This window comes from Mytilus edulis, chromosome 3, assembly GCF_963676685.1.
Source record: "Mytilus edulis chromosome 3, xbMytEdul2.2, whole genome shotgun sequence".
Classification (NCBI taxonomy): domain Eukaryota; kingdom Metazoa; phylum Mollusca; class Bivalvia; order Mytilida; family Mytilidae; genus Mytilus; species Mytilus edulis.
Window position 1 is genome coordinate 97,732,531 of NC_092346.1, and position 70,620 is coordinate 97,803,150.

Below are 70,620 nucleotides of genomic sequence, written 5' to 3' on the forward strand. Positions count from 1 at the left end.
CTGCCATGGTGTACATGGGCTATCTTTAGGCCATGTGGTACATTGTCTACATTACATTGTACAAATTTTTAAACTAGATACCCCAATCATAATTGTGTCCAAGTTTGGTTAAATTTTGCCCAGCAGTTCAGAGAAGATTTTTGTAAAAGTTAACAATGAGGGACGACGAAGACGACAGACGCCAAGTGATGAGAAAAGCTCACTTGACCTTTCAGGTCAGGTGAGCTAAAAAGAATTTAAAAAGTCACCATATGATTCTATATACTTTATATGTTATAACATAACATCTCTATGAATAAAATGAAAATGCCTATACCAAATGTAACTCCTTTTCAAAAAGGAATTAGTCTTGAACATCATTGAGCATCAAGACTACATCTAAACATGAAATTATCTGTGTTTTAGTCGATTTAAATTGTCTTATAAAAAACAACATATTGTATTACAGCATAAAAAAATTGTCAAAAATTTTCTCAGCACAAAAATCTTTTCAAATAAATTTCTTGTTTGTATATGTAATTAACTTATCAATAATGTCAACTTACCAAGTTTCAAGTTTCTACATTAATAAAAATAACTTTTTCGAAATTTCAAAATCATAATTTGGGATATATATCATTCAAAACTTTTTGTGAATCATACCATATAATATATCATTATGTAATAAACATTACTGAATGCAAATATATTGAAATTGTTATTTTCCAACAAGTTTCTGTATCAAACATTCTTTGAAACCCTAAATATGCCAGTGAAACCCAAATACAAACAATCAGTAGATACAATAAAAAGGAAAATTGAAAACTTTGGCTAAATCCATAAATGAATGGTCCTTAAACTTAGTTTTATGCTTCGAGAAAAATGTAAACAGTCAAGTGAAATCAAAATCACATGATATAAATTTGACAAGAATGAATGAAAAAAGTAGCTCATAAACAGCTTCATACAATCATCTTTAAAAACATTTACCACATTTCATAATTACAATCGTCTTTGGAGCCCTTTTCACAATATCTATAAGACTTCAATACAATATATACACCATAATAAAGAACACTAACAATAGTCTCCCCTTGTCAATTGTGTAGTCATCTCCCCTTGTCATTGTAGTTGTCTACATTTGTTATCTCCCTTTATTTCTTCCTTCCTCCTCTCTCCTTCAATTGTAAGCTAATAACAGCTCCCTTATTGATGTTGTAGTAAGCTAAGGAGTTAGAATCCTTCATGAAGATACCCTGAAAAGTCAATAAATTGATGGTGTAAATCTGATACAAGAAATAATTCTTTTATTAAAATGCAATCAAAAGTAATGTGGTGGAACTTAATCAGTTAATCATGTGAATTATCATGATCTTAGATTTGCTCTTGCATGACTAGCTTCAAACATGTTCAGAAAAGGAAAACTTATTCTACATTTGACAAGTTCCTCTGGCAACAAACCATGACAAGTTTTGTATATTTTGTAAAATTTATGATTTTCCCTAGTTTTCTATAAACTTTTGAGAAGACTTTGGAATAGAAAGGTTTTGCCAACTTCTTGGCACACTGCAATAACATCTTAAATATTTTGTAGGAATAAGTAAATATGTATAATTCTAAGATCACTGATCTAAACTATTTTGTTGGCTGTGCAAAATTAGTACAACAAAAAATGGACAGAAACTACATACAATGAGTACTATATAAAAAACATTTTTTGACCAAAGCACCCCTAAAGCCTTTTTTGGTGATAAATAGTCCATATTCTTTGGAATCTACATTTCTCCTAATTTACCAACTTTCTACAAGAAATATGGCTATCATTTTACATGTAGTTATCTTATGTACTCCACAGAAAATAAGTAACAGTCAAAATGACAACACATATTTTACCAGATTTTATCTTCTACTGTCAGATAACTTACATCATACTGTAATTTTTGTTTACCAGCAGGAAGTCCCAGACTCTCATTTAACTTAGCTTTCATAACAGCAATCTGTAATATAAGTATGTGTTAATTGTGGGCATTCATTAAAATCTTAGTCCCAGACTCTCATTTAACTTAGCTTTCATAACAGCAATCTGAAATAAGTACAACGTGTTAATTGTGGTAATTCATTAAAATCTTAGTCCCAGACTCTCATTTAACTTAGCTTTCATAACAGCAATCTGAAATAAGTACTACGTGTTAATTGTGGGCATTTGTTAAAATCTCTGTCCCAGACTCTCATTTAACTTAGCTTTCATAACAGCAATTAGAAATAAGTACTACGTGTTAATTGTGGGCATTTGTTAAAATCTTAGTCCCAGACTCTCATTTAACTTAGCTTTCATAACAGCAATCTGAAATAAGTACTACGTGTTAATTGTGGGCATTTGTTAAAATCTTTGTCCCAGACTCTCATTTAACTTAGCTTTCATAACAGCAATCTGAAATAAGTACTACGTGTTAATTGTGGGCATTTGTTAAAATCTTAGTCCCAGACTCTCATTTAACTTAGCTTTCATAACAGCAATCTGAAATAAGTACTACGTGTTAATTGTGGGCATTTGTTAAAATCTTTGTCCCAGACTCTCATTTAACTTAGCTTTCATAACAGCAATTGGAAATAAGTACAACATGTTAATTGTGGACATTCATTAAAATCTTAGTCCCAGAAGCTCATTTAACTTAGCTTTCATAACAGCAATCTGAAATATAAGTATGTGTTAATTGTGGGCATTTGTTAAAAAGTATTTATGATCTAGGAGGGTCAACCGATATGAAAAAATTTAATACTTATTTTCATTTTCTTTTTTTTTCTTTTTCATGAGCATGTAAAAATTGAGTGTTATAAATTGTTACTCCATTTTCTGTTTTTTCCATTTCAACAGAGGATTGGAATCACAAATAAGAATACCTTTATAAAATAGCTGCAGATAATTGAAATCACCAACTAAAAAAATCTTTTGATAGACATACAAAAAGTTTTAAAACACATTTCAAATATATAGTTGTGTAAGTTTTATGTCAAAATTAGCATTATAAATTTACTTTTTTAATTGCAAACTTGGTAGTTTAGTTTATGGTTTACAAACACACAACTGAGTAAATGTTTGTATGGATTACAGCCAAAATAGGCATACAAGCACATTATAGACAATTTTAAAGGAATGTTGAGCATTTCAAGGTTTTTTATTTCCTGCACCCTAGGGAAGCAAAGTGATGACATCAAGAGACAGTTTATAGACAGCAAATAGTTTTGAATTGGTAATTTTTTTGTAAAACCATTAATCTGATATATTCAAAGCAATATGTTGAATGTTGTAATCTATGTAATACTCACAGAGTCAGAAAGTGGTAGTGTATAAGTCAACATCTGTCCATTGAGTTTCCATTCTGGTTTGTCATCAGCCTTTGGTACCATAACTTTGAAGGTAACAGGCCCCTGAAGATAGATTAAAACTTTGCAACACTTTCATAGAAAACATAGTAAACATAGCAATCAATTGTCAGAAATTAGTTTTATCCTAATAGCAATATATTCATAGAAAACAGATTTAACCTAAAGCAATATATTCATAGAAAATAAATTCAAATTAGAATTAAATTCAAAGAAAATAGATAAAACCTTAGCAATAACTCAGAGAAAATAGATTCTGTAAATTTTATCATCGGTATAAAGACATTATTCGTAAATATAGCTCAACATGCAGACTTTTAATACGTTCAGGTATTTCACATCCAATTTTTTATGGTAATATTCTTTATAAAGCACAAAGGTGTCAGTATTCACCTCAGAAACATACAAAACCTTTGAATAGACTTATTAAGAAGGGATATAATTACGATACTGTTGTCAAGTCATTAAAGATTGCATATTTTGGCGTTAATATTGAGTCATTGATAAGGTCTTTGCATCGGAACTAAACACATTTATTCTAAAAACAGTTGTTGGCATGACACGGGTTATGTTTTTCTCATATATGTTATGATGGTATGATACTAAACCCCTAACGGGAAGGATTGTGCCTGATGTTCATATGATGAAATCATAATCTTTCAGTCAGTTTAGTTGAAGTCTGGAGCTGGCATGTCAGTTAACTGCTAGTAGTCTGTTGTTATTTATGTATTATTGTCATTTTGTTTATTTTCTTTGGTTACATCTTCTGACATCAGACTCGGATTTCTCTTGAACTGAATTTTAATGTGCGTATTGTTATGCGTTTACTTTACTACATTGGTTAGAGGTATAGGGGGAGGGTTGAGATCTCACAAACATGTTTAACCCCGCCGCATTTTTGCGCCTGTCCCAAGTCAGGAGCCTCTGGCCTTTGTTAGTCTTGTATTATTTTAATTTTAGTTTCTTGTGTACAATTTGGAAATTAGTATGGCGTTCATTATCACTGGACTAGTATATATTTGTTTAGGGGCCAGCTGAAGGACGCCTCCGGGTGCGGGAATTTCTCGCTACATTGAAGACCTGTTGGTGACCCTCTGCTGTTGTTTTTTATTTGGGCGGGTTGTTGTCTCTTTGACACATTCCCCATTTCCATTCTCAATTTTATTCCTAAGCAATAAATTCACAGAAAATAAATTCAGTCTAAGAAATAGCTTTATAGAATAAAATTAACTGCTGCAATAAATTTCTAGAAAAAAAATTAACCTTAGAAATAAATTCACCGAAGACAGATTAACCATGGCTATCTATTGACAGAATAAAGGTAAACCTTGGCAACAGATTCACAGATGATAGATGTTTAACTTAAAACTGTGAATTGAATTGATGGATGTATAAAGCAATAATTTGGCTGTAATTTTGTTGTTTAAAACAAGCTAAGTGAGTCTGGTACATATATAGATATTCTTAACATCAAAGTAAATTACAATTTTAGAAAAAGTTACACCCCAAAAATAATGAAAAAATAGTAGATTTTTAAATATATTCAAGCCAGTGTATCATTCATAAAAATTTTAAAAGCAAATTTTGTGATTATTGCAGAAAACATATATACTTTGTTTCTGGACAAGAACACATCCTCTGGAATCAACTGTTCTTCTGTCTTGGCCTTCTTTGCTGGAGGTTCATCCATAGATGGTGGTTTTGGAGGACCAGGGGGGTGAGCCAACAGGGTTGGTGCAAACCCTGGACGTGGTGGACGGGCCATCATAGGCTGGGGCATCATGGGCTGAGGCTGCATTCCTTTAATGAAATCCCAATAAAAATTAAATCAAGAACTTCAACTCAATATCATAAACACACCTATGTTAACCAGTTTGGATACATGTAATAATACAGTTCCCCAAAGCACGTTCACAATACTGAAATAATTAATTACTATACTAATTAGGTAGCCTTACTTTGAAAGTGTTTAGCTTCACTGTGAGTTTTAAACTCATTTATTATCTTCAGTGCTTAATAATATGAATAATATCAACTGGTTACTTGGTAATGTAAATTGTCTGAGTACAAACTTGATAGTCGGTTGCTGTGATATATATTTGTTTTTCGTACATAAATTAGGTGGCTAGTTTTATCATTTAAATTGTTTTACATTTGTCATTACCAGGTCTTTTATAACTGACGATGCGGTATGGGCTTTGCTCATTGTTGAAGGCGGTACAATGACCCATAGTTGTTAATTTATATGTCATTTGCTCTCTAGTGGAGTTTTCTCATTGGCAATCATACCACATCTTCTATTTTATTACTTACCAATAACATTCATTGGTGGCCTAGGTGTAGAAATCATCATTAGTCTCTGTGGCTGATTCATGAGTGGCATTGGTGGTGTTGACATTGGTAGTCTTGGTAGTGGTGGTTGTGCCATACTTTTGTGCATATTTATTGGAGGTTGGGGAGGGGGAGCTGGTTTAGAGGGAGGGGGAGGAGGTGGAGGCTGGACTTTAGGAACAGTTGGACCAATCTTCTCTTTTTCCTCATCAGCTCTGAAATTCAATATCATCTCTTTATATAGATTTGTAAATAAAGAAAAAATTTCACAGGTTTCTGTTTTTTTTGTATACATTTGTTTAAACAAATTTTCAACCTTTGGATTTTCTGAACTTTCAGACATAATCCAAAGATAGTTCAAAGGCAAGGGTTCTTCAGTATAGTAAAGTCAACAGTTTAAAGGTTTTATTGATTGTAAATCAAAAAGTCTGTATATCGCCTAATTTTTGTAAATCTATGTTTTAGTACTGTTTACAAGAACTATATGTTAAAACTAAAATCAAACAATAAATATCAAAAAGATAATGTGTTTTACAGTTCTTCTATAAAAGCATGCTAAACAAAACATTGATCAACTTGCTATACTCAATTCATATTTGACCCCATGACGACCAATAACTAAATTCTGTTCCCTAAAATGTATACCATCTTTTTAGTGGCAGAAAGAGTCTTTCATAGTGCATGTCTTGGTTGATTAACGTTTTGAGCAAACTTTATTGATTTAAGGCAGAACTTGTTCAAACGTGAATATACATAAAATATTTGAAGGTGGACATTTATCACACAGAAATTGGTCATACCTTTGTACAAAGACTAACTGAGGTTGTACAACCCATGTGGTATTGTATCACATGTTTCAATTCATTTTTAATATGATGTAAATAGTTAATTGTTATTCCACCCATATAAATCATTGTATTAACATGTGTTTTTATTCTACTCAAGCTGTAGTTTTCTGCAGAATGCTGCATTCAACAGAGATATTCTCTCTTGTAAACAGATCAAGATCTTTACTTACACCAGTCCTTTAGTTTTATGTATTGTAGCAATCTGCTCCTCAATAGAGATGTTCTCTCTAGCCTTCTGTGTGACTTTTTCCATAGAAGCTGTGTGTCCATCCCAAACAACTCTCTGCTCTTTTCTTTCTTCTTCTCCAATCTGAAAAATTGTAATCATTCAGAATTGCTTTTTCAAATTAATTTTTTTGTCAGCAATATAATGCTTTTATTAAGATATTATTTTTTGTAAGTTATAGTTGGTGCATTGTTGTTATGTATGGTTGATGCTATTGCAAAGGCACAAGACATTTATAATTTAAAGCCGATACCCAAAATTTCTAAATTATACCAGCATAGAAACAAAAATCCTACATTATATGTATATATTATTCTAGTTTCTGCAAAAATATAAGATATAAGACAAAAGGAATAATACCTTGACCATAATGTAATGTATATTTGGTTTGTAAACATATATATAGTATTAACCATCATATCTGTCTGACATGTCTCAGTGATGTGAAAATTTGTGAACTGTACCACAAGATGAAAAATAATAAAAAATAAATTGTTGAAAACTCACCTTTTTACCGATCTGTGTTTCTTCTACACCAACACCAAAGATATCAGTACGTCTTTCAGCCAGTTGTTTTAGACTGCTCTCAATAGAAACACCAGGAGCATAAACTTCTTCTTGTTCCTTTTTCTCATTCATAGCTCTCTGTCTTTCCTGAATCCATTTAGGATCAAGTAGTCCTGTTCAATTATAAAAAATAATATATAACAAACTTGTAAAATTTCATTTATGTCCATGGAAACTGTGATAACAAAGCTATTAAAATACTCACAACATTAACTATTTTAGTGTATTGACATTTTTGTGGATAAAAGTATCTTAAATTTCACATCAGTGTTATAATGAAGAAAATTAGCACTACAATGAAAACAAGTGTTCTGACATCTTCAAATTTAGGCCCTATTGAATGGTTCAGGGGATTTTATTAGCAATAATAACTGATACACATTGGCCTTTGTTTCTCTCACAAATCTGTATTCATAAACATATATACAATACTGGCCGATATATCACATTTATAGCTTATTTCTATTCATTTAAAATCAGATGAACAAAAGAAGAGGTTTGCTAATACCTTTTTTGTAAAGTAAATTTTTGCACTCAAGAATGTCTTGGAATAGAGAAATGGTAGAGACAAATGGTGGTAGCTGTCATACTATGATGGATAAGGAAGAATAACTACATATCTATCTATTAACTACTAACCTATTCTCATATGCTCTTGGACTTTGTGTGCTGGGATTTTCTCTCCAGTAATTGGTGACACCATGTCTGTGGTTATTTCTCCCATGGATGGACGAGCTGTCAATAAAAACATACAATCACTCATGTTAATATTTGTTATTCAAATACTCTAACAATACATAATGGGTTTCCCTTCTAAACAAAGGTATATCATGTATATGGAGAGCAAGCATATTAATAGTTTTCAAAGTTTCTCCTGATTTTTAATAAAAGCAAAAAATAATGCATATCAAGTCATTTAAACTCACTTTTTTTGTTATACAGACTTCAATTTATTTAAAGCAGACTAGGATGTTTTTTGTGATAGAGATTTGTGTGACTACAGTTAACAAACCTTTGGGATTGTAATCCTTCTTGATGATGACTTGATCTGGTGTAGGTGGCAATGGTGGTATCTCACTGGGTGGTGGTGGCGGCGGTGGCATAGGTGGCTGAGGTGGAGCAGGAGTTGGAATCTTCACTGGTTCATCCTCTTCAGACGATGATTCTCCTTCCATCTCCTATACAAATTTAAATACATCATTTAATTTAATTATTTGGAATATTTTCTAACACTACTATGAGACCATCGTGGTCATTGATTTAACCCCCAGGGGATTGGACCCACAATCACCCACACCTGTCAGCACACTACTATGAGATCATCGAGGTCATTAAAAAACAGATAGTTTAAATGATGATAGATGGCTGTTGAATGTCCGGTGGCAAATTAAATACATTCAGGATACGAACATAATGTAATATTAAAATGTATCCTGCTTTGTACTAGACCTTTCTTATCTGTTTTAATAGAGCTAGTTCACAAGGAACAGTCTTCAGGAAAACATTTGACACCCAGACACATAATTCTGACTGCGAGCTGACCTATCATATAAATATCCTAAGTTGCATAGTGGTCTAAGAACATTTTCTGTGTTTTTTTACCTGTAAATCTCCCTCCGGTAGGGGAGGTGTAGGAGCATTGTCAAAATCTATCCCCTCTCCATCCTCCTCGTCTTCAGACTCATCTGATTCAACCTCCATCTGATCATCAGCCTGAAAATTATATAAAACAATTAGAACTTATAATATTGGCACATGATATTTCCTGTAATAACGACAATATTTGCTAGTTTTCTACATCACCTTACTTAAGTCTGTTCTTTCAAATGTCAATAGACAAAGCAATAAATTAATAAGCTGGTGCTGAATAATGTCATTTATCCCCTTTACTTTGATTAAAGTAAAATCAAACCTTTAGTAAATAAAATACCCTTAAACCTGCAATTCCTTTTAAATTTAACAATAAATTACCAACTTGTACATAATCTTGGATAACACTTATAAATACCTTCTCTCCTCCTCTTTCCTGCATTAGAATTCTGGCTCCAACTTCATCTGGTGTTGTGGGAGGTGGAAAGTTACCTGAAATGGAAAAAATACACTGAAACTTAAATTATTTTAGGAGAAATTAAATTTCACAATTCCAAAGTCCAAACTTATTTGCTATGTTTTATATTTGCTTTTGTTTTGGTTTCTAGGTGACTCTTTAAGATTAAGTGAGGGAATATTTTTGGGATTTCATCTATTTCTAAAATTGGCGAAACATTTTCCACTTAACAGTGTCCTAGATTTTGTTTCAAACTTTTACAATTTCTTTTCTTTTTTTCGCATTCTTCAAAGCTGATATAAAGTTTTACACTCATTTTAGGAATGATGTTAACATTTTTAAAAGCATAAAACCCATAAGCTGATCTGTATTTCTTTGTGTAGGGACCATATATGTTTTTCTAGTCTGATCTAAAAATGTTTCATACTTTGGCTGGAAATCCAATATTTTCTCAATCTTAGAATTACCTTGTTCATTGGGTTGGAAATCCACTGTTTCTACAACAACAAAGTCATGCCAGTCTATCTGTGTGTAAGCAACTGTAATAGAAAATAATTTGCTTTATAGGTAGTTTAATAAGTAATTAGCATCAATAACTCACAAAATTTGACTGACATCTGGCTTAGAAATTCATGCCTTTATACTCAAATCTTGTTCTTTTTAAACTCTTTCGTTTGGTAACATTATCAAACATTGTTTTACTGTTAAGATCTGTAAACAATATATTATGAAAATCATTAGAATTTCTATTGTTCTACATCCAACAAGAATTATGTACATTGTACTTTAATGTGTACATTAAAGTATTATATTGTATTGCTTTTCATATTGACAGAGATTTGGTTTAGTTAGCCACATTGGCCTAGGTTTGGTTCAGTTAGACATTTTTGCCTAGTTTTTGGTCAGTTAGCCACATATGTCTAAAATACAATTAGATGACTATCTGGCTATCCAAAAAATGTAAGCATGTAGATGTGAAAAGCATTGCTCGATTCTCTCTTTAATAATTAACCAATCAAGTTTGAGCTTGTTCCATTAAATCTGTATTCAACCAATCAAAATCCAGCTAAAAAGAATGATATTTGTCCAATTGCAGTCACATATACTAGTTTTATTGATATAGAGAAGAATATATTTAAATTAATAAATATAACATTTTTTTTTATATTTTCTAATTTTCTAAATGAAGTAACCAACTTTTAATAAATAAAAAATACAAACTCAGTATAATAATATGAATATGAATATGAACTACTTATAAATTTTCTTACAACAAAAACCCATTATCGTTCATTGAGATAGGACCATTAAAGGTGGTACCTAACACTACAGGGAGATAACTCTGTAAAATCAGGTGAACGTTTTAATTACGTTGTGTTGTTAAGGGAATGTTAAGCTTCTCAATGATCAAAATTAGAGTTTGTCAAACTGCTATGTAACCAGCGTAATTTTTGTGAAAAATTGGTTGGTTCAAATTTTTTGAAATTTTCACATTTTTGTTAAAGGGCCAAAGTAAATACGTTGTCAAAATTTTATGAAAATTAAATGAGCCTGCAAATTAGTTTTAGTGAAAGTGTTGGGTACCACCTTAAGATAACTTACTTCTCTCTCTTTCTAGAGCTTCTTCTTCCTTCTTTCTCTCCCTGATTTGATATTTACACCACTCTACTCTGTATTTTACTTGCTGCAATACCTTAAACAGAAAATATTTAATTCTAAATTATTTAAAGTGATGTGTTTAAATTCATTACTAGATTACACTGTTATAACTGTAAATGTTGAAATGATTTGTCAAAATTTCAGGACCAGTGCAATACTTTTGAAATAAAGTTAACTTGGCAATGAATTGTTATTATATAAATATCACATAGCTGAGAGGGTGATATAGCAGATTGTTACCCCGAGAAAACATTGTCAACCGCGATGAAGCCAAGGTTGACAATGCTTTTTCGAGGAGTACCAATCTGCTCTATCACTCTCTCAGCTATGTGTTATTTAATTTATTATACTGAATGTCCTATCATTATTGTCTTTTACAGATGAATTTTATTTTAAAAGTATTTTCTATGACGTCACGTACATAACAACGTGATGGGTATAAGAAAAAACAACAAAAGTCAAGGGTTTTTTTAATTTATTTTAAGTCAAATAATAAAATCTGTGCCAAATGTAGAAATTAAGCATTGTATTTAATTACTTGATGTAAATTCAATTCATTTTTCTTTTAATAATCGATTACTGATTGGTCTGGACAAGAGGGTAACATTAAAAACAAGAGTGCACACACTGAAATGTCTCGCCTTCTATACTAATCAATGATATTATGTTGATAGTCCTAAGTATAAAGCTAAGCTTTAATACAACTGTCACATAAACTTAACATTAACCAAGATAACTAAACAAAGACCAATGAACCTTGAAAATGAGGTCAAGGTCAGATGAACCATGCTAGGCAGACATGTACAGCTAACAATGCTTCTATACAACATATATAGTTGACCTATTACTTATAGTTTAAGAAAAATAGACCAAAACACAAAAACTTAACACTGTGCAATCAGTGTGCAATGAACAGTGAAAATGAGGTCACGGTCAATTAAAACCTGCGCGACTGACATAAAAATCATAAAATATTTCCATACACCAAATATAGATGACCTATGGCATATAGTATTAGATAAAAAGACCAAAACTCAAAAACTTAACTTTGACCACTGAACCATGAAAATGAGGTCAAGGTCACATAACATCTGCCCGCTAGACAGGTACACCTTACAATCATTCCATACAACAAATATAGTAGACCTATTGCATATACTGTGAAAGTACTTTAATTCGTGGGTATCAATTTTCGTGGATTGAGCAATATTTACATGTTCGTGGGTTTTTAAATTCGTGGATTTTAGTATTCTATAAAAAAAAAAATTGAAAAATTAAAGCCTTTAGAAACAAAGGTTACATATAGTCTGGATTGAAGGAAATTGCAAAGTAAACATTGACCCGGAAATCTGACTTTCATCGATAAAAAATATTTTTTATGAGAATTAAAGGATCAAAAGTTGTACAATTTAGATTATTAAAGATGAAATGGGTATAATCCTGCATGCGGTTGTAGTTCTGTGACTGCCATTAAAGTATTCTTAGATTTGGAGTACTCAATATATTCTCTAGATCATATCAGTGGTCAAACCTACCGATGGGGATCTTTCCATGTCTTGATTTGGACAATGGTTGTTTTATTTCGTTGGACACTTAAATTCGTGGATAAAGTCATCCACGAAAACCACGAAAATTGGTACCCCACGAATAAAAGTACTTTCACAGTAGTATGAGAAAAACAGACCAAAACACAAAAATTTAACTATAACCACTGAACCATGAAAATGAGGTCAAGGTCAAATGACAACTGCCAGTTGGACATGTACACCTTACAGTCCTTCCATACACTGAATATACTAGCCCTACTGCTTATAGTATCTGAGATATGGACTTGACCACCAAAACTTAACCTTGTTCACTGATCCATGAAATGAGGTCGAGGTCAAGTGAAAACTGTCTGACAGACATGAGGACCTTGCAAGGTACGCACATATCAAATATAGTTATCCTATTACTTATAATAAGAGAGAATTCAACATTATAAAAAATCTGAACTTTTTTTTCAAGTGGTCACTAAACCATGAAAATGAGGTCAAGGACATTGGACATGTGACTGACAGAAACTTCGTAATATGAGGCATCTATATACAAAGTATGAAGCATCCAGGTCTTACACCTTCTAAAATATAAAGCTTTTAAGAAGTTAGCTAACGCCGCCGCCCCCGGATCACTATACCTATGTCGAGCTTTCTGCAACAAAAGTTGCAGGCTCGACAAAAAATTGTCACCCTCTCAGCCATGTGATAGAGTAAATCAACACCCTCGTATTAGCCTATCAAAATGTGACATTTTAACGTGAAGCATAATTAAGTATTTTAACAATGATTAATTCAATTTGAGATTTTTCTATGATTTTTATTTACCTCTTTATATTCTTCAGATTCCTTAGTTAACTTCTCTTGTAAGTCTTTTGGTGGAATCAAAATCTGTAAATCAAAATAAAATAAATATCTAAAATAAACATGTATATACATTTGTAACTCTTTTACATGATGCATATTTTGTCAACTGTCAAAAAACATTGCATAAAGATTTGAACGATGCATTTTTTTTATATGGCCAAGGCTGAAGAACTACTTTTATGGCATTATTTGATAAAAAGAAATCATTTTTGCATAATTGAGTCTAAACATCTTTTTGATTTATTTAGTTACTTAGGATCCAAACTAATATTTACTTAGCACTTGGTGTGGAGATGTGATCAACTGATAATTCTAACATCTCAATAAAGTGAAACACAAGGAGAGTCCCACTCTTACAGCAGTTTATACTATTTGAAACCAGTAAAATTTGGTTGAAGACTGACAGTTTCTACAATTATTACCTCCCCTGATAACACTAGTATTATGAGAAAGAATCTGGCTGCTGGTTAAACTTTGACACTTGAAATAGTGTTTACCTTTGTATATTGTTCTACAAGTTTAGTGAAGTAATTGAACAAGCTGTGTTGTGGTCGTAAGAAATCAAATTGATAGTTCCTCTGTTCTCTATTCATTAGGTTTGTAAGGAACTGTCGTCCATTTCTAGCTACAAACTGTGCTGTTAGTCTTACTACGTCTCTGAAATCACAGAAGTTTAATAAGATGTCAAAAAAATGCATTTAGAAGAATATTTTGTGATGCATAAAATAAATCATTCTAACATATATCAACTGATGCTTTAAAGAATGTTTTCTACCTGATGTGATGGATGTTTAAAAGAGTGGTCTATATATGTCAACTCATGTTTGGATAAAGCAATTCTGTTGCATATTATGCTAAAATTAGATACCTTTTGATATGTTGAAGAACATTTTTGAATAAGTTCCTATACAAACATTAGCCTTGTCTGAGAAACACACCATACATTTTTTGGCCTTATGGGGATTGTGAACGCTTATCCATAAAGTTTCTTACACTTTATCATTTCATAGTTTAAATGTTGGTGTTCAAGTATGATTAAACTGGAATGTGAATATATATTACTTACAAATCAAAAGCTGATATAGATGGTGGATCTGCTATGAATTCAAACTCTGGTGGCGGTTCCTTAGGGACAATAGTCTCCAATAACAATCTAGCTTGCTCTGCCTGTTGTTTCTGAACAGCTGCCAACTGACCTGGCTGTTGTCAATAAAGGGAGTAATAAATCAATAGAAGTTGTGCCATGTTTTCATTAACAATCCATTTTCAAAGAGTAAATCACTTGTGGAGGTACATGCCATTTTTAATATCATCAAATACAAAGCCCCAAAAAAATCAAAAATAGTTGTAGAGTTTATAGTCTTCTTTAAATGTCTTTTAAGTGAGATAAACTTAATGTTGATGAAAAAATCTCTGTTGAACATTTTGACTTTGCAAAGAAACAAGAATCGTTATTGTAATAAAAGATAAACTGGATCTAATTGCAATTTATTCAGTTATTATTATCATTTCAATTCAACCTTAAATGGCATTTAATTCTATTCTTATAAATGTAACATCTTTAGAAAATAAGTCTTGCATCATGTTACCATTAATATCCTATATCAGTTGAGTGACTGAATCAGAATACATTTAGGCAGATAACCAGGGAAATTCGTCTTCAGAACTGATTTAAGAAATTATTTTATTATCATCAATTATTTGCTTACCTTGGGAACAGCTGGTTCTTGAGCTAAAACAAAAATAAATAATATAAAATGAAAATCTTCATTATTATCATAAACTGTTGTCACAGAGATAAGTCTCACCTGTATGTAGATCTGATGGTAAAGTCCAAATGTTGAAATTAAAGTACAAAAACATTTTACTCGTCAATGTAAAAATATCGGAAATTGTTGAGACTGTCATTAAAGTGAGAGGGTTAGCGCTATAGAACCAGGTTTAATCCACCATTTTCTACATTTGAAAATGCCTGTACCAAGTCAGGAATATGACAGTTTTTGTCCATTCGTTTTTGATGCATTTTGTTATTTGTTTTGCCATGTGATTATGGACTTTCCCAATTGATCTTCCTCTAAGTTCAGTATTTTTGTGATTTTACTTTTTACTTCCACAAGTAAATTATGCAGAAGTTCAAGGTCAAAATAATCTCCATGGAAATGAGATGTGCTTGTACTTATACAACTACATACCAAATATCACTTATTGTCCATAATTGTTTCCCCATAAAATTGACAAAAAAAGATTTGTCAGTTTTTTATGCCATTATATTATCAGCTGCTACCTTTACATTGTTTTTTTTTAATTTCCGTTTTTTAAATTGCTTTTATAAATCTTAGCTGATACCAGTTTGAGTCTCTTTTTCTGTGTATAGTTTTAAGATTAAAATTTGGTTTCTTTTGCATGATTGATAAACATAAACACCTTAATGATCTTGTTTTAAAAGTAATTAAGAAATAATTCATGGGGGCTTGATTATATCGTGATTTTACCACGGGTTGGCCCTTTATGACAAATATTTTACCCCTGAGCGATAGCGAGGGGTAAAATATCGGCATAAAGGGACAACCCGTGGTAAAATCTAGATATATTCAAGCCCCCATGAATTATTTCGATTCTGATAGGACACATACGGCAATTCTGTTGGATCGAAGCGCTCTAGGTGTAGGCAAATATTTGCCGTTCCCATAAATAAACGCACTAATAAACTAGCGTAAAAGAACGGAGCAAACTGCATTAGTGACATGCTTAAACTATTTAAAATAATGTATTTAGACAGTTTTGGATGATTTTGAATGATAATTTATTTATATGTCTTATATGATGTACAATAAAGGGCTTTTGCCACATTTTAGCATCATTTGTGTATGTTTCCTTGTGATGATTTTCGGATTCACAAGCGTGTATTTTCCCGTAAAATGCTTACATTCTAACGTCATTGTTCTATGACGTCGGGTATCTCATTCATAATCAAAGAGCTGAAAGCTCTGAAGAAAAATGACGCCACTGTCTCTAATATTGGGATAGTTTTTATGCAAGTCTTGATTTTCACATACCGTAATTAGTTTAACAATGCAACATGTATCGTAAGCATATAATTGATTCACGTTTGCGCCCACTCATTTTCACCCCTTTCACTTTCACACCCTACATGTTCGCACCCAATCTTAATTGGTTTTGTGTTTAATAACTATGTAAGCAAGTGTTTTCTTATAAGTATAATTGTTGTCATTGTCTCAAAATAAAGTGAGACAGCAATTTTTTTTTTGTGTTGAATAAATCTTAATTATGTTTTGGATAAGGTATTGCTAAAAATAATAATAATCCTGTCTAATAAAGTGGTATTTTGTCAACGTTTTATTTTGTGTTGAATAACTCTTAATCATGTTTTGGTTAGTGTATTGCTATAACTTGTTTCATTGACTTGTTTCAAAATGAAGTGAGATTCTGACTATGTTTGTTTCTGCGTGTTGAATAAATTTTATCATGTTTTGGTTATATTAGTGGATTGCTATATTTTGGTTTCTATGTTTTATTGTTTCGTTGTTTCAGATCAATGGGACCAAGCTGTTAAAAACAATTATCTTTTGTGTTTTTTCCTTTAAAATCTTCAATGTTTTACTCATACCAAGCTATAAATACATTCAGTATTTACACCAAAGCAATTTAAAACAACAACCATAATTTTCCAATTATTCAACTTGAATTTGAATTAAAATTGGGCGTGAATGAGGAGAGTGTGAATGTGCGTACTTGTAGGGTGCGAAAATGTATTGGGCACAAACAGACCTGATGCCACACAGTCTGAACCCCCTTCTCCCACAAAATATTAAGTAAATAATCTTTTTGTTACTGCTATCAAAGGTCTAATGAAACTCAGATAGTTTCAAACATTTGTCAAAGAATTCTAGTCAAACTGGCACCTAGTTAAATTGGCACCTGAACGTCGTAGGAATGCGTCCCAGAAAAATAATAAAATAGCCTTGCCAGACGTCATAATTATTTGGACTAATACATGAGATATTGTGTATTTTTCTGCATTATTTTAACCAGTTGAGCATTTTACAGGATTGTTGGTTTAATGCTGTTTAAACTTTACTGAAAAACAAACACCTTAAATTTGCTAATTATTTGGCATGAAAGTTTGATTTATTGAAAGGGACTCATAGTTTTCCATTTTATTTTAATAATTGACTTGTTTTTACAATTACACAAATTGTCTAATTGTTAAAACAACAGCTTTGGTAAGGGCTTCGTTGTTTACCTTTATACACTACATATTCACTTTCGTTTCGTGGTTTACCAAAATACACAACAACATATTCACTATGTACTTGGTAACAGTAATTAATTAATTGAATAGAAAATATTATATCAAATATTATTGGATGCCGAATTGACGTCGAATAGGTGCCGATTTGACTAGATGCCAATTTAACCAGGTGCCGACTTGACTTGTACGTTTCAATTCCTCTGCGATCGTTTGCGGTATTTTCTTGAGAAAACCTATTTTCCATCATCAAAGAGAAGAAGAAACTGCTTTAAAATGATTCTGGAACGCTTCATGATTGTTAAAATAAGTTTAATTCACTCAAAAACAATTTTAAAACTTGCGATTAAACAGGAAGTTTCCAAAGCACGTGTAAAAGAAGAAATTAACCGGTGAGAGTGGAAATCCGTATATGACAGATATCCCTATAGTACGACTTTGAAAGTAAAACAGTTCAATCCTTTTGTAAAACAATCTTTAATATACCTATCACATTAATGTTTGAATGGTCTTAAGCTTATTCAAACCATATAAGTCGGTATGAAACACCAAAACGGAATGAACAATAACCGATTACGTTTTGTAGTTTACAAATTCTAAAACTGGTTCCCGTCAAACTACAACACTTTGTTCGAGTGTAGTGGAATACAAGCAAAAACCAGTGTAAACTGGGTCCTGGCTGGTTTAATACTACACAATGATGCATAATGATAACACAAGCAGATTCCAGTTTGTTTGGAAAATAGGAAATACGAAACCAAGCGCGGTAGGCAGAGCAATGTAATGAAGTTCAGGTCGGCAGTTATGGAACAATGACTGCGTCATTTTCCAAAAAAGCATCAATCGTAACTACTCGGCCATTCTCGCTATGCAGTAAATTTCTTCGTGCAACCAGAAAGGCAGAGTAGTTCCGATTGAAAAAAGCATATGACGTGGGAGTACAATCGGAACAGCACTGGCAATATATTCATATTTTACCACGGGTGTGTACTCAAAGCGTTTGAAGGACGTCATGTTAGAATAAAGTATATATTGTAAATGCAGATCATAACATAACAATCTTATCCATATCATGACCATTGTTTTCTCTGACTTTGTACTTGTAGTAGGTATTATTTAAACACCAGCAATCTATCTACCTTTGCCCTCCTTGAACTCTTTGACTTTATACTGGTAATATGCATGGTATGGGTCATTTTGTTGGAGGAAATTAAATTTAGGGTTGTTAATTTCATTCTGACGGATTCTGCTCTCAAACTCAGGTCCATTTCTGGCAACGAAGCTAGCAGTCTTGTCTACAATATCTTAGAATCCTTGTTAAAGAAATGATATATGTTACAATTCAGTGTAGTATTCTGGTCTATATAGATCAAAGAGGTAAAATAAAAATAAATTCTTTCAATTAACAAAAGTATCAATATTTGAAAAATTCTTAACTAACAATTTCTTCAAATGTTGTGAGGAAGAATTGAATATGAACTGAATATGTTTCATGTGTATCACTCTAGCCTATAAACCTTATTTCATGTAACTGCCTTTTACAATAACTTAATGATTTCATAATTTTTGTACTCATATACATGTATGAACTGTACATGTTCAACAGAATGAGAATTACACAGTTGCAGATTCTAAATTTTAACCACAAATTGTTTAATTTAAAATAAATACAAAAATTAGTTTGATTCAACACATGAACAAATTCATGTGTGGGTGACATGGTTGGGATAGATGTACATGTATGTTGTAAAATTTTGTTACATGTGAAGAGATGAGATTTAAAGACAGATACTGATAGTACAGCAAACTTGTGACCAATTTGCAGAGGAACAGTAAATTCTTATTTTGTTCCTTCCTTGTGTATAAATACACCAATTTAGGAACACTGAGATTCTGTTATGCTCTTTTCTTGAGTATTGATACACCTACACTTCATCTTTGCATGTTAACTAACAATATAATACTTACATGACTTACCAATATTATACTTTATTTTATTAATACTCATAAGAAACTATTAAACTTGACCTAAGCATGTTAACTAACAATGTAAATGTACTAATATGTCTTACCAATATACATGATATACTTTATTGTACATTGTATCAATACTGCTGGTAAACTATTAAACTTGATTTAAGCATGTTAACTTACAATATACTAAATTACATGACTTACCAATATACTTTATTGCTACTGTCCTGAAGACAATCAATGAATATTTATCATAATATTTTATATTTATAAAATGCTAAACCATATTATCCCCAGCCTTTAAAGCACCAGGGGCACAGAGTTTTTCAGTCAAATATATAGCACATTGGTTAAATTTTATTGAAGAGGTGAAATTTAAGCTGCATACTGATATTTTATCTTAATATAGTATTAACATGCTTCAGCAATATACTGCTCAAGATTGATTGATTGTTAGTGAACATGTTTAAAGTCATATGAAACTTTTATGTATATGTTTTTTATGACTAAATGGATAGTTTTTATTATAAAACTTAAGTAAATATATATTTTTTTCTCAAGAAAATTTTATTATTTGTCAAAATTAAGAAGAAGTTGACTTTTTTTAATTGCTTGCTTCCAGCAAACAATTCGCCAACATGTTTTCCATATATGCAGTTACCTCAGACGGACCTTTCTTGTAAAAATCCCGAGATCTCAATACGCAAGTGCAAATGGAAAACCAAACGTAATCATCGCTCTGTCATCATCATAGACTATCTCTTATTGTACATGTTATACATGTGCTTACCTAAATACCTATGCTTCGTTGATGATTGTTTACTAACCATGCTAACGGGCGACTATCATTAAACTTTGGCTTCAAATTACTACCTTCAATTAGCGTTAATTAACATGATTAATGCAAAAAAAACAAGTGAAACTGCGAGCTACTGCTCACTGATGATACCCCCGCCGCAAGTGGATAATATTAATAGTGTAAAACTATGGAAGTGTTCGGTAAACAGGAAGTTGTCGAGTGATGAATCTGAAAACGCATCACACGGTATAGCTGACTTATATAAATCCTGAAACCAAATTTCAGAAATCCTTGTATTGTAGTTCCTGAGAAAAATGTGACGAAAATTTTCAATTTGGCTATCATGTGTAAAATCAGACAAGTGTTCGGTAAACAGGAAGTTGTCAAGTGATGAATCTGAAAACGCATCACATGGTATAGCTGACATATGTAAATGTTGATACCAAATTACAGAAAGGGTGGATGTGTAGTTCCTGAGAAAAATGTGACGAAAGTTTCATGGGACGGACTGACTGACGGACGGACGGTACGACGGACAGACAGAGGTAAAACAGTATACCCCCCCTTTTTTAAAGCGGGGGTATAAAAACACCATCATTTTTAGATAATTTCATGCGTTTTCATGATTTTTTAAGAACTTGCATTATATAAATATTTGAATAAGTTTGTTAAACTTTAATACCCTTATCAAATATTAATATTTTTTAATAAAAGTAGAGAGACCGATCCCAGGGCGACCAGACTCTCTGGGCGAAAGAACTCAGGGCAAATATGTAAGTAGGGCGAATGGACCTGATACCCTTTCTTAATAATTTAAGCTTATTTATCTATGCAAGATTTAAAAAAAAATTATAATGGGATTTGTTTTTTTTCTGTGTGCAACTACAAGACAGACAGTTGTCTCTGGAGGAAAACAACATACATACCTCTACACAAGTTTCTTTAGAAAGACTATACATGTATAATAACCTTTACTTTGTTTTCTAATATTTTTTCTATTCTAAAGAGTGAGAGACATATGTTGTTGACATTAAAAGGATACTCCTTACTTCTGGGGGAGGGTATATGATTCCAATAACTGGTTTAGCTGCTTGTATTTCTTCTTCTGTTTTCTCTTCCTGTACAGATATAAGTTTCTCAATAGGCGGCATTTTGGAAAAAGTGATCTTGAAGTAGAACACCTCCAATATCTAAATTGCTGCGAGTAAAAACGTACCGGAAGTCGCTAAGGTTTATCAAAGTCGCAAAAACGTTTTGCCTGAAATATATCTTTTTATAGCGCTACATATTCTTTTTAGCGGCGAAATATATAGGCTGATAAAATTTTATATGCATTGGATTACAATGATATAAGCAGCTGTTAAGCCCACAATTTAATCTTAAACAAAAGTACGTTTTCAACTCTTAAGCGTCTTATAAACCCAGAGTAAAATCTCCATTTTTCTCGCGAGACTTTCCAAATATTTACCTTGGATATCCGGTAAAATGAAGATTTGAGGAGAAATTTAGGTAACGGTAGCCTTTGATTACAGGATCCAGGGGTTCAAATTAAAAAAAAAATTGTGAAAAGTACGGCACCACTTAACAGTAAAGTTCGATGAAAGGTCCAAACATTGACTCTTGTCTACAAAGTTTTACAGAATAATTTTTTCCTGTATTCACGGAGGCAAAAAATTCTAAACATGTTCGACAGGAAAAATTAAGGCCTAATTAAAACATTATTTCTGAAGCTTCGTAAATAGATAACAAAATGTTTGACGAAAATGTAATTTAAACCTTCACCGCATCAACAAATATTTTGCCTCTGAGGCGTGGAAGCAACTTAAAATTCGGATATTATATATTATAGGACTATAGTTTACAGGGACTGTATATTTCATATTCAATCAGTACATGTGCATTTAATTTGCAAGGTTGAACCATTCATTATATATTATTAACTTATAAATTAAATTCGAAAATATTATTTGTCATACCCTAGCTTCACTCGTGTTACTCGAAATCCCCATATTATCGATAATTTCTGTATATATTTCCGATTTGATTACATTTTATTATAAAACTGGATGTGGGTACGCATAGCCTACAAATGTCAATTTGACTATTGGTACCCACATGCGGGTACTCGCAGACACTGCCTAAAAGAAACGGAAATACCGTAACGTTTCCGATGTTGGTTCTGTTGTTAGGGGTTTAGTTGTGACGTTATTTAAGTTATGACGTCATATTCAATATAAACAAAGAAACGCTGTTATCCAGGTAACGTTTTTTTCATATCAAACAAATATTAAAAATGATTGGGTGTTGAGTTCCTTCCTATATTTGTTGATATGTTGATAAATATACATTTTATTCAAAGTCTTATGCAAACAAGACCGGAAACGGAAGAAGACCGGAAACAGAAGTAGATCTGAAAAAAAAGTTAACGATTTTGAGTTCATTAGTACAAAGGAAATTTTCCCGATTTTTTTTTTTTTTTTTTTTTTTATTGATTTTTCTACCGTTATTGGGGACTTTGTCCCCATATTAGTACATCAGAAGGGTAATTTTCACCCTCTCACACACATCTCTGGTACAATGGAGTTTAAACTATAAAAATGGGTACTTTGGGTGCCTCGGTTGGTGAAAATTGTCCCCTACTTTGACCCTGGAGATCAATCTTCTGATATCTCTCTGGTTTGTCTGTTTCCACCGAGTAGCCTGTTGGTTCTCTCCAAGTACTTTGGCTTCCTCCACCATAATAACAGACTTCCCGGTGTCCTACAGGCTCCCTTGGGCGGTGTTGGGTAGGGATTGTTAATATTGTAAAGGACACATCTCCATTAATCCTTAGGGAGTGTACATGGATCCTCTGTACCCTTGCAGTCAATCAAGGGGTGTGTCTAAATTGGCGGAATCTCTCGAAAGTACATACATATAGGGTGGGTCTATTATATAAGTGTGACCAAGATTGGCCGATTTTATCTAAGCGTGACAAGTGAAAGTCAAATAATAGGGCTCTTCACGGTTAGTTCGGCCAAATTGAATAGGGGACAGATTTTATTGAAAGAGGTGGAAATAGTATGAAAGTGTGGGAAATCTTACATTTCTTATGCATGTTTCTAAGCAACTGCTCTGTTTTAATGATGTGTTCCTGTATTTTTCACACCATTTTTACCTCCATTATGAAAATCTGCCCCTATCCAATATGGCCCAACTAACCGTGAAGAGCCCTTTTAAGCATGAAAACAAGAAACAAAGCTTGGCGAGGCACAGGAAATAACATGCGCCATTGTGGCAACGAGAAGCAGGATACAGGATTCTCACTAAACTATAAGCGAGATACAGGATTCTCTTTAACAATAAGTGGGATCGGAGAACAGACCCCGTATACACCTTATCGCTATTTGTCCGCCACTACTAGATATCACACAGGTTCCCATTAAATTTTGATGTCATAAAACAAAATATCTGACGCCCCAATGGAAAAGTGATTGTTGAATGACGTTAAAAGTTCAAGCGGCCGGGTTAGCTGGGAATAGCGATAAGGTGTATGAGACTGCATAAAGGGTGTATATCACTATGCGTATAAGAGTCAGTTTGGTATTTTATACAATATTTTACAGGTTCTGGAAGCTTCTCCACATTAGAAGAGAAACAAACTCATGGTTTAGCAACGTTTACAACCACTATGAAATTAGAAAATATATTTATAATTATTAACCTTTAACAATACTGTTAAACCAGGCATGCCCCAAAAAATAATCATCAACCAGTTGATGTTTTTCTGTATGTGAAGAAGAAGAAGAAGATGTGTTAATATGAAGAACGCGGATCTTAATGAAAGCACCCATAAAACATTTGCAAGTTATAAGTGTTTCATACAGAAATTCATCAAATATGCTTTCTGAAACTTGAAAACTCAAAAGTACATTTGGTGTGGCCAATAACCAAATTGGAAGTCCAACTGTAAATCTGATACGTCTCGGAACTTCAGACCACAACTAATTTGAACCCCTAGCATGTCTGGGATCATTTAAGTGATTGTTTTTAATTCAAATTGAATCAACCCAATTTTTTGCAGTATTTTAAACATGGAAAAAATACTATTTCAGATTTGAAATCAATAGATATTAGAAGATGTGGTATGAGTGCCAATGAGACAACTCTCCATTGAATTACAACTGTTAAAAGTAAACCATTACAGGACAAAGTACAGCCTCCTATATGAAGCCTCAAGGCTCACTGTCACACTGAACAGCAAGCTATAAAGGGCCCCAAAAATGACTAGTGTGAAACCAATTGTGGTTGCATTGTATTTAGGAGATAACTGTATTTTAGCTTGGCCTTCCTAAAAGGTAGATTTTACTGTTGCGAATTGAGTTTACCTATTGATGCGGAGCATAGATAGATAAACAGATATTTGCGACAGTAAAATCAAGTTTTACGAAGGCTAAGCTTAAAGTACAATACAGTTATCTCCATTCTAATGCCACATACAATATGTATTAAAATAAATTTGTCAAACATACATACTTAAAAGTATTTTTACTTTTTCGGATTTCAAAATGGGGGCTTTCTTAGTTATGGACTGGTAGAACGTGGAATCTAACCCCTTAAAATATCTGTCAAGGTCCAATGAAAATTATCGTTACAAACTAATTGCATTAGAAATTGAATTTACAATTTCTTTCTTGACAATTTCAAAATTTCCTACTGTAGGATTTTGTGTGTTTTGTTGAGAAACACTTATGTTACATTTTTTGGACTGATAAATAAATAAAGAGAGGACTTCATGAGTAATTTAACTGATGATTATTATTTTACAGACTGACAGAATTCAAGTTGGGAGCGTAAAGTCAGAAAACTGTAAAGATGTCCGCATTTAATATCAACACTGCAAAGAAAGAAGATGTGTCTGTTAGACTTAAACAGCAGTATGTATCTTATTTTTACAGTTTTATTGTTGAAGTGTTACCCTAATATCCAATCTAATTAAAATTAAATCCTTTAATTGCTCCTGTTCTGATATGTCGCGCATCAAGCCTTGATGCGCGACATATCAGAACAGGAGCAATTAAAGGATTTAATTTTAATTAGATTGCCCTAATATCTAAAAAGATAACAGTTAAGATGAGTATTGTCAATTGTGTAAAACTGTTTTATTTAAACATGCATTTTGCTTCCAAATCTTAAACATGAACTTTGAATTGATACTGTCCCTATATTATAACATTATTTTTTTTTATTATACTCATATTAGTTATTAAACAGTTTGTATAAGATATTGTCTATTTAGATTTCATTGATTCACTTCAAACTATAAATCTCAATTAATTTTGTCTTCATCACCTGTATTTATAAGTATAATGTTACTGAATCATTTTTATTGTAATTTTATGTTTTTATTCATTAGCATCTGTTCTGTTGATGCCATTTACCCTCAACCCTGTTATGGTGATACTAATTGATAAACATTAACAAACATATTTAGACTGCTGATACTAATTGATAAACATTAACAAATATATTTAGACTGCTGATACTAATTGATAAACATTAACAAATATATTTAGACTGCTGATACTAATTGATAAACATTAACAAATATGTTTAGACTGCTGATACTAATTGATAAACATTAACAAATATATTTAGACTGCTGATACTAATTGATAAACATTAACAAATATATTTAGACTGCTGATACTAATTGATAAACATTAACAAATATGTTTAGACTGCTGATACTAATTGATAAACATTAACAAATATATTGATACTAATTGATAAACATTAACAAATATATTTAGACTGCTGATACTAATTGATAAACATTAACAAATATATTTGGACTGCTGATACTAATTGATAAACATTAACAAATATATTTAGACTGCTGATACTAATTGATAAACATTTACAAATATATTTAGACTGCTGATACTAATTGATTAACATTTACAAATATATTTAGACTACTGATACTAATTGATAAACATTAACAAATATATTTAGACTGCTGATAATCTTTTAAAATGTTGTTTCTTTACAGCAATGTGAAGAGAGCAAAAGATGAAACAAAGAAACTTGAAACAGAAAGTAGGAAGATGGAAGAAAAGTTAAAGGAACTGAGGATGGCTATGAATAGAGAGAAGGAAGAAAGAGAGTATGTATAAAAATACTCCAATCATATTTTCCTCATTTAGGGTGGAACAGGTCTTTATATCGTTAAGGGTACGACAGGTTTTTAGATTGACTCAGTGACATGGAATAATTAAAACTGTTATCAATTAGTTAACTGATCTTCACAATGTGGGTAAGAGGAGAGGAAGGAGAAACTTCAATAGGACAGCAACTAGACAAAACACAAATTATATTTATGGGTCTTTCCTCTGTCTGTATAACTCTACACAGTTATTCATAAAATTGTATATCATGATCTTGTGACGTAAAATACATTGACACAATTTAAACAACTTTGACTCTAATTTGATGAAATACTTTTATGGATTGCTGGTGCAATAAAGAAAAAGTAATAATTCTTTCGCAAAAATGTTAGATTATTTTTTCTGTTCTTTGAAGTATTTATGTATATACCTTTCCTTTCTTTAGATACATATGTTTAAATTGTTTGTCAGCTACTATCCTTGCCTATGTAACTGCTGCACATCAATTTAAGAAACAGCACTTTGAATTTTTGAAATTTGTTTTCTTTATTGAAGTAGCTTAAAATTAACTTCATTATATATATCGTTAATGAAAGGATGACATGAAATTATAAATATTATAAATGGGGGAAAGGGGCTTGTGTCCCAGACCCATTTGAAGGACATGTCCCACTTTGAAATATAAAGTTCAATGGGAACAAACTATGAAAATATATTTGGTCTATAATACTGTCGAAAAATTGATGATGTGTTAAGTCTTTTAATTGCGTTAAAATTTGTTTGTGTTGCTAAATTGAATAACGTTAAATTTAGATATTCACAATTTTTTCAGGAATCAAGGCGGTGGATTTTGGAGTAGAGGACAAACAGGAAAATTAAATAGTTATGCCACTGATGTGCTTAATAAACCAACAAAATCGTCAAAGGTACCTACAGTAAATTTTGTGTCAGTCCTTTATTTGATGTACTCATTAAAGGAACTAAATCATCTAAGGTACCTACAGTAAAACCACTTATCTCTAATCTATGGTCTATCTAATGTACTGAAACAAACAGTACCATATAAGGTTTGCACTGTAAATCACTTATCTTCAATATAAGCTCTATTAAATGTACTCAATAAATCAACAAATTCATCTAAGGGAACAGTAAAATCTTTTTGAAAGGTTTAAAGTTCAAGGTTATAGTGGGAATTTGGAAAGGTCTAAATTTCAAAGTTGTAGTACATGTAGGAGCTAAGAAAAGGTCTTCAGATTAAGGTTAGAGTTGGAACTATGGACAGTCACAACATATCTCAAAAGAATCATCTGAATAAGACTAAAAATTCAAATTAAAAGATAATTGTATAAGACACACATCTGCTGCAAATGAAATAACTTTATATGATTTATGTTTGTTTTTTTACAGGATCCGTCAAAAAGAAAAGTAAAAGTTCTTAAAGATTCTCCATTAGGTGAGGATGATATAAATACATGTATCGCATCAAGGTTGAAATTGATATTTCCCAAAAGTAACTAACATCCTAATTCAGATTGTCTAGGAGCTCTATAGATTGTCTAGGAGCTCTATAGATTGTCAGTAATGATCTTCTTTTAAAACTTTTGCCACTGGAGGTAGATATAAAAGTAAGATGTGGTATGATGCCAATGAGACAAATCTTCATTAGAGACCGATGACATAGATGTTAACAACTATAGGTCATCATAACGTCTTCAACAATGAGCATAACCCATAGTCAGATATAAAAGGCCTGAAATGAAAATGTAAATAAAACAAGAAAACTATGCACAGAACAATAAATGAAAAACCCATATGATATACAGCAACAAAGGACATCCACAGAATTACAGGCGCCTGACTTTGTACACGCAAAAACAGAATGTGGTAGGGTTGAACAAGTTTACAGGCATTCAACCCTCCCCTTAAGTCACAATCAATCATCTTAAACAAAAACAGAATGTGGTAGGGTTGAACAAGTTTACAGGCACTCAACCCTCCCCTTAAGCCACAATCAATCATCTTAAACAAAAACAGAATGTGGTAGGGTTGAACAAGTTTACAAGCACTCAACCCTCCCCTTAAGTCACAATCAATCATCTTAAACAAAAACAGAATGTGGTAGGGTTGAACAAGTTTACAGGCACTCAACCCTCCCCTTAAGCCACAATCAATCATCTTAAACCTTTTTGAAAAACATTTTTAATTAGAAAATCTGTCATAGTTTGAATTGTCAATTTTAATATATATGTTTTCTGTCAAGATATCCCTGAAAGATCTAGTCAGCCAGGAACATTTGGTCACCTGGCCAAACAAAGTATTAATACTCCTAGAGAAAAGATCAAAGGACCTAAATGTGGACAGTGTGAAGAGAAAAGGGCCATGGTGGTAAGTGAAGCATGTTCAGTACAGGGATGGGGTATTTATCTAGAGTATACATTACAAACATAAATGATAACAACCATATTTCACAAATTATTTCAATCAGAAATTACCTATTGTTTTATGTGTGAAGTGATATAATACTTATAAAGATTTTTTATATGTACCTATGGTTTAAGAATTTATTATTTTTACGGGACACATCATTATGGTCTTTAATGGTATGAAGCCTTATCCTTAGCTATCCCTTACTAAAATTCTCCATCAGTCTTCTCAAATAAGTGTTAGGGGTTGTTTGGAACTCATAGTGAGGTGAGAGTTTTTGTTTCGAAATGACAACCTAACTGTGACTTTGAGATGAAGACCAGCAATAAAAATCAGTACCATCGGTTTTGGTGTTTTAAAAGCACAAAGTGTAAAAATCTACTATCGTTCAGGTTATTTCTGGGTCAGTTATTGCAAGAATTTCAAATGTTTTAGTACATGCTTGTTACATCTTCCTGCACAAAACAGACTGTTTAAATGTAATCTTGTCAAAATATGTATTATGTTTATAGACAAATGTCTTTGTTTTGTAGTCCTGTGTCCAGTGTTCAGAAGCTTATTGTGCCCAGTGTTTTGCAGCTTTTCATTTAAAAGGAGCTTTAAAGAAACACAGATCTGTACCTCTTTCAGTGAGTACATTTCACTTTTATAATATATACATTGTAATTATCATGATTATAGCAATTGGATTTGAATAATTTAAACCAATCTTGAAGTTTAAGTTTTTGTTTATGGCAAATACTTTAAAAAAAATGAGTTTTTGAAATAACTATAAAAACACCTACAAATATAGACTCATCATTGGTTCAGTTATACACATAAAAAATAAATATTTAAATATTATCTTTAATGATAAGTAATGGACTGTGGATTCGCCAAATTCATGGATTTTTTTGGTACAGTGGTACTACAAATTAAATTTTCAACAAATTACAAATATTCTACAGGAATGTATACAACAAATTACAAATATTCTACAGGAATGTTTACAATAATAACAAATATTCTACAGGAATGTATTCAATAATTATACCCCACGCAATGAAGTTGCGGAGGGTATAATGTTTTTGACCCGTCCGTCCGTCCGTCCGTCAGTCCGTCAGTCCTGTTTCTTGTCATCGCAACTCCTCTCAAACCACACAACAGAATTTCACGAAACCTTTTCAGATAATAAGGACATACTATGTAGTTGTGCATATCGACGGGAAATTGCGTTTCAATTTTTTTTTCTAGGAGTTACGCCCCTTTGAACTTATTTACTTTAATGTACTACTGCAACAGTTTGTCATCGCAACTCCTCTCAAACCACACAACAGAATTTCACGAAACCTTTTCAGATAATAAGGACATACTATGTAGTTGTGCATATCGACGGGAAATTGCGATTCAATTTTTTTTCTAGGAGTTACGTCCCTTTGAACTTATTTACTTTAATGTATTACTGCAACAGTTTGTCATCGCAACTCCTCTCAAACCACACAACAGAATTTCACGAAACTTTTTCAGATAATAAGGACATACTATGTAGTTGTGCATATCGACGGGAAATTGCGATTCAATTTTTTTTCTAGGAGTTACGCCCCTTTGAACTTATTTACTTTAATGTACTACTGCAACAGTTTGTCATCGCAACTCCTCTCAAACCACACAACAGAATTTCACGAAACCTTTTCAGATAATAAGGACATACTATGTAGTTGTGCATATCGATGGGAAATTGCGATTCAATTTTTTTTCTAGGATTATGCCCCTTTGAACTTATTTACTTTAATGTACTACTGCAACAGTTTGTCATCGCAACTCCTCTCAAACCACACAACAGAATTTCATGAAACTTTGTAGATAATAAGGACATACTATGTAGATGTGCATATCAACAGGAAATTACGGTTCAATTTTTTTCTAGGAGTTATGCCCCTTTGAACTTATTTGCTTCAATGTACTTCTACAACAGTTTGTCATCTCAACTCCTCTGAAAACACACAACAGAATTTCATGAAATTTTGTAGATAATAAGGACATACTATGTATATTGACAGGAAATTATTATTCAATATTTTTTCTTATACAATTTTTTTTTCTTATACTTATTTAATTTCTCCAATGACAATGTGGGGACGTGGGGTATGTGAGCGTGCTCACTAAGGTTCTTTAATTACAAATATTCTACAGGAATGTTTACAATAATTACAAATATTCTACAGGAATGTTTACAATAGTTACAAATATTCTACAGGAATGTTTACAATAATTACAAATATTCTACAGGAATGAATACAATAATTACAAATATTCTACAGGAATGTATACAATAATTACAATTATTCCATATTGGTATTATTTTAGTAGGTTTCTCTATATGAATTGGATTTTGAATAAAAAAGCATATTCACCTGAGAAAGTGTTATTCACCGCGCTAAACGTCACACGCTTTTACATGCATGCAACGTTATGGTAAAATGTTTCATGTAAAAAAAATTGGTATATGTTTGTCATTAAATACGTTTTCTTCTCTCGGAATATGGAATAAAACAATTACTGTCTTTTGTTTCGGTAAATATGGGGTTTTATTGACTTTTGAAAAACTGATATTCACTTCGGCCGTCGGCCGAAGTGAATATCATTTCTCAAAAGTCAATAAAACCGCATATTTACCTCATCAAAAGACAGTAATTGTATAATATTCTACAGGAATGTATACAATAATTACAAATATTTAAGTTCACTTCAATCCACAAAAATTGTTACCCACAAAAAAAAGATAAATCCCAAGTAGGTTAAACCATATGGTTGGGTTGTTGTCTCTTTGACACATTCCCCGTTTCCATTCTCAATTTTAGAGTTAGCAGTCATTATGAGGGCAACATCCAATCTCCAATAAGAGACAAGTATCTATACAATATGTCAATCTATAAAGCAGCGTATATTTATATCTTTCAAAAGATATTTATCATTTTTACAGGAATAAAACTTCGTTTAAATCATCTCAGGGTTCAAACAGTTATAACAAAGATATCAATAGCATTTGTTTTTAAATTTAATTCCATGGAAATTCAAGTTTATATTTCTTTTTACAGGCTTCAGGACCAAGACAGTGTATGTCGCCTCGGCCAACACCACCACCATCTAATAGGTACTTTAATCAAACCTAATTGGAAAAAAACTTGTTTGTGCGTTGAATGACACTCATTGTTGTATGACATCAGTTTACAAGACTATGTTTGATGCTGAGCATATATTTATCACAATCAATTTTACCTTTTAAATTATCAAATATTATTCACTAAAAGATCATTTTCTTCACCAATATAACATAGAAAAGGAAAGCTATTACACCAATCAAGTCAAGTGTACAATATTTGATCATATTACCAGACTATGGTAAACTAAAACTTGTGAAATATGTTTTAAAATCTCTTACAGGGAATATCAAAATGGGTACCAGTCTGCAGAAGGTGCTGTAAATTTACATACAATGAATATTCATCAGCGTGATAGAAATAGTCCAGAGGGTGCTAGTGGATCATTTGATGGCCCATCATTGTTAGATGGGACTTATGATGAGAGTGAGAATGCAGTTGCCTTTCAACAAGCTTTACAGGCCTGGAGGACTGGTGAAGCATCCTCGGAAACAACTAGTAAACCAAAAACTATAACACCAAGACGTCATTCTCCTAGAAAAACTCCAAGTATGGGTAACAAAATCTTAATGAATATCACCCCAAAACTCATACAAGTGTTATTTAATTAACTGGTCAGCTCATTTGAAATTGATCAAAACATGTGTAAGATATTGAAAAAAATATTGCTCACATTGAAAAGTGAAATATATTCAGGTGACCTTTTCTTAGATTCTCCTGAGGCTTTGCTACTGAAAACCATATATTCACCTGATAATTCATTTGTCCCATAGAACAAATACAACAGGTATTGTTTTCTGTATAGTTTATTCACTGGAACCTTTAAAGTTCTTCTAAGAGAAATCTATCACTCATTAGGTGAATCTATGGTAAGGTATAATTGGGTTAGCAATAAAAGCTGGTAATAACAGAATTCAGTGGAATTGATGTTTTCATAAAAGGCTTTCACATTCTTTTTGAAATATTAGAAAATAACTGTTCTCAAGAATTTACACAAGTAAATACATCAGAGAAGAGATTTGCATTTGCTAAATATCTTATTGACTGTTACCTTGCGAACTAACACATTAAAAATCCTGCTCAGCATGTCATACTAGTACAAAGCAGGATTCATATCATATTTACATGTTTTGTATCCAGAATATGCATTTGATTTGCCAGTGGAGGCTTATCAGACATTAATCATTCATGTTATATATAATGCATATTTTAATACACACAGAGGGGTATCAATATTTATCAAATGATTGCCCAACCATAGGGAGCTTTTTCTTGGCGCAATCCTGACATCCTAAGGTTATATTTCTATAATAAGAAAGACCTTCAAAATTTGCATTTTCTGATTGATTACTGTCAAATGCTATTATTTTCTGCACACTTTTGAGGAAATTGTATATCTTTTCTTCATCCTTGATGTTAAGTTCTTATATAGGTTAAAAACGTCATATATACCTGGGTGTTTAAGGAATACATACATTGGAACTTAAATCTTTGAGTTGTTTTTCAATCACATTTCAACACAGCTGTTATCTGTAACTTATTGTATCATATGAGCTGTATTTTTTCTTCTTCATAAAACCAATTTCCCTATTTAATGTCATTTTGTTTTTTATGTTTAGGGGATAATGTTGAACATATGGATCACAGTACAGGTACTAATGATAAATCACCAGACCTTGATATCAAATTTACTAATAGTCTAAGTTATGCTGAACGTCTTCTACTGAAGAAACATAGGAGAACAGATCTTGATGGGTTACCCACTCCTAGACTAGACAGTAATGCCACTACACCTAGGACATATAAAACAGATAGTACTACACCAAGAATTCAGTCATTCCCTGAGAGAGAAAATAGCTTTGACAGTGATAGTAAGTTTGTTAAACACCCCCACCCCTCTGAAAAAAAAAATCACCAGAACATATAAATTAGATGATTCTAAACCAAGGAATTTATATATACAGCTGATGTGCAAAATATAGATAACAACACTTCTTTTAATTTTAAAATGTCTAGAACATTTTTATGGCCCCACAACGAAGTTGTCAGTGCCATATAGTTTTATCCTTGTCCGAAATTCCGTAATTCCAAAATTCCGTAGTTCCAAAATTCATGACTGATCAATTGTACCTTTTAGTTTCTTAATAATTCTAACAGAACAGAGCCTTGAGTTAATAATAACATCATTCCGAAATTCTGTAATTCCGAAATTCTGTCATTCCGTCATTGGGATGATTTTTGGCATGTGAATTAACCAAGATGAGTTACAAATAAAGTTTAAGTTTTTTTCCGCTCGGATTATTTTTGCCAAAATTACGGGCTATGGACTTTAATAAATTATTGAAAATCACAGTTATAGACTTTATTTTTATACACCTCCAGATTTTCAGCTGATATGTGAGACTACCATCATGTTTGTGTCCACATGTGTTATTGAAATTGCAGATTTTTCAATTTTTTGAGACAGGGCCATTTGTCTCGCTTTGACACATATAGTTTATTATAAGTACAGATAAAACAATATTTCAAAGCCTTGATTTAGAGATGTGTGTGCTTTCTTTTATTGTTGATTATAAAGCTAAAATAAATTGAATGGTAGATTGGTAAAATATGGGGCCTTGATTGATATACTAATGATCTTAGCTCTGTATCATTTGAGTTACTGTTTTAACATTTACAATTGAACAACAATGTTTTTTTTTTATTGTTGATTTATTGAGTACAGTTAATATCTAAGCGATGATGTTTTGTAGCTTCTTATGAAAGAGTGGAGTTCCGAGCTCTGTATGAAGCTGCCACCTCTAAACAGCCATTAAGTCTTGCCAGACATGATGAGGATAATATCTCTATTATAGAAATTCAAAATGATGAGGTTTGTATGGAGTATTTCGACTCACAGATTCTCATATGCAATAAAAGCTATCAAACTGTAAAGTTGGTTGAAATAATCTGAAAAATAAGGGACACAATATTGGTAGATGATGAAAACTAAAAAGCATTTTTGTAGCCTGCTAAATTCTTTGACACATAAATTAATGATTCTATATTCATGATGTATTTTATTTACATTCATGCTAATTAAACTCTTGAGCAATTTTTATTTCAATTCTAATGAATAAGTAAGTACATTTATATATAATCTTATGTGAGTTTTAATTTTAAATTGTAACTAGTGTTAATGACATGACCCCTCCTCTTTAATTAGGTTGTACACAACAGACCTGCATCAATGGTAGGTGATGAGTTGGTGTCAGATTATCACAGTTTTATTATCACATCACATCACCTTTTTGCTGTTTTCATTTACAATTCAAATGCCTTTTGCCTTTTCTATTTGTTTTTTAAAATATCACAACTGTCCAATTATATAAAGATGTATGAATAATGATAAACATATGTTATGATAAGGATGGTTGAGTAATTTTGCATGTTGCATTTCTCAATGAATTTTGACTGAAAGCAGATGTAACTCCAATTTTTGTACAAACTGCTACTATTGAATGTGCCCCTATCACTGAATAATTTCAACATTTCCTATTGAAAAACATATTTCAATGTATTATCACTGTCATTTTGATCAGGTGTATAGTTTTGGATTGCATATTTAATATACAAATCATCCACAGTTTAACTTGATAGGTGGTCCTCACTATTTAAATGTGTTTATTCTATTCCTTCATTTCACATGGTAGTTTTTTTATTATACGACTGCAAAAATTAAAATATTTTTGGTCGTATATTGGTATTATGTCGTCGTCTGCGTCAACAGCTTCTCCGAAGACGGATGGTTTCCAGATAATAACTTGAGTATAAGTAAATAGAAATCAATAAAATTTTAACACAATGTTTTTAACCACAAAAGGAAGGTGGGGATTGATTTTGGGGGTTATAGAAATTAGGGGCCCAAAACAAGTATTTATCTAGTTTCTGGACAATAAGTTGTGTATAAGTATTTCAATTGCTCTGATATTGTACCACAATGTTCATACCATAAAGTAGAAGGTTCAGATTTATTGTAAGGGTTATGGGGCAAACAGTCTAAATAAAGGGCCAAAAAGGGGCCAAAAACAATCATTTTTGTAGTTTCTGGACAATAACTTATGTATAACTGTATGAATCTCTCTGACATTGTACTACAAGGTTCCATATAAAGAAGGGAAGGCTTTGATTCAGTTTGGGGTTAATATCCCTGAACATTTAGGAATAAGGGGCCAAAAAAGGGCCAAAAAGAAGCATTTTCTACATTACAGGCAATAACTTGGGCTTAAGTGAATTGATCTCTCTGATATTATGCTACAAAGTTTCTTTTTTTTTTTTTTTTTTTTTTTTATTGATCTTTTTGGTGTTAGGCGACATGTGTTGTTGTAATAACAAATCTTTCCAGTCACGTGGTATAGCAAGTTTAATAGATAGAATGTCTACAAAAGTAACATTCAGGTTATATTTTTTATTAATAGCATCATGAGACAAAAATTCGCCTTTATCATCTACAATATCATTGATGAACCGTATGCCTTTCGTGTACCAAGATCTGTAAAAAATACTTGTTCTGTCAACTTTGATAAACGGATTGAACCAAATAAATTCTTTTCTAACATGAAATGTATTTAACGGGATGAATATACCCTTGAAACGTTTCCAGGCAGATAACACTTCTATATAAAAAAGAGGTGCTTTTAAATTTAAAAACTCAAATTCACATCTGCTCATAAATAAATCCTCTAAATCAAAAAGGGAGAAAAATGCTTTGGAAACATGTTTCCATTTGGAGTCATGTTCTGACAAAAATCTTTTTACCCACATAATACGAAATGATAACAGCTGTACTTCAAAATTTGGGGCTTTCAGTCCCCCCTCGCTAGGAAACTTTTGAATGACTTCCGATTTAACTTTCGGAGTACCACCATTCCATAAAAAACTATTAATGTCACGTTGTATTTTAATTACATAAGCTCTTGGTACATGTGTAGATAAAATGACATAAATAAGCTTCGATATTGCAAGTGATTTAAGTATTGCTATTTTACCGATCAAGGAAAGGTTTCTGATCCTCCACATTTTAATTATTAATTCCATTTTGTCTATGCATGTATCTAAATTAGAACAAACCATTTCTTCAAAAGTGTTAAATTTTAAACCTAAAGTTTTAAAACCATCTGTCCATTTAATAGGAAGGGAACCTTCTTTGTTAAATTTATTTCTTCCAATCCATGTTGCTTCGGTTTTAGAAAAATTGACTTTTAACCCTGAACACTTCTCAAAATCATTAAACGAATCTAATAAAATTTGCGCAGAAAATACATCTTTCAAAAAACAAGTGGTATCATCAGCCAACTGTGAAATTTTTATTTCAGTATCCCCAATTTTAATACCAGATATCTGATTGTTTTTACGAATACTTATTGCCAGCAGTTCAACGGCCAAAATGAATAAAAAAGGAGACAAAGGACACCCTTGTCGAACGCCTCTCTCAATTTTGAATGGACTAGAACTAAATCCATTATTTACGACAAGACTAGATATATTTGAGTATAAAGTTGAGACCCATTTCCGGAACTTGCTACCAAAATTAAAACAAACCAATTTAGTACGCAAAAGAAAAGAACATAAGGGGCCTTGTTAAATGTCCACAGACTTTTCAGAGCTCCCGAAAAAGTAAACTGATTTCATAGAAGAACTGTCTTATCAACGTATTTATTGCGACAAGTATTTGATAAATAATCTACCTAAAAGTATTTATCTTGAAGTAATGGTAAAAATGAGTAACGAAGAGTCCTTTAATGAAAACTCGGCAAGTGACCAAACAACAACAAAAATGGCGTCATATGCGGATGCCACAAAAACTGAAAATGATAAAAGTAAAGCTCAAAACAGTGACTTTGGGTTTTCTGCAGCCAAACCTGTATTTATATTAGAGACTGATCTCTTCGGTACTATAAAACCAAAACCTGTAGACTTTTTAAATCATGCAGAGTTGTACAGTGATATTGGCCATGTAGTTGAAGAAAGCCATTTGAAAGGTCTTCAAATGGTTAATGGAATGTGGCGGATTTATCTTGATAGTGAGTCAGATAGGGAACATTTGATAGCTAATGGTCTCACTATCAGGAAAAAACACATCCATGTACATGATAGAAACCCAAAATTTGTAGTTAAAGAACACATCAACTACTTACGCATCCGGATAAAAAATGTACCCTTATCTGCAGACGACAACCAAATTGGTAGATATCTTGAGACCAAACATAATCTCATAATTCACAACTTCAATCGTGAAAGACTACGTATCAACGGATTTCTTACCAACTGTCAAACTGGAGACCGATTATTTATGGTAAGTCCAGTACCTGGTATACAGCTACCTAGATTCATTAGTATAGGAAAATACAAAGCGCTACTCATCCACAAAGACCAAATTGTAGTAAATCCTTATGCTAAATGTAACAAGTGTTTACAGACGGGACACAAACAGGAGACCTGTGACAATGACTGGGTATGTAACTCCTGTGGCAAATCAGGTCATAAAGCCAAAGAATGTCAACAACCGATGGACGATCCAACAGCAGATCAAGATCAGAATGCTGATTCGATTGTTACTGATAGTGTACCTGAAGCTGCTAACATTGATAACGCTAAAGATGAAACTAAAGATAAGCAACCCACAAGTGAAAGTAGTGATGATTCAAATGATGACAGCGAAGATGATGACCAACAATTGGTAGTCCACAAAGAACCTGAACAAATTACTGCGATCAGTGAGCAGACAAACAAAAAAGACAAAAAGACAAATGGAAAAAAATCAAACAAAAATAAATCAAACAAACAAAATCTTCCCAAGTCAGCTTCTGGACCCTTGGATCACTATATGAACTTTAAAGATCCGAAAACTCCAAGCCAATCAAAGGGGAAAAGGCAAGCAACAACGCCGACTGATGAATTACACAAAAGAGTAGTCGAGCCGACAAAACAGAAGACAAATCCCTAACCAGTGTCCTAGTTAACTTTAATGTACAGTAGTGTGATTTTCAATGCACAGTTTTTGTGCTTGTGTATATATGTTAGTAATATTTTTATCTTATCTAAAAAATGTGAAAAAAATAATTCATTGTGTGATACAATATTAGATTGTATACACTCTGTAAAGAAAAATATATTAAATGTTGATATGAAATATTTTATTTATATGAATATCATGAAAACAAATGAATATGATCAAATAGTTGATTCATTGAAACTTATTATCATCTTTTTATTAACCATGAATCAATTCAAAACACCTGTAAATCCCAATCTGAATGGTGTCAGTTTGATTGGTAAATTGACTAACTTTAGCTGCGTTCCATATCACTTAGTTGATGAAATCACTTCTTTGAAATATAAAATCCAAGTTAATAAATGTGTCAATTCCTCACATACATGTACTAGGAATAACTTTAAAACTGCTCAAGATCTGCCATATACATTATCTCACTTAGTTCACCAGGATACAGATAGTATCAATTTCAACGATTGGCATATTAAAAACACCACTATTGCTTTAGGTATCCAAAAACTGAAAATTAGTTCCTCCTATATAGTTCACATATTTTTTGTACAAGCTACGTCCACATCCATGGTAACTACCACTCTAAAATACCTGAAAAGAATTGATACATATGTAAATAAAAGTTATGTGTTTGTTCTTTTACAAAATAGCTTATATCATTTAACACTCACATCAATAAACAACTATTTAAGTAGGTCAATCAATGTAATCATTAATGTAAACATGTATCTGCAACTATTTTTAATTGTTCAAAAATACTTTCTCTTTTTAATTTACATTATCGTCATACATGTGACATACCTAACTAAAAACAGTATAACTACAGTTATATTCATATGCATGCTGACCCGATTCCAAAAACCCCTAATTTTCTGGGTTTTCACTGTATCTAAAAATAGATTACTCGATAAAACAATTCAGAGATCAAAGAGAATCATGATAGAATCTTTCCTGATTATTGGAAAAGTGAACAGTGATTTGAATGATACATTTGTATATTTAAATACAATTAAGCTTTGTTATTCGTGTATGAGATACATAGTATTGATATGTAAACAAACAAAATTTAGCTCGAAAAGGGTTAACATAATCAAACCCGTTATTTATGTTATGTTATACTGTTATAATAGTAATTTCTTGCAAATATATTTTTTTATAATGATATTTTTATTACTATATTGTGTCTTTGAAAAACAGAAGTTAACCGTGCATTTAACCTTGTGTATAATTACAAACATGTAAATAATGTAATAAGACATGTTGTTCTAATAATAGTCTCATTAACATGTACTATTAAGTGGGTTATTACACTAATTATGAGAACCAGAATTGTACAGCTATATTTAATGTATAAAATTGAATATTCCTTAGGTAAAAACAATGAGTGACAATATACATCTTATATCCTTAAACTGTCAAGGTTTAGGACAGAAAGAGAAAAGAGAGAGATTATATTTATGGAATAAACATCAAAAATGTAATATATTATTTATACAAGAATCCCATCTAATAGAGAAAAATGAACATATTATTAATAGTGAAGTAAAAGGTAAATTTTTTCATAGCTATGGAAGTTCCCAATCAAGAGGCGTTTCAATAATGATTAAAGACAGTTTAAATTATAAACTAATAAATGAAGTTAAAGATAATGATGGCAGAATTATTTTGCTCAACATTGAAGTTAACGATAACATTTTTACCTTAATAAATGTATATGCCCCAAACATTCATACTAACAGAAATAAATTTTTCAAAAAGGTAAATAACATCATAGAAAATAATCGATTAGGTATTTTAATTTTAGGAGGGGACATGAATGAAACCCTATTAAAAATAGATAGGAAATCAAATAGCTCTCATAAATACTATAAACCAGTAAATAGCCTTAAACAGCTCATTAAAAAACACAAATTAATAGATATATGGAGGGAAATCAATCCAAACAAAATTCAATTTACATGGAGAAGGAAAAACAATACGAATATAACAAGCAGAATAGATTTCTTTTTGATCAGTCCAGATATAAGGCCACATGTAATCAATTCTGATATAAGACCTGCTATGATATCATACACTGATCACCAAGCCATTTCGTTAAAAATAAGACAAAATCACCATGGCAGAGGAAGAGGTTTCTTTAAAATAAATAATAGTATTTTAATAGATGATAATTATAAAAACCATATAAACAATCTTATTCTAAAATATAAAGAAAAGGCACTTACCAGAGATTCAAGAGATATATGGGATATCTTCAAATCTGAAGTAAGGGACATAACTGTTATGTATTGTAAATACAAGTCATCTGAAAAGAAAAATAAAATAAAAGAATTAGAAATGAACTTACAAAGATTAAATAATAAAATTAATCCTTCAAAAGAAACTAAAGATGAAATAGAAAAAATTGAAAAAAATCTAGAAAATCTTTATAAAGATGAAGTTAAAGGTGCACAAGTAAGATCTCGAGTCAAATGGTTAGAAGAAGGGGAAAAAAACACAAAATTCTTTTTAGGTTTAGAAAAATCAAGACAAACAAAAAAAAATATTTCGGCATTGAAAGATAAGCAAGACAAAATTATAACAGAACCATCAGAAATTTTAAATTTAGAAAAATGTTACTATGAAAATTTATATAAAAGTACAAATCCAGATGTTAATAATATTAAGCAATATGTTGAAGAAACAAAAATAGATCATAAATTAAGTGATGACGAGAAAAGCTCTCTAGGCGGCAGCATCTCAATAGAAGAATGCACTGAAGCCATTTTTAATATGAAACTAAACAAATCACCAGGTATAGATGGTCTAAGTGTTGAATTCTATCGCACATTCTGGGATAATATAAAAGAACTAGCTGTAGAAGTTTTCAATAGGTGTTACGAGAAAGAAGAATTAACAACATTACAAAAAATAGGAATAGTATCTTTATTGTACAAAAAAAATGACCCGCTACCCCTAGACAATTATAGACCTATAACTTTACTAAATGTAGACACCAAATTAATAGCCTATACTTTAGCCCAACGGTTAAAACCTGTTTTATCAAAAATAATAAATAGTGATCAGAATGGATATGTAAAAAATAGGTACATTGGTTTTAATATCCGACAGATTCAAGATATCATAGACTACTCTGAAACTTTTAATATAGATGGTGCTTTGTTATATATAGATTTTTCAAAAGCTTTTGACTCGTTAGAATGGTCATTTATGTATGAAGCTCTTTTAAAATTTGGTCTCCCGCAGTCGTTTATTAAATGGGTTAAAACTTTATATAATGGTGTCAAAGGTTGTATGCTAAATAATGGGTGGATTTCTGAAACCTATAGCATTTTTCGTGGTATTAGACAAGGGTGTCCCTTGAGTTCGATAATTTTTGTTATAGCTGTAGAGATTCTGGCATGTAGAATAAGACAAGATACAGGTATTAAAGGATTTCAAATCAAACTTGATTCTAAAACACATAGTCTTAAAATATCACAACTTGCAGATGATACTACTCTCTTTCTTAAATCAAAACAAGAAATAAGCCTGGCATTAAATTTAATTGAAGAATTTGGAACTCTTTCTGGTCTAAAACTTAATAAGTCAAAAACTGAAGGAATATGGCTAGGTAAATTAAAACATTCTAAAGATAAATATGAAAACATTAGTTGGAATAAAAGCCCCATCAAAAGTTTAGGTGTATATTTTGGAACTAATAAAATTGAATGCCATAAATTAAACACAGAAAATATTTTGAGGAAGTCAGAAAAAGCAATTTCAAATTGGAAGAAAAGAAAGCTTACAATGATTGGACGAATAACAGTAATAAAAACATTAATTATACCAAACGTAACCTTTTTAGCATCAGTAACTAATTTATCGATAGACTTTCTAACACAATTTAAAAAATTAATATTTAACTATATATGGCAAAACAAAAATGAGAAAATCAAGAGATCTACTCTATGTAATGATTATCAGGATGGAGGTTTAAAAATGATTGATATAGATAGTTATATAACATCAATCTATATATCTTGGGTTAAAAGGTTAACAACAGAAGAATGTTCAAATTGGAAGGTTATACCCTTATATTACTTTAACAAATTTGGAGCAAACTTTGCTCTATTTAACATGAACCCTGAAAATATATATGACATACCAAATTTAAAAAAAATTATGCCAGAATTTTATTTTGAAATTTTAAAAAGTTGGTATAAAGTACATAATAGTTCAAAGATAAGCAAGGGGTTAAATTTCAAATGTATAAGACAGCAATTTATTTGGGGTAATCAATCAATTAAATTAAATGGTAAAAGTCTTGTTTTTCCAAACTGGATAGAAAGTGACATTCTTTTTATTAATGATATCATAGATAAACAAGGAAATATCTCCCAAAAAGTAATCTTAAATAAATTGAAAGAAAAATCAAACTGGATAGCAGAACTTTCTAAACTGAAATCTGCAATTAAAAAGGAATGGAAACTCATGTTAAAATCAAATCAATCAATTTCAACTAAAGTTCAAATAGATAGAAATCTTTACTTAGAAACAAAAAACAAAGCCAAATCAATTTGCATTAAAAAATTAAAACCTAAAGATATATATAATTATATCAAAGGTATAGAGAGTGACACACCTATTGGTTTCATAAAATGGAAAAAAAATTTCAATCTAAATTCCTCAAATCAATTACATGATATATTGAACTTTACATTTCACCAGTTAATTGATAACAAACTAAAAATGTTTAGGTGGAAATTGATCAATTATATATTGCCATGTAAGCAACTGCTTTATCAATGGAAAATAATGAAGGATAATCAATGTCATATATGTCACCAAGTAGACAATTATAATCATTTTTTCAAAGAGTGTGAATTTTTACAAGAATTTTGGATTAAAGTTGGGTCATTACTAGATAAAATAAAAATAGGTACACATATTTTATCAATGCAAAATTTAATACTTGGATACAAAATTCATGACAGTTCATATTTTGATATTAATGTGTTGTTAACAATTGTTTTATTTGCTGTTTACAAAAGCAATTATGCATCAGAGTTAAAACACAAGTACATAGATGTATACAGGGTTTTTAAATTAGAATTCTTAGAATGGTATGAAAATAGTATACTCTTAGAAAGAAAATGTAGTAAATTTTTGAAAGAAACATTTAAATATATATAATTCACAACAATGTAATTCAATAGCTGAGGCGTACAAGTACTTATGATTGAGTAGTGGTGTGACAGAGAGTGTGTGTGTGTGTGCTAGTTTTGTGACCAAGTTTGTGTGTAGGCACATGTGTGTGTGTCTATTTATGTGAAAGTTAAGACATTATACTCCATGTACTCGCAGAGCAATATTATGTTTTTCATTTATGTTTTATGTATACTGTTTCTCTGTTTACACGAAACGATTGTCAATACTTTATACAAAGTATAAAAAAAGTCTCATTCTTTATCCATCATGTCCATGTTTTGACCATGTTAACTTTATACCATCAGAATGTCATCAATGTTTGATACTCATAATAGGCTAATGCATCAAGTTTCTCAGTATTCTGTAGCGCATTCAAGTAATCGTTAAAGAATACAAAACAGTTATTTCATTAAATTTAAAACTTACCAAATTAATTAAGAATATTCCAACATACAAGAATGAATAAAACGCACGTGTTCAAGATACATAATAAACATCTATACCACGTGATATACAATTAAAATAAGTAGAAAAACGTAAACAGAGAGAACGTATGTTTTCCGGATTTTATTGCTATGCAGTTTTTGTAAACTATATAGATTGTAATAATATATTAATAAGTTTATCTTGTGAATCCCCTGGTTCATTTGATAATTCACACACAGGGATAAACCTATCTGGGATAGTTGTACCTTTTAGGGTATTTGTTAACAACCAATAGTGCAATAAACTGAATAATTATTAAAAAAAAAAAAACAAACAAACCAATGCTTTTTGAATAAATTTCCATTCTAGCGTATCAAACGCCTTTTCGAAATCGACTAGTAATATAAGCCCTGGATAATTCTTTAAAGCAGTAAACAATATAATATCAGCAATGAGTCGTAGATTTTCACCAATGTATCTACCAGCCACATATCCCATCTGGTCCGGATCTATAAGTTTCGGAAGAAATAATTTCATTCTTTCCGCAATAACTTTGGCTAATAATTTGTAATCAAAATTCAAGAGAGAAAGAGGACGCCAGTTCGACAATAGTGTTCTATCTTTATCTTTCTTTGGAATAAGAGTCAGTATACCCCGTCTTTGGTCTATTGAGAGGGTTCCGGTCTCGAAGGAATATTCATAGCTTTCTAAAACATATTTTTTTATATCAATCCAGAAAAATTTGTAAAACTCAGCAGTAAGCCCGTCTGTACCAGGGCTTTTATTATTTTTAAATGTTTTTAAAACTTTAACGCACTCAGATTCTGAAATATCTGCATCGCATATATCCTTTTCCAGATCTGTAAGCTTAGGAATAAAATTTAAATCGAAAAAGTTAGAATCACCTGAATATTTATCAGGGTCTTCTTTTGATGAGTACAGCTTTTCGTAGAAATTTCTCTCTTCGTATAGAATATTTTCTTGTGACAAAATTTCAATGTCGTTTACAACTAATTTGTTAATACATTTATTTTTATAATTGCGTTTTTCTAATGATAAGAAATATTTTGAATTTCTTTCATTGCCTTCGCAGTGCTCGGCGTGTGATCGTATAATAGCCCCCCTTGTTTGATTGTTTACTATTTGCTCTAAATCGTCTTTAACAACATCTAATTCAATCAAAAGTGTATTTATATCTTTATCTAAATATGTACGAGAGAGATTTTTATGAATTTCGTCTTGTCGTTTTTTTAAATTGGACTCTCTTTCCTGCAATTTCATGTTTTTATATTTGGAATATTTGACGGTTGCGCCTCTTATTTCACTTTTCATGGTATCCCATTTCAAATTTTTATTTTTTAAGTTGTGATATTTTTTATCACAATCTGATAAAGTATTTTTGACTATATCTACATAATCCTTGTCTGTCAATAAACCCGAGTTGATTTTCCAGAAACCGGGACCTCTCTCACTAAAGTTTTCGCCTGACAGTGTCAATTTGATAAGACTATGATCATATTTTATAGACGGGACAATGGATGTTTTGGTAACACTGCTTGACAAAAAATTCGATATCAACCAAAAATCTAAGCGACATTGTATAAGCGGGGTTCTTAGACGCCAAGTATATAATCTAGAATCAACATTTTTTGTCCTCCAAATATCACATAACTCAAATTCTTCTATAAACTCTTCTAATTTACTCGTATATTTGACAGGTGTGTTATATTTTGAACCACCCATTTTGTCTAAAGATGGATTCAGTATCGTATTAAAATCTCCACCCAAAACAAGATTTTGATCTAACTTTTCATTTAATAAAATCTTTAATTTTTCAATATATTCAATTTGATCATTTTCAAAATTTTTGGTCGGCGCATAATAATTTACAAAAACAAAATCTGTGTTATCAATTTCAACAGTAAGAATCAGATACCTTCCGTTTTCATCTGCAATTTTTTCCTTTAATATATAATCTGTTGAGCTGTTAAACAAAATAGCAACACCTTTAGAGTTCGTTTCCCCGTGCGAAAAATAAATATCTCCACCCCATTCCCTTTTCCATATAGTTTCATATGATTCAATACTGTGTGTTTCTTGCAAGAAAATGATGTCGCTTTGAAATTTTTTCAACCAAAGAAACATGGATTTGCGTTTAAAATCGTTTCCAAAGCCATTTACATTAAGAGTTAAATTGATACAATAATTAGCCATTATCTAGTTTTGGCTTTACAGTCTTATTAATTTCATATGTGATACACTTAACGTAGTTGAACATTATATAACTAAGTAGAAAAAAAATCCAGAAAAACATATCAAATATACAATACAATACAAAAAGAGAGAATTCTCTCTGTTCGGTCTGCCTGACCTAAACCATATAATTAATGTTAATGTTTGTAATATTCATTGTTCATTCTCAATAAAACACATGTAACTTTCATTCATTAATAACAACAATACACTATAGGTATACAGTTACGGTTTAAAGTACATGTAACTTTCATTCATACACAACAACATTACAATTTACAACCTTTACTATAAATGACCCAATTACGGATTAAAGTACACGTGCACAGGTACACAGACATTCTTGTCGTAAATTTTCTTACTACAAAGGAAAGGCTGAAACTGAGTTTTGGGGTTCTTGCTCCAAGGTGGGAGGGGGTTTCAATAAGTGAGGGGTCAAAAAAGGAGCCAAAATAAGTTTTATTTTAGTTTTCAGTCAATAACTTGTGTTTATGTGTATAAATCTCCCTGAAATTATACCACACGTTTCCATACTACAAAGGGATAGTTATGGGGGGTTATGGCTCAAATCATTAAGCAATTAGGGGCAAAAAAGGGGGAAAAAAAGGGTTTTTCTGGTTAAAGAACAATTTAGACAATTTAAAAGCAGTGTAAGGGAGGTAATGCAATTAAGATTTAAAGAATACTGTTATATATATATATATATGTTTGATTACTTGATTACCTCCCTTACACTGCTTGTTTTCGAAAGTTTTAAGAAGAACAGTATTGTGCAATAGATTTGTTAGATCTTTGACCACATTTATACTGTGACAAAAACCTATATTATGTCAAAAATTTGATCACAATCCAAATTCAGACAGTATCAAGCTTGAATATTGTGACCAAATTTGTCCCAACTGTTCAGGGTTTGAACACTGCAGTCGTATAAAGCTGCACCCTGCGGAGCACCTGGTTATTTCACTTATTTTTGTTTTTGTCTGTTTCACAAATCAATTATATAATACATACATGATATTTTATATTTTAGATACTATTTTATACTATTACAACAGTACTATGAAGAATATTAATAAAATAATAAGATGATTTGGTATGATTACCAATGAAACAACTATACACCAGAGAGCAAACTAAAGGTCACTAGGGCCATACAACCCATATTGGTCACTAGGGCCATACAACCCATATTGGTCACTAGGGCCATACAACCCATATTGGTCACTAGGGCCATACAACCCATATTGCATAGTAAACTTTAAAGGGTATTGAATGACAAATGCAAAACTAACAGCCTGATTTATGTACAAAACAATGAATGAAAAACACATATGAAATACAGAAACAATTTACAACCACTGAATTACAGGACTTGAGATAGACACAGTATTTGTTAGTATTAGTTTGGAAAATAAATCCTATGGTTGCATAATTGTGACAATGGAACGAAATATCATTCGTTTCAAATATAAATATCTATTAAAGCCTTACTAAAGTAAGATCATATCAACAGATATTTTATTAATTTTATTAATGGCAGTTGTGAACTATTGTTCATTAGATCCTTAAAGTGTTATAAAGGACAAAGTTTTAAAATGATAACCAAGTGATTACATTTTATAAATAATAACCATGATTAAAATGTCATCTTCTGTGCTTTCATTTTAAAAGAATAGCTAGGGACTTGTCCTCCTTATCTGCTTATTTAGAAGAAGGGGTGTTGCAAGGACAAGTTATTATTACAGGTACTGACTACTTTAAATAAAGTTAAATGATCTAGCAGAAGTTGATAAAATGATAGTAATCTATGATAAGTTTATAGTATTTTTTTTAACTTCAGAGATCAGATAATATAGAAGAAACAACAGCATGCAATGTTCAAGAAGCCGGTGATTCAGATATGTGGGCAATTAAGAGTCAAAGGTAAGCTTCTGTAATGCATATACTTTATTAATTGGAAAGACAAATGATAATTAATAAATATAGATAACTACAAACGGACATACATTTCCATTCTCAGTTTTATATAAATCAAAACCGGAGGATGATGACATTTTATATTCTGCAGTAGTACAATTTATGGACTATGTATATAAAAGTGGATTATAGAATATGATATATATATTGAACTATCTTTAAAATGTTGATAGTTTATCATATGAGCTAATATATCATGTTTTATCAACAGCCAAAGCTTTTCATTAATTCACATTTATGACCATTACTTGTGATTATGTTGTCAAAGTACAAGTATTTTTTCTTGTGATGGAAAGTGTATACATGACTGAAATAAAGAGATTAAAATTTCCTTCTTCATAGTCTAAATTTTTTGTATAAAATCAACAATTGATTGTTTTTTGTTTAATATCCCTTTCAGTAATGTTATACCTTTAACATATTGATTGAATATGAATGTCTTTAAATTTAATGACCTGCTTTCCTACTTTTCAAGCTGTAAAAATATTTTAATATTTTATATTTGACTCGTTACTTTCAGGACAACAGATTTTTCGTTAAGATCACAGAATGCTGATGATTCTAAACCCCCACATTTTCCAAAGTCTGCAAGAAGTAAGTCCGGAAAAAACCTTAAATACAATGAACACAATGATCAGAATGTAGAAATGGAAGTTCCTTCAAGGCAGAAATCTTCAATAAATAATTTACAAAACTTAGAAACTGTTAAATCAAGTGCTTCAGCACCAATCATTGACAGGGTACCATCAGCATCAGGAAAGGGAACTAACTCATTCGAAACAGGAAATCGAGTGTCGTCTGCAAAACAAAGACCTCCATCATCAAGACCTGTATCTAGAGCTAAAACAAGCCAGTCTAGACCTGGATCCAGAGCAAAAAGTAGAGCAAGTTCAAGGTTGAATGGGTAAGAATTCCCATAATGAAAAGATTTTCCGGCTCATTAGAATTGAAGTTTTATAATTCCTCAGTAGAATCGATAACTCTTTGTAGTTTAATGATTTCTCATCTGACTTCTGTTACTGGGTTTTGTGAGGCTTTAATTTGATGTGACTTGTTAAATACTTCAAATTGATAAACCTAATATTAACCTAGTGTGACATGTCACATACTGTATAGCATGTTATTTTCGCAGGGTGTTTATTTTCTCTTATTTTGGCCGGTATGGGGAAATAGCGAATATAAATTCTGCGAAAATACCTTCTATACTTTTAGATAGTAAAAGTGTTTTGTAAACTATCTATTTTTTCCTGTTTGACAGATAAATTACTATTTATGTTCATTTAACCAACATAATTGCAAAAGATCATTATTCACTGGCTGTCGGGTGTTAATTAGTTGGTTGGTTATACAATAAAATAAATAATATAACAGTGTAAGGTATGCTGTCGAGTATTTTATCTTGTCAAAATTATTGTCAAATTATATGATTTGCAAGTCACCCATGATAATTTTATAATCTAATTACTAGTAATTAGTACATCAAAGGTCAGGTCAATTTCGTTACTAATCAATCTTGACATATACAAGTTTGTACACCTATCAATAATGAAGACGTTATGCAGGTAAAACAATCATATAACCATAACGATAGATCCCATTTTTTGACAATTTTTACAACTTTTTAACTGCAATCATTTCAGTTTCCGCCAAAATATTTAATTTGGATTAAAGAATTCGCCAAAAATAAAAAACACCAAATTTGTTTGTATACTTTGTTGCCCATAAATCGCCAAATTTTACACCCCCGAAATAACCCCCTATACGGTAGTGTCTGATGAATATACTACTCAACATACATTTAAATGAAATTAAACAAATGAAGTACAGGTAATTTGATTTGAAGTAAATATCAAATAGTTTTTTTAATTCCACAGTGAAAGTCATTTAACCATGGAACCTAGTAATGCTTTGAAGCAGATTGCCTCCTTGCCGTTAGATGATAATGTGCCATCCTACACCTCAGGGCTAGGGGACTTCTTAATGGCTGGTGTCAAACCTGCAGAGCAAGAAAGGACCATGACACCATCAAAACATAAAAAGTCAGGCCAGGAAAAATTTAAATTAAGTTATACATGTAAGTTATAGTTTCTAGACTATATCAGTAGCTTATATTTAATGTGAAAATTAATATATGTGGTTTGAACTATCCATTAATACAAAAGAACAAAGCAATGAACAATTGCAAGTCACCATATTGCCTTCAACAGTGACCAAAACTCATACAATAAGTACGCTATGGAAGGCTTGTGTAAAACAAAATGGGGAAACAATTTAACAGAGAAAACAATCACCTGATTAATACTACAACAATGAACAAAAACAAATATAGTGGACAAAAACCACCCACAACAACAAAATTACAGTTGCATTTGTAAGGGACATAAACATCAATCAACCCTCCCATAACCTTTTATGGTGGATTTACAAATCAGCATAAGCACATACGAAATAAATCTGTATGAAAGGTCTTGACTCATTGGATAGAATCAAAGCACAAAACAACAAGTTACATAAAGACACAAAGCAATTGAAAGCTAGTTCAATGCCAAATTTCAACAACAAAAATGTAATAACATGAGCAATTTTTAATAAAACTATTGCAAGTAATTCATGGTACGGCAAAAAAATTCTAGTATCCCTATTTTATATCTTGACAAGTTCTTTCAATGTCATATTTTTTTTCTTTCTCTTTTAGTTTACAGTATGTCTCCAAGATCATGGAAACCAGACAAAAGTCTGTCTGATGCTGTTCCCAGTGAAACTATACAACCAATAGAAACACCCAGACTGGCTGAGCCAGAGGACCCATTAGCCCTTCTAGAGGCCAAAAATTCAACTGAGGTTCATGGACTAGGGTCTGCTAAAGGAAGGAATATGCTGTCTGAGTACAGTGCACAATATGAGGAAGAAAATGAAACCAAGAAAGTTGTGGATGGAAACATTAGTCCTGCATCAACAACTAGGTATGTCCTTATACTACACAGATAATGCCTTGTGTTTTTACACCTTGTATTTCAATCATTTCAGTTACAATGATGCCTCTTGGAATCAGGGCCCCCAATTAGGCATGACCCAAACATATGTGGAATCATATTTTAAAGACAGATAAATAGACTTGGCACAAACTGCAAGGGCTTTATGAGTTCAGAACTCTTGGCAAAATATCACACCTCTCAAAACTTAATAAAAAAATCCAATCTAGCATAGGGCATATGTTTTAGATATTTGAAATGAATTGTTTTCCTTAATTTTGTATTTTTGTTTGCCCTTATCATCTTTCAACACTTTAACAGTGTTTTTTTTCCAATTTCCAGCACACTAGAACTATATGAAATATAACTTTGTTATTTTAGGTCCTTGAGTCGTGTAGATACTTGGTTACGAGACACTACTCTGCCAGAAATGCCATTAGAATCTAGTCAATCAACACAACAGAATAAGTCAGAGGATATTACACCTCGTCCTTCTTCAAAACAGAACAAGTCACCACGACCTGGATCAAAAACTCCCAGAACTCAACGTCCTGAATCCAAATCTTCAAAAACTCCACGTCCTGAGTCTCAAAGAACATCTGTTCCAACATCACAGACATCTAAAACACCACGTCAGACATCTAAAACACCACGACCTCTGAGTAGACTAAGGTCATCACATGCAGAGGATGGAAGACTTTCAAGAGCTATAGGTAAGAATGTAGTAACTAGCTTACAGCTGGTTCAATAATTTCAATGCCTAATTTGATATTGAGATCCTATGATCTCAATAAAGACTATAAGTCAGATGCCCTGTTCAGCTTCAAAATCTAAGGATTCAGTCTTGACCCTTGTATAAGTTGGTCAAAAATTTGATTTTTTTCAGCTGACAGTAATTTGTAGACAAAAAATAACAAAAAGGACATGAACAAGACATTTTTAAAAACAATATGTATCTGCTCTTTGCTGAAAAACAAGATCAATTCAAAATCAGGAGAGAAACATAGAATTATAGATTGTTAATGTTTGGTACTCTGGGTAATAAAGGTGCTCTGATAGTGCAGGCATAACTTATTACTATTAACTAGAAAATTTAGAAAACTGATATTTGAATGGTAAATAGATGTCATTAGAATAATGATATTAATGATCTCTATCAAATGTATAAACTCATCATTTTCAGTTGTGGATGGTGATAATTTAAGTAAATTTGATGAAGTTGGTGCTAGGGAAAAGTCAAACATAGAAGATGTAGAAACATTAGATAAACTGGAATGGGAGTTAGCATCGCAGTCTGGTAGAGTCACGGGTAAGGAATATAAAAAAAACTTTTGATAAACTGGACCAAATCACTACTTTACCCTTAAAAAAATTCATGACACAATTTTTTGGACACCACAAAGGTTCCATTAAAACTTTGATATCACAAAAGAAAATGTCTGACGCCACCAAAGTGATTTGTATAAGAGGTCAATAGTTCAAGTGATGCAGATTTCTAGATAGCACTAAGATCTATATACTGTGAAAGTACTTTAATTTATGGGTATTAATTTTCATGGTTTAAGCAATATTTACATGTTTGTGGGTTTTAAAATTCATGGATTTTAGTTTTTAAAAAAAAATTTTTTTTTAATTAAAGCCTTTAGAAACGACAGTTACAAATAGTTTGGATTGAAGAAAATTGCAAAGTAAACATTGACCGTGTAAATCGTAGTAATAACACTAAACAACCCATGATTAAGTGATCAACAGATCAAATACCATCAAAGGTGTTAATTAGGCCATAAACATGTCACCTAAAGAAAACAGTTAAACAAATAAATGCAATAAACGTATCTTGAATTGTCAAATAATTCTTATAAAAATCAAGCCCAGCATGAAATTATTATTTCCCATATGGACGAGAACTATGAGGATATGTAATGAACACTTTATCATACTAGCATATGAATACCGGAAATCTGACTTTCATTGATCAAAAATATTTTTTATGAGAATTAAGAGATCAAAAGTTGTACAGTTTAGGTTATTAAAGATTAAATGGGTATAATCCTGCATGCAGTTGTACTTCTGTGACTGCTATTAAAGTATTCTCAGACTTTGGCGTTTTTCAATATATTCTCTAGATCATATCAGTAGTCAAACCTACCAATGGGGATCTTTCCATGTCTTGATTTGGACAATGGTTGTTTTATTTTGTGGATAAAGTCATCCACGAAAACCACGAAAATTGGTACCCCACAAATAAAAGTACTTTCACAGTATTCCTTTTTATTCCTAGCTATTTATTCCCATTTATTCCTATTTTTTCCCTGTAAGTAACTACAAGATGATACCTTAAGCTATTATTGAGAATACCTGTATATTTTATTTCTTAAAAGCTGATGGGCAAATTTCACGACTGAGTGTTTTGGAAGATGACCAAAACAGTACAGGAAGTTTGGATAGCCATAGGTCATTCAGTAGGATGTCTCAACAGGATCAGGGATATGATATAAACATAAGGCTGAGGTGAGTTTAGATAGTTCCTTCATAGTAATGACTCTTCTCAAGTTCAAGAGTATGATATAAGACTGTTGCAAGTTTTGATAGGGTGTAGGAGAGGTTCTCATCCAGAATTCCTGAGAAAATAAATCCCAAATCTAAAATTCTTGTGTAAATAGTGTGGACAGCATTAGATTATATACAGTAGAAACAATAAAATTGTATAGATAGTCATTCTTCTTTTCTTAATATATATAGAAAGATGCATCCAAGCAATGTAATTGTTGTTTCAATGTTGTAATTTATTCCAATGAAGAATGCCGTATTGGCCAAAACGTATGGGACTTTGTGTTATAGTTTTTATTTTAAATTTTAAATTTCAAAAACCTTGATCACACACTTTCTCTGAAAAATTTCATTGGATATATAGCAGTTTGACAAACACTTATTTTTATCATTGAGGAGCTTAATATTTCCTTAACAGTATTAATACAATGTTATTTAAACGTTTAGCTATTTTTTACAGAGTTATCTCCCTTTAGTGTTAGGTACTACCTTAAGTGAAAAAATCTTTGTGAGACATGATGGTTCACAGTAATGCTTTGATGGTATGTCTTTATATTTCAGGGAAGATGAATTATCAGATGATATCAACACAGACAATGAACATGATGTAGATGAAATGGATGTTAAAGCCCTACATTGATTCAAAATTTGGAAAATATATAGAAATGAACAATTTTAGTTCACTTTATGAAAATATTGTGCTGCTCAGTTTGATTTATTGAATTTTACATTTCTTCATTAATTAAAGGAACATATGATAAAGGACAAGGTTCACTTATGGCACAAAATGGCCTAAAATATCAACTTTATCATAAAACACCAAAAAGGTCTGAATTTGATTTGTAAATGGGTCTATTTCAAAAGTCTAAATGCTAAATATATCAGTTCTTTCCATAAAAGTACATAATATTCCCCAAAGTAAGCCTATTTGGGACATTTTATCAAAATATGACGATTTTGTGCATTTTTCAGACCTAAAAGCTACAGAAACACCTTGGCCGCCACCTACGATCCAAAATGGGTTGTAACCAAAAGATTCCAATTTCGATATAGATTCCATCATGATAAAAACTTTTTGGATCGTAGATGGCAGCCAAGATTAATTATGCCAAAAACAATTAAAATTGTGGAAAAAAAGTACCAAAATTGACCTTTTAATACAAATTATGTTTATATAAGGGGTCATAGCTCCATAAATTGTAAAGGAAAGTGCCAGAAAAAATATTTTTGTCTTACTAGTATGATCACAAGTATTTCTATGTGAAATTTGTAATTTTTTGGCTCAATTTAAAAAACATAAAAAAATTCAGGGCCCATTTTAACCCTTCGTGAATCTCTCCTTATAAGCTTGTGGATTCATTTGCTATCAAAAGAAATTTGCTATTTTCTGGATACTATATTTGTTTTTGTGTGTTCTAGTCTTTTTACAAATAATAAACTTAAGGCTTTGTTTGGTACTATAAGCTTGAAGCTTTAAAATATATTCTGAGCATCAAGTTGGTAGATATTATGACCTTCAAGCTTTGGTGGATATTTAAAACTTCATGCTTTGCTAGATGTTATGAACTTTAAGATTCTGATGGAAATTATAAACTCTAGTCTTTTGTTGATAATTTAATCTTTAGGCTTTGGTGAATACTATGAAATTAGATTTTTGATATTATAACTTTACATTTTGCTGGATACTAAGAGCTTCTGGTTTTGGTGGATTGTATGAGCTTTATCGTTTGGTTGATATTAAGGATGCTTTGGTTATTAGTAATGAGCTTTCCTGGGTACACTGGGCTAAGTCATGTGTTAGATCATAGACATGTAGTTTACTTAAATATTGATATGCTAGTAGTATTTGTATATTTTTATGATTTGTAACAAATATTGTTTTTGTTAGTTTTGCTAAATGTGTACACATATCTTCACTATTAAATTATTTATAAAGTTTAAAGACATACTTGTTGTTCATACAAAGGGACAAAGGCAGTACATAAACAAAAAGACTAGTGATGGTATTAATCATTGAATGGAAAGAAACAAATGAAATATCTTTTTATGTTTACTTTTTGGACAAAGGCCTAAGTTTTAAAGAATGAGATTATTTAAGGTTAGGTGTTGTTCTTAAATTATTGGATGAATTTAAACCTTAAATTTTGAGAGGGTTAGTTTGAATTGGTGGTTGATTTCAAAGCTGATGAACCACAAATTGAAGTTTGATTAAGAGCCCATAATAAAACAAATAAGTTTATCACCAGTTTTTCTAGATAAAAGGATTAAGAAAAAATGTACTTACCTTGAAGAACAGGATACAACAATTACTTAACCAATGTACATCAAGTTGTCTATGCTAATTTACCATAAGAAATGAAGTTATAAAGAAAATATTCAATAAATCATTATACTGATGAAAAAGAAAAAAAATGTTATTGATGAAGATGTATTCATATTTACATGTAACATAAATGCCAAAGGAAATGTTATAATTTTTTTCTAATTTGACATAGGGATTACAATCTGGTGGCAGCAAACAGCATACATTTTTTGTTAAAAGCTTTATATTTCAGAAGGTAGAAGATCTTGTATGTAGATACATTACATTATGAAGTTTCCTTCTGTCATATTTCTATTGTCCTTCATCTCATTTTTATAGTTCACGAAAAATGGGACAATTATAATTGGTATTTGGATTGCAAGGTCTACATTTCTTTCAGACATGGTTCAAATAATCACGACTGACCTGAGTCATGGTTTATAATTATTACGAAGGTTAAGTTATGTAGTCAAGATCATATCACAGATACTATAAGCAATAGGTCAATTGTATTGGGTGTATGGAATGATTGTAATGTGAACAAGTCTGACTGGAGGGTTTCATTTGCATCGTTCATTGGTCAATGTTAATTTTTTCTGTTGTGGACTATTTTTTTAGATATTATAAGCAACTATATTTGGTGTATAGAATTGGTGTCAGTCTAGCAGGATTAATGTGATTGTGACCTCATTTTCATGGTTTAGTAATCATATTCACCATTTCCTTTCTCAATTTTAAAGTTAAGTTTTCATGGTAAGGTTAGTTTTTCAGATACTGTAAGAATTAGGTCAACTATTTTTTTGGTGTATGGAATGATTGAATTGTGTAAATATTGTTAATATATAGTACACAGTTATAGTTCTACTGACCTAGAACTCATTAACATGGTTCATAGGTCAATGTTTTTTTTAATTTTCTTAATAAGGTCTGTTTCTCAGATACCATAATCAATAGGTTAACTATATATGAGTGTAAAGTGTACATGTCTGTCCGGCAGGGTTCATCTGATCTTGATCTTATTCACATCAATCATTAAAATTGAGAATGGAAATGGGAAATGTGCCAAAGAGACAACAACCCAACCATAGAAAAAAACAACAGCAGAAGGTCACCAACAGGTCTTCAATGTAGTGAGAAATTCCCGCACCCGGAGGCGTCCTTCAGCTGGCCCCTAAACAAATATATACTAGTTCAGTGATAATGAACGCTATTGTTTATGTTAATTTTAGTTGAAACAAATAGTTAAACCTTCACAATAGATTACACTATTTCAACATAAATTTAATCATGATAAAAGAAGGTGAGTCTAGTAAGCATGTGCACTCTTGTTAACAGTATTAACAATGTATATTGTCAGGGAAACCATCTAGTATTGCTGCTTTAATAGCTACTCAATACAGTACCATCTGCAATTAGGAATTGTTAAGTTTTTGTGTTCTTTATGATACATTGAATGTCAAAATCAGGTATGAATTAGAATCTGATAATTGTGCAAGAAGTAAGTTAAGTGAACAATGATACTAGGACCTTTTTTCTGTGAACATATGTTTATAATGCCACTGCTAAGACAGTACAGTGGCATAATCTATTATTATTTAGGTGGGTGTGTGTCCAACATATGTTTATAATGCCACTGCTAAGACAGTAGAGTGGCATAATCTATTATTATTTAGGTGAGTGTGTGTCCAACATATGTTTATAATGCCACTGCTAAGACAGTACAGTGGCATAATCTATTATTATTTAGGTGAGTGTGTGTCCAACATATGTTTATAATGCCACTGCTAAGACAGTACAGTGGCATAATCTATTATTATTTAGGTGAGTGTGTGTCCAACATATGTTTATAATGCCACTGCTAAGACAGTACAGTGGCATAATCTATTATTATTTAGGTGGGTGTGTGTCCAACATATGTTTATAATGCCACTGCTAAGACAGTAGAGTGGCATAATCTATTATTATTTAGGTGGGTGTGTGTCCAACATATGTTAATAATGCCACTGCTAAGACAGTAGAGTGGCATAATCTATTATTATTTAGGTGGGTGTGTGTCCTTCAGTCCATCCATCCATCCATCTTTCTGTTTTTGAGGTTTCAAGTTTCAGTTTTTGTTTAATATAAGAATAATAAATGTGTTATGATTCCCAATGAAACAACTCTCAAGTATAATCTGAATGACATAGAAGTTAACAATAATTATAGATCATCAAATAGCCTTCAATAATGAGCAACACTCATCACATAGCATAACAGTAGTTTATGGACTTTTTTTCTCATATCCTGGTAATTTAAACAGTTTGTAATTTAGTAGGTGTATTGAATGATTGTCATGTATACATTTTTTTCTGCAAGAGTTTATCCGGCCTTGGTTTATGTTTATCAAGTTGATCAAAACTTTTGCCTTAAAATCTCAAATTCAAAAATGAAAAATAAAACAGATGGGATATAAAGATATGTGCACTCTTGTTTTCAGTTATTAAGAATTAGACAATTATATTTGGTAAACATAATCATTGCCAGGAATGGATGTCCCTCATCTGAGGTTCACCTGACCTTGACTTCCTCTCATGGATAAATGATCATATATATATATTGCATTTCCCAGATACTAGATAATTTATGTCACTCATATTCTGTGAATGTAATCTGACAGGGTTTATCTGACCTTGACCTCATTTTGAATGTCTTGATGGGTATAAAGACAAGGAAATTGAAATGATTAACAATGATACAACTATTCACCAGAAACCAAAGGATGTGGATGTAAGCAACTAAATGTAACTGTATGGCTTCTAAAATTGAGCAGTACGCTTATTAAACAAACTTTTTAATGTGTATTTTTTTCCAGACACTATATGTTATAGGTCAAGTATATTTTGGTGACTGGAATGTTTGAAGGGGGATGTGTCTGATCAGTCTGGCAGGGTTTTGACCTTGACCTCATATTGATATTTCAATTTACAGTTTCCTTGATAAGGCTCGTTTTTCCCCCAGATACTTTAAGCAATAGCTTGAATATTCTTGTTCAAAGTTGAACATGTTCATTAGACAGATCTATCCAGAATTTGACCTTATTTCATAAATTAGGAATCAATAGTAATTTTCGAGATAAAGTCCGTTTCTCAGATACGATAAGTAATATGTCAACTGTATTTGGTGAATAAAAATCAATTTAACAAATGTGTACAGATCGTTTTGATAGGACTCTCATCTGACTTTGCACTCATTTTCATTTATATATTATAATTTTCATAATTTGTGTAAAAGAGGGAGATGTGGTAAGATTTCCAATGAGACATCTGGTCAATACAGTTCAGAATGACTGGATTTAAGCAATGTTTTATGTCCATGTTCTAAGATATTTCACGTTTATTTCATGTATGGAATGTATGTATAGTGTAACTGTGCATCAGTATTCTGATCTTGTCCTCATTTTCATGGCTTATTGCTTCATTCCTACGAAATTTCACGTATATTTGCTGTATGGAATGTATGTATTTCCTTTCGAGGCCTTTTGTAGCCGATTATGTAGTATGGACTTTGTTCATTGTTGAACATTGAAGGTCTTACCGTGACCGTGACATAGTTGTTAATTTCTGTGTCATTTTGTCGATTGTGGAGAGTTGTCTCATTGGCAATCATTCCACGTCTTCTTTTTATATGTAGTGTAATTGTTTATCAGGCATGGTTCATCTTACCTTGTCCTCATTTCCATGGTTCATCTTACCTTGCCCTCATTTCCATGGTTCATCTTACTTTGTCCTCATTTCCATGGTTCAATTTACCTTGTCCTCATTTCCATGGTTCAATTTACCTTGTCCTCATTTCCATGATTCATCTTACCTTGTCCTCATTTCCATGGTTCAATTTACCTTGTCCTCATTTCCATGGTTCATCTTACCTTGCCCTCATTTCCATGGTTCATCTTACTTTGTCCTCATTTCCATGGTTCAATTTACCTTGTCCTCATTTCCATGGTTCAATTTACCTTGTCCTCATTTCCATGGTTCAATTTACCTTGCCCTCATTTCCATGGTTTATCTTACTTTGTCCTCATTTCCATGGTTCAATTTACCTTGTCCTCATTTCCATGGTTCAATTTACCTTGTCCTCATTTCCATGGTTCATCTTACTTTGTCCTCATTTCCAAGGTTCAATTTACCTTGTCCTCATTTCCATGGTTCAATTTACCTTGTCCTCATTTCCATGGTTCATCTTACCTTGTCCTCATTTTCATGGTTCATCTTACCTTGTCCTCATTTCCATGGTTCATCTTACCTTGTCCTCATTTCCATGGTTCATCTTACCTTGTCCTCATTTCCATGGTTCATCTTACCTTATCCTCATTTTCATGGTTCATCTTATCTTGTCCTCATTTCCATGGTTCATCTTACCTTGTCCTCATTTCCATGGTTCAATTTACCTTGTCCTCATTTCCAAGGTTCATCTTACCTTGTACTCATTTCCATGGTTCATCTTACCTTGTCCTCATTTTAATGGTTCATCTTACTTTGTCCTCATTTCCATGGTTCAATTTACCTTGTCCTCATTTCCATGGTTCATCTTACCTTGTCCTCATTTTCATGGTTCATCTTACCTTGTCCTCATTTTAATGGTTCATCTTACTTTGTCCTCATTTCCATGGTTCAATTTACCTTGTCCTCATTTCCATGGTTCATCTTACCTTGTCCTCATTTTAATGGTTCATCTTACCTTGTCCTCATTTCCATGGTTCAATTTACCTTGTCCTCATTTCCATGGTTCATCTTACCTTGTCCTCATTTTCATGATTCATCTTACCTTGTCCTCATTTCCATGGTTCATCTTACCTTGTCCTCATTTCCATGGTTCAATTTACCTTGTCCTCATTTCCATGATTCATCTTACCTTGTCCTCATTTCCATGGTTCAATTTACCTTGTCCTCATTTCCATGGTTCATCTTACCTTGCCCTCATTTCCATGGTTCATCTTACTTTGTCCTCATTTCCATGGTTCAATTTACCTTGTCCTCATTTCCATGGTTAAATTTACCTTGTCCTCATTTCCATGGTTCAATTTACCTTGCCCTCATTTCCATGGTTTATCTTACTTTGTCCTCATTTCCATGGTTCGATTTACCTTGTCCTCATTTCCATGGTTCAATTTACCTTGTCCTCATTTCCATGGTTCAATTTACCTTGTCCTCATTTCCATGGTTCAATTTACCTTGTCCTCATTTCCATGGTTCATCTTACTTTGTCCTCATTTCCAAGGTTCAATTTACCTTGTCCTCATTTCCGTGGTTCATCTTACCTTGCCCTCATTTTCATGGTTCATCTTACTTTGTCCTCATTTCCATGGTTCATCTTACCTTGTCCTCATTTCCATGGTTCAATTTACCTTGTCCTCATTTCCATGATTCATCTTACCTTGTCCTCATTTCCATGATTCATCTTACCTTGTCCTCATTTCCATGGTTCATCTTACCTTGTCCTCATTTTCATGGTTCATCTTATCTTGTCCTCATTTTCATGGTTCATCTTACTTTGTCCTTATTTTCATGGTTCAATTTACCTTGTCCTCATTTCCATGGTTCATCTTACCTTGTCCTCATTTTCATGGTTCATCTTACTTTGTCCTCATTTCCATGGTTCATCTTACCTTGTACTCATTTCCATGGTTCAATTTACATTGTCCTCATTTCCATGGTTCATCTTACCTTGTCCTCATTTCCATGGTTCATCTTACCTTGTACTCATTTCCATGGTTCATATTACCTTGTCCTCATTTCCATGGTTCATCTTACCTTGTCCTCATTTCCATGGTTCATCTTACCTTGTCCTCATTTCCATGGTTCATCTTACCATGTCCTCATTTCCATGGTTCATCTTACCTTGTCCTCATTTCCATGGTTCATCTTACCTTGTCCTCATTTCCATGGTTCATCTTACCTTGTCCTCATTTCCATGGTTCGTCTTACCTTGTCCTCATTTCCATGGTTCATCTTACCTTGTCCTCATTTCCATGGTTCATCTTACCTTGTCCTCATTTCCATGGTTCATCTTACCTTGTCCTCATTTCCATGGTTCATCTTACCTTGTCCTCATTTCCATGGTTCAATTTACCTTGTCCTCATTTTCATGGTTCATCTTATCTTGTCCTCATTTTCATGGTTCATCTTACTTTGTCCTTATTTACATGGTTCAATTTACCTTGTCCTCATTTCCATGGTTCATCTTACCTTGTCCTCATTTTCATGGTCCATCTTACTTTGTCCTCATTTCCATGGTTCATCTTACCTTGTACTCATTTCCATGGTTCATCTTACCTTGTCCTCATTTCCATGGCTCAATTAACCTTGTCCTCATTTCCATGGTTCCTCTTACCTTGTCCTCATTTTCATGGTTCATCTTACCTTGTCCTCATTTTCATGGTTCAATTTACCTTGTCCTCATTTTCATGGTTCATCTTACCTTGTCCTCATTTCCATGGTTCATCTTACTTTGTCCTCATTTCCATGGTTCATCTTACCTTGTCCTCATTTCCATGGTTCATCTTACCTTGTCCTCATTTCCATGGTTCATCTTACTTTGTCCTCATTTCCATGGTTCAATTTACTTTGTCCTCATTTCCATGGTTCATCTTACTTTGTCCTCATTTCCATGGTTCATCTTACCTTGTCCTCATTTCCATGGTTCATCTTACCTTCTCCTCATTTCCATGGTTCATCTTACCTTGTCCTCATTTCCATGGTTCATCTTACCTTGTCCTCATTTCCATGGTTCATCTTACCTTGTCCTCATTTTCATGGTTCATCTTACTTTGTCCTCATTTTCATGGTTCAATTTACCTTGTCCTCATTTCCATGGTTCATCTTACCTTGTCCTTATTTTCATGATTCATCTTACCTTGTCCTCATTTCCATGATTCATCTTACCTTGTCCTCATTTTCATGGTTCATCTTACCTTGTCCTCATTTCCATGGTTCATCTTACCTTGTCCTCATTTCCATGGTTCATCTTACCTTGTCCTCATTTTCATGGTTCATCTTATCTTGTCCTCATTTTCATGTTTCATCTTACTTTGTCCTTATTTTCATGGTTCAATTTACCTTGTCCTCATTTCCATGGTTCATCTTACCTTGTCCTCATTTTCATGGTTCATCTTACTTTGTCCTCATTTCCATAGTTCATCTTACCTTGTACTCATTTCCATGGTTCATCTTACCTTGTCCTCATTTCCATGGTTCAATTTACCTTGTCTTCATTTCCATGGTTCATCTTACCTTGTCCTCATTTTCATGATTCATCTTACCTTGTCCTCATTTCCATGATTCATCTTACCTTGTCCTCATTTCCATGGTTCATCTTACCTTGTCCTCATTTCCATGGTTCATCTTACCTTGTACTCATTTCCATGATTCATCTTATCTTGTCCTCATTTTCATGGTTCATCTTACTTTGTCCTCATTTCCATGGTTCAACTTACCTTGTCCTCATTTCCATGGTTCATCTTACCTTGTACTCATTTCCATGGTTCATCTTACCTTGTACTCATTTTCATGGTTCATCTTACCTTGCCCTCATTTCCATGGTTCAATTTACCTTGTCCTCATTTCCATGGTTCATCTTACCTTGTCCTCATTTCCATGGTTCAATTTACCTTGTCCTCATTTCCATGGTTCATCTTACCTTGTCCTCATTTTCATGGTTCATCTTACTTTGTCCTCATTTCCATGGTTCAACTTACCTTGTCCTCATTTCCATGGTTCATCTTACCTTGTACTCATTTCCATGGTTCATCTTACCTTGTACTCATTTTCATGGTTCATCTTACCTTGTCCTCATTTCCATGGTTCATCTTACCTTGTCCTCATTTTCATGGTTCATCTTATCTTGTCCTCATTTTCATGTTTCATCTTACTTTGTCCTTATTTTCATGGTTCAATTTACCTTGTCCTCATTTTCATGGTTCATCTTACCTTGTCCTCATTTTCATGGTTCATCTTACTTTGTCCTCATTTCCATAGTTCATCTTACCTTGTACTCATTTCCATGGTTCATCTTACCTTGTCCTCATTTTCATGGTTCATCTGACCTTGCCCTCGTTTTCATGGTTCATCTTACCTTGACCTCGTTTTCATGGTTCATTGGTCAAAATGTCAACATGAGGTTTTGCGGATTATTATAAAACTAAGGTGATATGACAATGAGTACCAATGAGACAAACGTCCATCTTCATCCATGGTTCAATTTACCTTGTCCTCATTTCCATGGTTCATCTTACCTTGTACTCATTTCCATGGTTCATCTTACTTTGTCCTCATTTTCATGGTTCAATTTACCTTGTCCTCATTTCCATGGTTCATCTTACCTTGTCCTCATTTCCATGGTTCATCTTACCTTGTCCTCATTTCCATGGTTCATCTTACCTTGTCCTCATTTCCATGGTTCATCTTACCTTGTCCTCATTTCCATGGTTCAATTTACCTTGTCCTCATTTCCATGGTTCATCTTACCTTGTCCTCATTTCCATGGTTCATCTTACCTTGTCCTCATTTCCATGGTTCATCTTACCTTGTCCTCATTTCCATGGTTCATCTTACCTTGTCCTCATTTCCATGGTTCAATTTACCTTGTCCTCATTTCCATGGTTCATCTTACCTTGTCCTCATTTTTTTTTTTTTACTATATATCTTTATTCTCACAAACCAAATTACAAAGGTATAGAGATAAACCATGGAAATGAGGACAAGGTAAGATGAACCATGGAAATGAGGACAAGGTAAATTGAACCATGAAAATGAGGACAAAGTAAGATGAACCATGGAAATGAGGTTTTGCGGATTATTATAAAACTAAGGTGATATGACAATGAGTACCAATGAGACAAACGTCCATCTTCATCCATGGTTCAATTTACCTTGTCCTCATTTCCATGGTTCATCTTACCTTGTACTCATTTCCATGGTTCATCTTACTTTGTCCTCATTTTCATGGTTCAATTTACCTTGTCCTCATTTCCATGGTTCATCTTACCTTGTCCTCATTTCCATGGTTCATCTGACCTTGCCCTCGTTTTCATGGTTCATCTTACCTTGACCTCGTTTTCATGGTTCATTGGTCAAAATGTCAACATGAGGTTTTGCGGATTATTATAAAACTAAGGTGATATGACAATGAGTACCAATGAGACAAACGTCCATCTTCATCCATGGTTCAATTTACCTTGTCCTCATTTCCATGGTTCATCTTACCTTGTACTCATTTCCATGGTTCATCTTACTTTGTCCTCATTTTCATGGTTCAATTTACCTTGTCCTCATTTCCATGGTTCATCTTACCTTGTCCTCATTTCCATGGTTCATCTTACCTTGTCCTCATTTCCATGGTTCATCTTACCTTGTCCTCATTTCCATGGTTCATCTTACCTTGTACTCATTTCCATGGTTCATCTTACCTTGTCCTCATTTCCATGGTTCAATTTACCTTGTCCTCATTTCCATGGTTCATCTTACCTTGTCCTCATTTCCATGGTTCATCTGACCTTGCCCTCGTTTTCATGGTTCATCTTACCTTGACCTCGTTTTCATGGTTCATTGGTCAAAATGTCAACATGAAGTTTTGCGGATTATTATAAAACTAAGGTGATATGACAATGAGTACCAATGAGACAAACGTCCATCAGAGACCAACAACAACATGTTTTCGTTCCCTAAAGTCTTCTGTAGATCAAAAGATTTGGTTTTTAAGTCAAGTTCTACCTGTAGAAAACTCATTTTACGGAAAAACTCTTTACCGAGCCCGTAAATTTAGAAACGATCAGGCTAAACTTATCGATCATTTGAATAAAATATTCTAAAAGGTTACCAATTCAACACTGTAATTATATATTGTTTTTATTGGTATTAACATTGATTTTGTTACCAGTGAATTAAATCAAACTAGGTATCATTTTTTAAACACATATATGCACATTGGAACCCCGTTGGTGGCCTTTGGCTGTTGTCTGCTCTATGGTCGGGTTGTTGTCTCTTTGACACATTCCCCATTTCCAGTCTCAATTTTACATTCATGGCTCTACAATATGTCGCAACTTGTATCTAGGAATTGTAATAGGTCGTGTATTTCTCCGACTTTTGATGACGTATTTATTCTAAATCCATTGGATGTTGGATAACAGGATGTGTACTGATTGACTTTTTCAGCTGTCAGTACCTGTAGGTACCCTCAGATATGAACTTAGTGTCGTTTTGTTGTGTGAGTGGTATGTACCCGTCAATGTCCACTCTGTGTTTTAGTTATTTGTATTTCTATCTGTATCCATCATTCGGATCAAAGAGGGAAAGATTTTGACGCTAGATGTAAATTGCATAATTTTTGAAATATTGAAATGCTCTGTTAATGTCCTTATCGTAAGAGAAGAGATACATTCCATTAATGTACATATATATGCATCTGTTAGAAGATATGTTCACAAAGTTCAAAACAGGCTTAAAATAATGCATGGTAATGTCGGATTTCGGGGAAAGTTCAATTTGCTCATACTTTGTGTAAAATGTGTTCACCTTAATCCATAAAACTTAACAGAAAGATTGTCAAAAGTCGCGTTTTGCACCGGCTGTAATTAATTTTCATGAGGGCAGTTTATCTTTGATTAATTTTTCTGATTTTTGCGGTCTTTGGAACTTTTTTTTATCATTTTTTTGTTATGAATTCTTATTGCAATTTTCAAAACCATTCAGATTCTGCAACGGACATTAAACATAAAATATGCTTTAATATCTTTTAGGACAAGAATAAATATCTGCAAAACAAATAAGAAGCTCAAACAGGACAGGACAACATACTTACTTACTAAAGCCAGCCACTAAAGACTTAAGAAATGGTCCTTCTTCATAAACACTGTCAAGGATTGGAACAAACTGCCCCCAGATAACGCCACAGAAAAGTCTCTGGAGATATTCAAGTTTCAAGTTACCAAAACCACAAATTAAATCAACAAAACAATCCTGTTTTAAGAAAAAAAAGCGCCCGGGGAAGAAAAAAAAAAGCGACCGCGGAAAATACATAGATATTGTATTGGAATGAGACAACTTTGTAAGTTGTGTACACTGATTTTTTTGTTTAAATTTTAAACAAGTATTTTGCAAACTCAGATAATAGACATTTGCCATAAAGCACAAAAACAAGTATGAATGTTTCAATCTTAACAATAATATATGAATACACTGACGTTTGCAAAATTTAGGTTAGAAAGAAATGCACTCCAAAAGACATGTTTTTCAAAAACGATATCAAAATGAAAAATGCAAAAACAACTTAAATTTCACAGATAAATAATAATTTTATAAAATTAAAAGAGTTACAATTAAGAACGATAAAAGTGACAAGCACATGTTATTATAACTGTAGACTTCTGGTATTTTCTTTGTAGGACCAAGAATCTCTAACCATTCTCGTTCATATTGTATCGTTCCAACAGCAGTTTACACCACCAACAAAAATCTCATAGAGAGCATATCTGTCGAGAGCGGAATAACCGACCACGAGGCAGTAATTGTGGACATCAAAACTAAAGTTAAACTATTTAAACGAAAAAGAAACCACGCAAAATATTCTTATACTCCAAAGGGAATATACCAGCTATAAAGACCAGACTGAAGGATGAATTTTCTGAATACATCAAGAAGACAAATGATCAATCTATAGAAATTTGTTGGGAAACATTTAAGACCCTACTTACATCACTCATGGACGAGCATATACCACAGAAAACATGCACCAGTAGATGGAACATCCCCTGGCTCACGAGAAATATTAAGAGAGCAATACGTAGGAAACAACGACTATACAACAGAGCTAAAAAGACCAAAAAAGATAAAGACTGGGTAAAATTCAAAAATATTAGAAGAAACATAAAAAACCTACTAGAAATTGAACACAAAAATTACTTGTCCAATTTATTAGAAATTAAGGATGAAACCAATACTGAGTCGCCTAAGCAGGGAATCACCAAGCAGTTTTGGAGATATGTAAAGTCAAGAAAACAGGAGAGTAGTGGTGTATCAACACTCAATGTAGATGGGCAAATTAAGGAAGACAATACATCCAAAGCAGAAGCACTTAACAACCAATTCCAGTCTGTTTTTACAGAGGAAGACATGGCTTCTTTTCCAAACATGGAACCTAGTACCATCAATAAGATGAACGACATCAAAATTGAAGAAAAGGGAATAGCAAAACTACTAAAACAACTAAATATCAATAAAGCTAGTGGTCCAGATAAAATATCTTGCAGAATATTAAAGGAAACAGCTGATGAAATATCACCTTATCTGAAACATATATTTGAAAGATCATTATGTCTAAAACAAGTCCCTCACGATTGGACTACTGCAAACATAACAGCACTTTTCAAGAAAGGAGATAGATCAAAACCAGTAAATTATAGACCGGTATCGCTTACATCAGTACCGTGTAAAGTAATGGAGCACATAATCTTTAAACACATCATGGAACACTTAGAATGTTATAAGATCCTTGCAAACTTCCAACATGGATTTCGGCAAAAGAGATCATGTGAAACACAGCTTATTATTACAGTTGAAGAAATAAGCAGGTATTTAGATTCTAAACAACAAACTGACTTATTGATACTCGACTTCAGTAAAGCCTTTGACACCGTACCCCACATCAGACTCCTCCATAAACTAGACCACTATGAAGTCAGAGGAGACATCCACGGTGGCTGAAGTCTTGGTTAACAACTAGACAGCAGAAAGTACTAGTAGACGGCGATGAATCATCATCTGTAAATATAAAATCTGGTGTACCACAAGGCACAGTGCTTGGGCCGTTAATGTTCCTCTTGTATATCAACGACATAGGTATTGACATTTAATCATCAATTAGATTATTTGCAGATGATAGCCTAATCTACGTATGAGCCATTGTCTTCAACTCCAGCAGGACCTGACCACTGTGGTTAACTGGACTAAAAAATGGCAAATGATTTTTAATCCAACGAAATGTTTTGTATTACGTATAACAACAGGACGACAACCAATAATCTACCCATATGAAATGGAGGGACACATCCTTGGAACAGTCAACCACAATCCGTACCTAGGAGTGGAGCTATCTAGCACTTTATCATGGAATGACCACATCGGAAATATCACTACAAAGGCAAATAAAACTTTAGGCTTTATACGGCGGAATCTTAGTAAATGCCCAATGAATATAAAACGTCAGGCATACATAACACTTGTACGACCAACACTAGAATGTGCTATCAACGGTGTCTGGGACCCGCATCTCCAAAAACACATACAACAGCTAGAAATGGTCCAAAGGAGAGCAGCCAGATTCATCAGGCATGAGTATTCTCGAGACCCGGGCGTAGTAACATCTTTATTAGAGTACCTAAAACTACCACAATTACAGGAGAGACAAAAAACATCACATTTACTCCTGTTTCACAAAGTATTCCACCAACTTATTGCTATTCCGATTCCAGAATACTTGATGACACCAGCAAGAATGACACGTCAGTTCCATCAACGACGATTTGTCAGATTAGGATCAAGTTCTGAACAAAGAAAACCGGCATAGCTTCTTCGTAAGAACCATCACAAACTGGAATGAACTACCGCCTAGCTTATTGGACATTGATGACTATGAGGCATTCAAAACCAACCTCATAGCACACAGATATCAAT

General features: G+C 32.3%; 2 protein-coding genes across 7 annotated transcripts; one reads left to right on the forward strand and one right to left on the reverse strand.

The window, feature by feature from the left end:
* Window positions 1-250: 250 nt before the first annotated feature.
* LOC139517905 (splicing factor 3A subunit 1-like) lies at window positions 251-21,731 on the reverse strand. Of its 3 annotated transcripts, XM_071309400.1 has the most exons (19): window positions 21,529-21,731; window positions 18,853-19,017; window positions 15,153-15,175; window positions 14,510-14,643; window positions 13,941-14,100; window positions 13,405-13,467; window positions 10,985-11,075; window positions 9,850-9,921; window positions 9,344-9,417; window positions 8,938-9,048; window positions 8,348-8,513; window positions 7,975-8,070; window positions 7,276-7,448; window positions 6,713-6,852; window positions 5,677-5,909; window positions 4,976-5,163; window positions 3,307-3,408; window positions 1,905-1,976; window positions 251-1,235 (listed from the first exon to the last, which is right to left on the reverse strand). In XM_071309400.1, the coding sequence occupies exons 1-19, from the start codon at window positions 21,635-21,637 to the stop codon at window positions 1,134-1,136; spliced, it is 2,274 nt and encodes a 757-aa protein (XP_071165501.1). In that variant the 5' UTR covers window positions 21,638-21,731; the 3' UTR covers window positions 251-1,133. The 3 variants fall into 3 exon arrangements, with proteins under 3 accessions (XP_071165501.1, XP_071165502.1, XP_071165503.1); XM_071309401.1 differs by lacking the exons at window positions 251-1,235; window positions 1,905-1,976 and adding an exon at window positions 2,432-2,497 and having other exon boundaries at window positions 21,529-21,663; XM_071309402.1 differs by lacking the exons at window positions 251-1,235; window positions 1,905-1,976 and adding an exon at window positions 2,602-2,671 and having other exon boundaries at window positions 21,529-21,663.
* Window positions 21,732-21,906: 175 nt separating this feature from the next.
* LOC139517903 (zinc finger B-box domain-containing protein 1-like) lies at window positions 21,907-56,554 on the forward strand. 4 transcript variants are annotated; one of them, XM_071309396.1, is made up of 20 exons: window positions 21,907-21,995; window positions 25,295-25,402; window positions 26,521-26,634; window positions 27,468-27,561; window positions 28,043-28,088; window positions 28,896-29,020; window positions 29,593-29,688; window positions 32,137-32,192; window positions 32,483-32,754; window positions 33,819-34,070; window positions 34,953-35,071; window positions 35,405-35,431; window positions 48,954-49,036; window positions 49,611-49,994; window positions 50,965-51,164; window positions 51,786-52,053; window positions 52,444-52,775; window positions 53,246-53,371; window positions 54,444-54,573; window positions 55,174-56,554. In XM_071309396.1, exons 2-20 carry the CDS (start codon window positions 25,341-25,343, stop codon window positions 55,250-55,252), a joined length of 2,865 nt encoding a protein of 954 aa, XP_071165497.1. In that variant the 5' UTR covers window positions 21,907-21,995; window positions 25,295-25,340; the 3' UTR covers window positions 55,253-56,554. The 4 variants fall into 4 exon arrangements, with proteins under 4 accessions (XP_071165497.1, XP_071165498.1, XP_071165499.1 ...); XM_071309397.1 differs by having other exon boundaries at window positions 32,483-32,748; XM_071309398.1 differs by lacking the exon at window positions 35,405-35,431.
* Window positions 56,555-70,620: the final 14,066 nt, after the last annotated feature.

Bases quoted from the DNA above. Each gene is read 5' to 3' on its own strand.
- LOC139517905 (XM_071309400.1), bottom strand. From the start codon at position 21,637: ATGCCGCCTATTGAGAAACTTATATCTGTACAGGAAGAGAAAACAGAA. The intron at 9,049-9,343 runs GTATTTATAAGT...TATAATTTTCAG, and splicing joins AGGAAAGAGGAGGAGAGAAG to GCTGATGATCAGATGGAGGT. The intron at 1,977-3,306 runs GTGAGTATTACA...CTTATATTACAG, and splicing joins CACTACCACTTTCTGACTCT to ATTGCTGTTATGAAAGCTAA.
- LOC139517903 (XM_071309396.1), top strand. From the start codon at position 25,341: ATGTCCGCATTTAATATCAACACTGCAAAGAAAGAAGATGTGTCTGTT. The intron at 49,995-50,964 runs GTAAGAATTCCC...TTAATTCCACAG, and splicing joins GCAAGTTCAAGGTTGAATGG to TGAAAGTCATTTAACCATGG. The intron at 52,054-52,443 runs GTATGTCCTTAT...TTGTTATTTTAG, and splicing joins AGTCCTGCATCAACAACTAG to GTCCTTGAGTCGTGTAGATA.